General features: G+C 28.9%; 8 protein-coding genes across 8 annotated transcripts; 7 read left to right on the top strand and 1 right to left on the bottom strand.

Moving 5' to 3' along the window:
- Positions 1 to 23: 23 nt before the first annotated feature.
- On the bottom strand, positions 24 to 1,461 carry LOC135948989 (uncharacterized). Its single transcript, XM_065498446.1, has 2 exons — positions 315 to 1,461; positions 24 to 250 (listed from the first exon to the last, which is right to left on the bottom strand). Exons 1-2 carry the CDS (start codon positions 1,345 to 1,347, stop codon positions 60 to 62), a joined length of 1,224 nt encoding a protein of 407 aa, XP_065354518.1. The 5' UTR covers positions 1,348 to 1,461; the 3' UTR covers positions 24 to 59.
- Positions 1,462 to 22,416: 20,955 nt separating this feature from the next.
- On the top strand, positions 22,417 to 23,878 carry LOC135948988 (uncharacterized). Its single transcript, XM_065498445.1, has 2 exons — positions 22,417 to 23,508; positions 23,575 to 23,878. The coding sequence occupies exons 1-2, from the start codon at positions 22,470 to 22,472 to the stop codon at positions 23,766 to 23,768; spliced, it is 1,233 nt and encodes a 410-aa protein (XP_065354517.1). The 5' UTR covers positions 22,417 to 22,469; the 3' UTR covers positions 23,769 to 23,878.
- A 9,846-nt stretch (positions 23,879 to 33,724) lies between these two features.
- LOC135948987 (uncharacterized) lies at positions 33,725 to 35,637 on the top strand. The gene is made up of 3 exons (XM_065498444.1): positions 33,725 to 34,022; positions 34,246 to 35,103; positions 35,171 to 35,637. Exons 1-3 carry the CDS (start codon positions 33,824 to 33,826, stop codon positions 35,356 to 35,358), a joined length of 1,245 nt encoding a protein of 414 aa, XP_065354516.1. The 5' UTR covers positions 33,725 to 33,823; the 3' UTR covers positions 35,359 to 35,637.
- A 3,739-nt stretch (positions 35,638 to 39,376) lies between these two features.
- On the top strand, positions 39,377 to 41,068 carry LOC135948986 (uncharacterized). The gene is made up of 3 exons (XM_065498443.1): positions 39,377 to 39,785; positions 39,876 to 40,733; positions 40,803 to 41,068. Exons 1-3 carry the CDS (start codon positions 39,596 to 39,598, stop codon positions 40,988 to 40,990), a joined length of 1,236 nt encoding a protein of 411 aa, XP_065354515.1. The 5' UTR covers positions 39,377 to 39,595; the 3' UTR covers positions 40,991 to 41,068.
- A 2,283-nt stretch (positions 41,069 to 43,351) lies between these two features.
- LOC135959614 (uncharacterized) lies at positions 43,352 to 45,456 on the top strand. Its single transcript, XM_065510599.1, has 3 exons — positions 43,352 to 43,384; positions 43,447 to 44,793; positions 44,855 to 45,456. Exons 2-3 carry the CDS (start codon positions 44,532 to 44,534, stop codon positions 45,040 to 45,042), a joined length of 450 nt encoding a protein of 149 aa, XP_065366671.1. The 5' UTR covers positions 43,352 to 43,384; positions 43,447 to 44,531; the 3' UTR covers positions 45,043 to 45,456.
- Positions 45,457 to 48,437: 2,981 nt separating this feature from the next.
- Positions 48,438 to 51,066, top strand: LOC135959603 (uncharacterized). The gene is made up of 3 exons (XM_065510586.1): positions 48,438 to 48,824; positions 49,372 to 50,229; positions 50,792 to 51,066. The coding sequence occupies exons 1-3, from the start codon at positions 48,635 to 48,637 to the stop codon at positions 50,977 to 50,979; spliced, it is 1,236 nt and encodes a 411-aa protein (XP_065366658.1). The 5' UTR covers positions 48,438 to 48,634; the 3' UTR covers positions 50,980 to 51,066.
- A 379-nt stretch (positions 51,067 to 51,445) lies between these two features.
- On the top strand, positions 51,446 to 54,262 carry LOC135963916 (uncharacterized). Its single transcript, XM_065515927.1, has 3 exons — positions 51,446 to 51,715; positions 53,159 to 54,016; positions 54,075 to 54,262. The coding sequence occupies exons 1-3, from the start codon at positions 51,526 to 51,528 to the stop codon at positions 54,260 to 54,262; spliced, it is 1,236 nt and encodes a 411-aa protein (XP_065371999.1). The 5' UTR covers positions 51,446 to 51,525.
- A 12,331-nt stretch (positions 54,263 to 66,593) lies between these two features.
- LOC135959601 (uncharacterized) lies at positions 66,594 to 71,557 on the top strand. Its single transcript, XM_065510573.1, has 3 exons — positions 66,594 to 66,897; positions 70,349 to 71,206; positions 71,275 to 71,557. Exons 1-3 carry the CDS (start codon positions 66,687 to 66,689, stop codon positions 71,460 to 71,462), a joined length of 1,257 nt encoding a protein of 418 aa, XP_065366645.1. The 5' UTR covers positions 66,594 to 66,686; the 3' UTR covers positions 71,463 to 71,557.
- Positions 71,558 to 72,089: the final 532 nt, after the last annotated feature.

Genomic DNA, 72,089 nt, shown 5'->3' with positions numbered 1-72,089 from the left:
GATTTTCATTAAATTCTTCACTTTACTTTTTGTTTATAAACTCATTTTTTTATTATTCATTATTGAAAAGCTCCTCTGTAACACAACCATGGCAACACAACTTTCAAATGCTGAACATAACGATTATTTGAAAACAAAATTTCCTTAAATTTATCACCCTCTGCTGAATCTCCTACAAAATTATCCAGATTAGCTGTATCGGTAGGATCGCATAAAACTGCACCCATAACAGTTGTAACAGTGACAAAACCTAAAACGAAAGCAATGTAACATTAATAAAAAGGTATTATTACTTGACACTATCAATTTCTTACCCCATATTCCATACTTAATTAAAGCTGTGTGTATATCACGTAATTTGGGCAGAGGTTTTGTGTATTTTAATAATTGTAGATGATGAATTAAATTATCGTAATAATACTTTATCATGTAATCAAATTGCTGAACTTTTATATCTATGTGAGCCGACGACATTATAAAATACATAAGATCTTGGGCTGGAGAACCATAACGTGGCATTTGTAAATCCACCAAATAGGTTTCCTTTAACTTTCCATCTGTGTCATATTGAAACATTATATTGTTGGCCCAACAGTCACCATGATTTAAAACATTAAATTCACTTTCATCTACTAGACACTGTTCGAACATGATATCGGTTACATGGTTTGATACATATTTTAATTGTTCGTGATGTTCATGATGATTTTCTAACTTTTCTACAGTTCTCATTAGATGTGGTGTAGAGCTATCGAACATGGTTTTCATGAAATTTTTGCTTTCCTCCATTAAAAATCCACATAAATAGGGCTTTTCAAACATGCCCTTTTGTTCAACTCTTACGGCGGAGGCAGCATGGAATTGGGCTATTTTCTTTAATACGGCCTTACAATGATCCATATCTAGGCAATCTTGTCTATTGGCATTTCTGAAACCTCTCATCGATAAATCTTCCAACAAAATATATTCCATATCGACTGGTAGCTTATAACCTTTGGCGCCAAACTGTACATCTAGACCGGCATCAGCATAGAGTTTTTCAAATTCCGGTTTAATTTCACGATACATACCAGACTCTGAGATAAACATTTCCCATTTGGCCATTTCATTGCGATACAGTTCTGTATCATGGGCCACTTTCAACATAAATGTTTGACGATGTTGACAACCATTTGTAAGAAGAACATCGGTTTGTACTTTAAGCATGACAGTGGCATAATTTTCACCGGGAGCCAAGGCGGGAAAAACTTTAAATTCTTTTATTTCTTGAAAATCTTTTACGGTTTCACGTAAAACGTTTTCAAATAACTTGACCTCAATCCAAGCTGGTATATCTGTATTAGCCATATTGTATGAGTTGCTTAAAAAGTGTGCAAAAATTTATTTAATGCTTGTTGAGAGACCGTTTCTCATTACTGTGTGTTTTCAGTTAAGCCTTTAATCAACGACTGAAAACAAGTATCTGTACGAATATGTTTTTGGAGATACTTATTTCCGACAAACAACTTGTTAAATATAATTTCAATGAGATACGTACGAGTAATGATAATTTGTTTGCATTTATTTTGCGATAAACCTCTTTATGTAATATTTTGAATAAAGCTTTTTTTAAAATAAAACTGTAACATATTTAATTTTAATTAATTCAAATAGTACTTAAGTTAAATTAGTCTGATTCAGATAAGGGAAAACTATGTATTGTTAGGAAATAAATATGTAATTAGAATTGCTTTCCAGGCGGTTAATATTGGTCTTATTAACAATTTTTAATAATAATTCAGAAATAATATACATATTGTATTATAACAAACCTATTCTTCCCACACTTTATTGTAGTCTGACTTCTATATATTTAAATGTTTTAGTTTGGACTATTTAAGAGAGTATTTAAATAATAATTGCCAGTGAGTATTTAATAGGGTATTCATTCGACTAATGATCGTTCGATTAATCGAATAATTTCTTACGAATAATTATTCGAACAATTTAAATATGGCCATTTTCGAATAACGAATAATTCGAACAATTTTATGTAGAATAATCGAATAAAACGAATAAATATTCATATATATTTAAATTTATTAAATTGCTTAAAATTTTTCATAATTTCAAATTTAAATAAGTAATAATGACTCACAAAAATTGTATTGTTTCTGAAATTCGACAAATAACTAAAAACAAAGGGACTTTCCATCACTGTAGATGAGTGTTCCGATAGCTCCTTCACGTCAAGTGAACCAAGTTTTAAAATCGATGTCTTCCGATCGGGATGAAATTTAGAGCTATTGGATAGTAATTCAGATGCAATTTTTCAACAAGATCGGTCCAGAACTGTAATGTCGCTTGCTATGAGAAAATGATTTTATGGAACAAGATTTAAATTTTTATGTTTTCTTTCTAAAAATGATCAAAATGTACTATATTTTGATTATGATAAATAATAAATAATAAATAATAAATAATAAATAATAAATAATAAATAATAAATAATAAATAATAAATAATAAATAATAAATAATAAATAATAAATAATAAATAATAAATAATAAATAATAAATAATAAATAATAAATAATAAATAATAAATAATAAATAATAAATAATAAATAATAAATAATAAATAATAAATAATAAATAATAAATAATAAATAATAAATAATAAATAATAAATAATAAATAATAAATAATAAATAATAAATAATAAATAATAAATAATAAATAATAAATAATAAATAATAAATAATAAATAATAAATAATAAATAATAAATAATAAATAATAAATAATAAATAATAAATAATAAATAATAAATAATAAATAATAAATAATAAATAATAAATAATAAATAATAAATAATAAATAATAAATAATAAATAATAAATAATAAATAATAAATAATAAATAATAAATAATAAATAATAATAAACAACAATAAATAGTTTATGATGTTGTTTGTTTTTCTTTCAAATTTGGGTTTTATTGACTCCGTTAAAAAGATTTAACATAGATGTTAACATAGTTAACAACGCCATCTAGTGGTGCATAGTTGGAACATTCGTTTTGCTCCTATCGTTAAATTGACGTTTATATTGATATTTGTTTGTCAAAAATACAATTTTGTTTGGGAATAGAAATGTTATCCTTCCAAACCGCTAAATTGTGAACGCCAACCAAGATTTCATTATGGCTTTAGAGGGAAAACTCTGCCATTTTCCTTGAGGATCGCCTATAGTCAAGTTTAAATTAAATAACAAAGTTTAAAATATACCATTTTTAAAATCATTTGTTTTTTTTTTAAGTTTTGTTACATTTTTGTTCAAAAGAATAAAGGAAACTTTTTTGTTGAGAGAAAACAACATCAGTTTCTTTGATAGGCCAGAAATTGTCCAAATTGGATTTATTTTTAATTTTGGTAAAAACCGAAATTGACAGATTGAAAGGTGCAAATCTGTGGTTGATTTTCTACATTTGGTTGGATTTTATATAAAAGGTGCCAATTTTTCATGATTGGCACCCAATTATACGTTTCTTTTGCCCTTAATTGCTAACTTTTTGTCCCAAACAACTTCTGGAGGCATTGGTATTTTCTCTGGGAGAGAGCATCTTCAGTCAGCGTCGGGATTGTGTCGTGATAGTGTTGAGTGCAAAGTAAAAAGTGTTTAAAATGTATAGAAAAGAAACCTAAATTTGAAAAAACCAAACAAATTTCTAACAAATATAATGGTAAAACCATATACATACATTTTTTAAAAAAAAAAAAAAGAAAACATAATTGCTAAAACCTATAACTAATTAAAAGAATTCATAAAAAGAAAAAAAACTGAATAACAACAACAAAATATGTGTTAACCGAAACCTTTTGATTTACACAGGTTAACAGAAATAAAAATATTTAAAGAAATTCATAAAAAATCAAATAATTAAGAAATATAGAAAAGTGAAATGTTTTAGAGAAGTAAAATATTATGAAATATAGAAAAATCTAAATTTTATTTGCTAAAAAAAAAAGAAATAAAAGAAAATTGCAAAAAAAATATAAAAACCTAAAAAAATTTAAATGGAAAAAGAACTAATTGCCTTTGTTTAAAACAAAAAAAAAAGGAATATCATAAAGAAAAGATTATTTATTAAAATTTTGAATATTAAAATATGTTTAAGTGTTAATTTGTTAGTGTTAATTATTTAAATTATAAGTGATTTTTGTTGTCTAGTGTAACAAAAGAATTTATTTGACTTTGTGAAAAAAAACAAGCTTGCCTTTAATGCAATTGCATTAACATTAGTGCCCAAATCACACACATATAAATATATTTATTGTCAAAAACATATAAACACTCTCTTTAATTGGTTGAACATTTGATCTGGCAATGCCGCAAAAATAATTATAATTAAATGTTGATTTATATGTGTGATGGTTTTTTTGTTTAATGTAATGTAATTGTATTAAATGTATTTTGAAATTATATTAACTCTATTATAAAAAAAAAAAAAATTTAAATTAGAAACATAATAAAAAAAAAGAAATAAGTTTAGTGCTATGTAAAAGTTACAGAGAACATGAACATTTAATCCTCTCTTAAATAAGCCAACACTACATACATATTTACATACAGCTGTACTCATCGAAAGATCTTTCGGCGTGGGAGCATCAAGAATAATGTAAGTCTCTCTTAATGTTTGTTTTTTTTAACTTCTTTGTTCTCTGTAGAAATTTTGTTTATTAATATTTATATTTTCTTTTTATTATTTGGGGTGACCATACCAAAATTTATGTTTTTGATTTTACTATTAAATTAATGATAATTAAAACTAAAAACTAATAAAACAATGCAAATTGAAATTAAAAATAATTAAGAATCATGTTTTTGTAAATTAATATTATTATTTTTAAATTTTAGTATGGTTACCAAATTTTATTGTAATACAAATTTTGTGTCATATTGTTGTGGGGTTATTGACCACATAGTGAACCATTAAGTCAATATACATAGATTTAAGAGTTTTTTTCCTTATTTTATTTGCTATAATTTTGTTATTGTTTTTTTTTATAAACGAAACAATTTTCATTACATATAAATTCAATTCAATATTTTTCAACATAATGTTTAAATTTTTAATTTGAAATTTTAATTTTAATAAATCAATATGATTTTGTGCTAAATTTGAAAATTTAATTGTTTTGATTTAAAAACTTTTGGTTATTTGCTGTAAGGAAATGGGATTACTAAGTGGTTTATTTTTGGATTTGGCTTTAGTAATCATGGTAGGGTGGGCAGTATATTGAGTCGAAACATCAGATTCAATCAGACTTTATGGTTTTAGAAAGTTTCTTTTTTTATATTCATTTTCATTAATATTCTTTTAATATATTGCATGCAAATTTAAAATCTTATAGTGGCAACATTTTAAATGAAGCAGCAGGCAACGAACCTCCCCTCCGACGAGCAATAAGGCTGGATAAATGCATGCAACTCGCTTGTTTATGCTTCCACAAACATTTTTGAATTTTTAACACGTTATATGCTACAGTATAAGATTTTTGGCGCCCAACGTGGGGCCCGAACAGTAGTGAAACAATTATAATTTTAACATCTTTTTGATTTAATCTCTTTTTGATCAATGGTTTTCTGTTCGGCTCCTAATTCTCCTAATTTTTTTTCTAATTTCTTTTCTATTACCTTTATTTTCATTTTTCTAACTTAGTAACATGCAATTTAATGGATGTTATTGTCTGTTTAGCTTTTAGGCTTTCGATTTTAACCTTTATTTTCATGTTACTTCTCTTTTTCTAATTCAGTATTTTTATTATAACATTTTATACCTAATAGGAATTTAGATCCTGGACAATTGAGCTAGGTCTAACCATAGTTATATTTGTTCTAATAAATGTACCCTAATCAACTTTTGAAGGAAATAGAATAAGTTATAATACTCTATCCTCAAAAGTAAAATCTTTCTTTTCACTAAAATTATTTCCGAATATATTAAATTTTTGAACTATCTAAAGCTAAATGTCTTCATTTACAGCAAATTATAGCCATTAGTTGAAATCAAACAGTTAAAGAATAATTATATCGATTTTTTACGTAAAAATACAGAAAAAAAAACTAATAAAAAAAAAAAATACTATTTAATATCTATAATATATAACAATATTTTATTATTCTTATATTTTACTAATTTTTATTATTATTTATTCTCATTTTGTTTTTGCATGTTTTTATTTATTTCTGCATGTTTTTTTTATTCCCTTAATTTCATTAATTATTTATTTTTAGTTTTTGATTTCTGATTTTTTTTACTTTAAAATTCGGTTTTTATTTTAAACGTTTTTTTTCATTTTCGTTTAAACGAGTTTTTTTCATTTAAACTTGAATCTTGTTCATTTTTTTTTAAATTTATTTTCAAATTTTCTTTCATAGCATTGCTATTACATTTCTAAATCATTTTTTTTAATTTTTATTAAATTTTTCATTTTCTTACAGTTCTAAAACATATTTCATAATTTCTCATAAGATAATTTCCAATTTTAAAAGTTTGAAAATTCTACAAACAAAAGTATTGAACAAAAACAAGTAGTCTCTTTTGTTTGATGTGTTATTGCTTATACGCAGTGTAGGCATATTTGGTTTTTTGAGAGTTATATAACACTCTTGTAATAGTAACATTAAACAATTCTTGTTGTGTTAATCAACTTTTGCTAAAATTTTGTTTTCTTTTTGTGTGAGTGAGTCAATAACAGACAATTGTATATTTGTTTTGTGACTTTCCTTTTCCTGTTATATTGACAGATTTCCGTGTCCAGGAATTATAAACATAATTTAGAAACCAAAGCATTTTAAAATTCGTTTAGAATTTATTGAATTTTTCAATTTTAATAATTTTGTATTTTTTTTAAACAATTCATAGCAATTCTAAATAATTGATTTCATTGCGAATTAATTTTGGTTTTTTTTAAATTTTCAATTTTATTTTATTTTAAATTTTTTTTTATTTTGTTTTTTTTATAATGAATCCAGACAATATTGCCCCTGGTGACAAGACAACTACGTGTGATTTATGTCGCAGTGTAATCTTGTCTAAAACTAGCCAAATTCAAACATGTTGCGGGCATATTTTTCACAAACCTTGTTTGTCGAAAAGTATAAAAACTAGACAATATTGTCCAATTTGCAACACACGTATTGTTTCTGATTCAAGCACAGATGCTACAACTGGCGTTAAGACTCGTTCTAAAGCTAGTGATTTAAATACAACAGAACCACCTGCAATTTTAAGCTCCTCGTTCAGAGAACCTTCAATGTCACAATTAGAGGGAGATTCTGTGTCAGTACAACCTGCATTAGTTCCCACCACTCAAAATACTTCCAGCTCTGGTTCACCAGCTTCTAATCCTGCTGTGTCTATCATTCAGAATGATGTTTTAAAGGAAATGATAACTAGAGTAGTTTCTGCACAACAAGCCCAACTGTTTTCGGCATTGAACAGCCAGATAGCTTCTCTTATTGAAACCAATATTTCGACAAGTCTTGCTAGGTTTAGCCCAAATGTTTTTAGTAATGCTCAAACTCAACAACAGCACTCACAACCCACACATTCAGCCAATCAAACGTCACCACATATGCAAACATTACCAGCTGTTGAGCAACAGACATTTAGGGAAATGTTAGGAATGCGACAAGAACATTCTACTGAATCTCCTTCTCAATCTCGATCTAACCATGGTAATGCAATCCCTAGACCAAACAGCAACAATCACAGATCAGCTTTGTCCTCTGACTTATATGTTCGACCAGATAAAGTTTTACAAACAATTTCAAATTGGAAAATAAAGTTCTCAGGGTCAACAAATAGTTTGTCAGTAGATAGCTTTATCTATAGAGTTGAGGCTCTAACTGCACAAACATTGTATGGAGACTTTGAGTTGTTATGTAACAACGCTGGTTCGTTATTTGAGGGAAAGGCTACTGATTGGTTCTGGCGATTTCACCAACGAGATTCTAGAATTACATGGCCTAAATTATGCAAAGCTCTTAGAGAACAATATAGGGATTCTCGCACAGATATTGACTTTTTAGAATTGATAAGAGACAGGAAACAAAAACCAAACGAAACTTTTGATAGTTTCTATGAAGCCGTTAACGAGTTGGTTGATCGTTTGAAGACTCCTATAGAGGATACAACTCTAGTTGAAATCTTGAGACGTAATTTACTACCGGATATACAACATGAAATTTTAAACACCCAGATTTACACTGTACAACATTTAAGAGATGTCTGTCGAAGAAGAGAGTTCTTCATGGCTGACATCCGTAGAAAACATGGGGTTAGTTTTTCGAGAGCGCCTCCAATACAGAAACGTATTTCTGAAATAGATAGAGACTTTGAAGATGAGCCTGACGAGAGTTTAGTTTGCGATAGTGGTGAAGTGGCAGAAGTAAATTTAGTTTGCTGGAATTGTCAGAAACCTGGTCACAGATACCAAGATTGCCTATCAGCACGTACAGTTTTCTGTTATGGTTGTGGAAAAGCTGATACATATAAGCCAAACTGCAAATATTGTCAGTCAAAAAACTTAAAATTCAGTGCCCAGAGATGTGCACACAAAAAACCATCTCAGGAAACGGAACTGTAGTTTCAATTTTACAAAACCCTAACAGATTAGAAAAAGATTTAACAGGAAATAACCACACAAACAAAGAAAATGTTATAAATTCAAAACCAACAGATTTTAACACACCCGGATTTGACTCACACAAGAATTTTTCAAATTTTCCTCAAAATTTAAAACCATTTCACATTAGATTACGAGAATATTATCAGATTAGAAATCGTATTTTTAATAATAGTACTAAACCTAATAGATCTTCTCTACGTATGCGAAATTTTTGGCAAAAGGTCAAGCAATTTAAACATAAATTTATCGCATCCGTGTTGGATAAACCTTGTGATGTAAGACCATATGCTGAGGTAATTCTCTTTGACAAAAATATTCTAGGTTTGTTAGACACAGGTGCGTCAATAAGTTGCATTGGTTCTGAAGCTGCACAAGAATTTTTATCTTCGGGGATTTCATATAAGAGAATTCGATCTTCTATAAAAACTGCTGATGGTAGAAGCCAGAACATAGTGGGTTTTGTAGAAACTAAAATTTTGTTTAAAGGAGTAGAGAAATCTATAACTATTTTTATAATCCCAGGTCTAGAGCGAAATCTATTTTTAGGAATAGACTTTTGGCAATTGTATGATTTGCTGCCTGATGGTATAGAAAAGTTTTCTCTTTTAAATTCGAATTCCTCTGTGTATGAAATTGTAAACCAAATTCCCTTGTCATCGATACAAAAACAAAGAATGCAACAGGTCATAAATCAATTTCCTTCATTTGCTAAAGAAGGTCTAGGCAAGACAAGTGTTTTAAGCCATGTTATTGATACAGGAGACGCTAGGCCCATAAAGCAAAGACACTTTCCTGTTTCTCCTGCTATTGAGAAATTGATTTACGAGGAATTGGATAGAATGTTATCGCTAGGGGTTATCGAAGAATCAAACAGTGCCTGGTCTTCGCCAGTAGTCTTACATAGGAAGCCTGGGAAGAATAGGTTGTGTTTGGATAGCCGTAAACTGAACGCAGTTACAGTAGGTGATGCTTATCCCCTCCCACAAATCGACGGAATCCTAAGTAGACTACCAAAAGCCGAATTTATAACCACTTTGGATCTCAAGGATGCTTTTTGGCAGATTCCGTTGGATTTGGGATCTAGAGAAAAGACAGCATTTACTGTTCCTGGGAGACCGCTGTATCACTATACCGTAATGCCTTTTGGGCTTTGTAATGCTCCACAGACCATGTCTAGACTCATGGACAAAGTGATACCGCCATCTCTCAGGACAGAAGTGTTTGTCTATCTGGATGATCTTCTGATCATTTCGGATACGTTCGAAAAGCACCTTGAGGTTCTAAGGGTTATTGCTGGTAAAATTCGGGAATCTGGACTGACCATTAATGTAGAAAAGAGTCGATTTTGTGTACCGGAAGTGAAGTACTTAGGTCATGTGGTTGGTAATGGGGTTATTCAAACGGATCCGGAAAAAGTGTCCGCCATAACAGACTTCCCAATTCCGCGATCTGTGAAACAAGTTCGTAGATTTCTGGGGATGACGGGTTGGTACCGGAAATTTATCAGGAATTATGCTTCTATTACTACACCTATGACTGATTTGATGAGTAGTAAACGAAAATTTGTATGGACCGATGAAGCTCAAAAGGCTTTTGAGGTTTTAAAGTCTCATTTGAGCACCGCTCCCGTTTTACATAGCCCTGATTTCACTAAACCGTTTTTCATACATTGTGATGCTAGTAAAACGGGTATAGGAAGTGTACTGGTTCAAAAGAATTCGGAAGGTGAAGAGGTTCCTGTGGCATTTATGTCCAAGAAACTCAACCAAGCCCAACGAAACTATTCAGTAACCGAACAAGAATGTTTGGCAGCCTTGCTAAGCGTGAAAAAGTTTAGACCATACGTCGAAGGGCATAAGTTTACGGTCATCACAGACCATGCGTCTTTGAAGTGGCTTATGTCTCAGACAGATTTAAGTACGCGGCTTGCTCGATGGGCTTTAAAACTACAGGGTTACAAATTTGACATTCAGCATAGGCGTGGTAGTTTGAACATAGTTCCTGATACTTTATCTAGGGCCAATACTGAAGATTTGTCCGCATTAGAGAGCTTGACAGATTCGGATAGTGATACTGGGGTTTTTGTAGACCTTGATTCTGCACACTTTAAATCTGATGACTACAAACAACTATTAGATAAGGTTGGAGAAAAACTAGACCAGATGCCGGACTTGAAGATAGTGGACGGTTATCTTTACAGACGTACCGAACATGCTACGGGAGAGAAGCTTCATGATGATTTGTCGTGGAAACTTTGGATTCCAAAGGAAATAGTCCCTGATATTCTTTTTAAGGCTCACAATAGTTCACTATCAGCTCATGGTGGTATAAACAAAACACTTGAACGAATCAGAAGATTTTATTTTTGGCCAAATTTAGCTGTTGATGTCAAGAACTATATAAATAACTGTGAGGTATGCAAGACAACAAAACATCCTAACCATGTTCTTAGACCACCAATGGGGAAAACTGGGGAAACTCATCGCTTCTTCCAAAAGATTTTTATTGATTTTTTAGGTCCTTATCCGAGATCTCGTACAGGAAATGTAGGAATTTTCATTGTGTTAGACCATTATTCAAAATTTCCGTTTTTAAAGGCAGTTAAAAAGCTAACGTCAGATGTCGTCATAAAATATTTAGAACAGGATTTGTTTCATACTTTTGGTGTCCCAGAAACCATTGTTTCTGACAATGGTTCGCAATTCAAGGCAAAACTATTTGGTGATTTTTTGAAAAGATATGGCATTAATCACACATTCACAGCGGTACATGCTCCTCAAGCCAACGCTTCGGAACGTGTTAACAGGTCGGTTTTATCTGCAATTAAGTCTTATGTTAAGCCAGATCAAAAGAACCTGGATGAGCTCCTTAGTAACATAAGTTGTGCCCTACGTTCAGCAGTTCATTCAGCCATTGGTACGTCACCTTACTATTTAACCTTCGGCCAACATATGGTTACAAATGGTGCTACCTATTCATTATTGAGACAGTTAGATATGTTGGATGATAGATCTGTGCGATTTGACAGAAACGATTCGCTCCAAATTATGGCAAAGAAAGCTTCAGAATTAATGCAAAAACAGTTTGAACGCAATGAACGGTCTTACAACCTTAGATCCAAAGAGGTTTCCTATGAAGAAGGTCAAGAGGTTTTCCGCCGAAATTTCAAGCAAAGTAACTTTGAACAAGGCTACAATGCAAAACTTGCTCCGATATTTGTCAAGGCTCGTGTACGTAGAAAGATAGGTAATAGTTACTATGAACTTGAGGATTTGAAAGGAAATTTGATAGGGAATTACCATGCCAAAGACATTCGGCAATAATAATCAAATTCAAAACATGATTTATGATAAAGCAAGCGTTATCAGCTTTGTGTTTTGATTTCTTCAAACCCCAAAGTCTGATTTTGGCAGGGGGGAAATGTAATGTCGCTTGCTATGAGAAAATGATTTTATGGAACAAGATTTAAATTTTTATGTTTTCTTTCTAAAAATGATCAAAATGTACTATATTTTGATTATGATAAATAATAAATAATAAATAATAAATAATAAATAATAAATAATAAATAATAAATAATAAATAATAAATAATAAATAATAAATAATAAATAATAAATAATAAATAATAAATAATAAATAATAAATAATAAATAATAAATAATAAATAATAAATAATAAATAATAAATAATAAATAATAAATAATAAATAATAAATAATAAATAATAAATAATAAATAATAAATAATAAATAATAAATAATAAATAATAAATAATAAATAATAAATAATAAATAATAAATAATAAATAATAAATAATAAATAATAAATAATAAATAATAAATAATAAATAATAAATAATAAATAATAAATAATAAATAATAAATAATAAATAATAAATAATAAATAATAAATAATAAATAATAAATAATAAATAATAAATAATAAATAATAAATAATAAATAATAAATAATAAATAATAAATAATAAATAATAAATAATAAATAATAAATAATAAATAATAAATAATAAATAATAAATAATAAATAATAAATAATAAATAATAAATAATAATAAACAACAATAAATAGTTTATGATGTTGTTTGTTTTTCTTTCAAATTTGGGTTTTATTGACTCCGTTAAAAAGATTTAACATAGATGTTAACATAGTTAACAACGCCATCTAGTGGTGCATAGTTGGAACATTCGTTTTGCTCCTATCGTTAAATTGACGTTTATATTGATATTTGTTTGTCAAAAATACAATTTTGTTTGGGAATAGAAATGTTATCCTTCCAAACCGCTAAATTGTGAACGCCAACCAAGATTTCATTATGGCTTTAGAGGGAAAACTCTGCCATTTTCCTTGAGGATCGCCTATAGTCAAGTTTAAATTAAATAACAAAGTTTAAAATATACCATTTTTAAAATCATTTGTTTTTTTTTTAAGTTTTGTTACATTTTTGTTCAAAAGAATAAAGGAAACTTTTTTGTTGAGAGAAAACAACATCAGTTTCTTTGATAGGCCAGAAATTGTCCAAATTGGATTTATTTTTAATTTTGGTAAAAACCGAAATTGACAGATTGAAAGGTGCAAATCTGTGGTTGATTTTCTACATTTGGTTGGATTTTATATAAAAGGTGCCAATTTTTCATGATTGGCACCCAATTATACGTTTCTTTTGCCCTTAATTGCTAACTTTTTGTCCCAAACAACTTCTGGAGGCATTGGTATTTTCTCTGGGAGAGAGCATCTTCAGTCAGCGTCGGGATTGTGTCGTGATAGTGTTGAGTGCAAAGTAAAAAGTGTTTAAAATGTATAGAAAAGAAACCTAAATTTGAAAAAACCAAACAAATTTCTAACAAATATAATGGTAAAACCATATACATACATTTTTTAAAAAAAAAAAAAAGAAAACATAATTGCTAAAACCTATAACTAATTAAAAGAATTCATAAAAAGAAAAAAAACTGAATAACAACAACAAAATATGTGTTAACCGAAACCTTTTGATTTACACAGGTTAACAGAAATAAAAATATTTAAAGAAATTCATAAAAAATCAAATAATTAAGAAATATAGAAAAGTGAAATGTTTTAGAGAAGTAAAATATTATGAAATATAGAAAAATCTAAATTTTATTTGCTAAAAAAAAAAGAAATAAAAGAAAATTGCAAAAAAAATATAAAAACCTAAAAAAATTTAAATGGAAAAAGAACTAATTGCCTTTGTTTAAAACAAAAAAAAAAGGAATATCATAAAGAAAAGATTATTTATTAAAATTTTGAATATTAAAATATGTTTAAGTGTTAATTTGTTAGTGTTAATTATTTAAATTATAAGTGATTTTTGTTGTCTAGTGTAACAAAAGAATTTATTTGACTTTGTGAAAAAAAACAAGCTTGCCTTTAATGCAATTGCATTAACATTAGTGCCCAAATCACACACATATAAATATATTTATTGTCAAAAACATATAAACACTCTCTTTAATTGGTTGAACATTTGATCTGGCAATGCCGCAAAAATAATTATAATTAAATGTTGATTTATATGTGTGATGGTTTTTTTGTTTAATGTAATGTAATTGTATTAAATGTATTTTGAAATTATATTAACTCTATTATAAAAAAAAAAAAAATTTAAATTAGAAACATAATAAAAAAAAAGAAATAAGTTTAGTGCTATGTAAAAGTTACAGAGAACATGAACATTTAATCCTCTCTTAAATAAGCCAACACTACATACATATTTACATACAGCTGTACTCATCGAAAGATCTTTCGGCGTGGGAGCATCAAGAATAATGTAAGTCTCTCTTAATGTTTGTTTTTTTTAACTTCTTTGTTCTCTGTAGAAATTTTGTTTATTAATATTTATATTTTCTTTTTATTATTTGGGGTGACCATACCAAAATTTATGTTTTTGATTTTACTATTAAATTAATGATAATTAAAACTAAAAACTAATAAAACAATGCAAATTGAAATTAAAAATAATTAAGAATCATGTTTTTGTAAATTAATATTATTATTTTTAAATTTTAGTATGGTTACCAAATTTTATTGTAATACAAATTTTGTGTCATATTGTTGTGGGGTTATTGACCACATAGTGAACCATTAAGTCAATATACATAGATTTAAGAGTTTTTTTCCTTATTTTATTTGCTATAATTTTGTTATTGTTTTTTTTTATAAACGAAACAATTTTCATTACATATAAATTCAATTCAATATTTTTCAACATAATGTTTAAATTTTTAATTTGAAATTTTAATTTTAATAAATCAATATGATTTTGTGCTAAATTTGAAAATTTAATTGTTTTGATTTAAAAACTTTTGGTTATTTGCTGTAAGGAAATGGGATTACTAAGTGGTTTATTTTTGGATTTGGCTTTAGTAATCATGGTAGGGTGGGCAGTATATTGAGTCGAAACATCAGATTCAATCAGACTTTATGGTTTTAGAAAGTTTCTTTTTTTATATTCATTTTCATTAATATTCTTTTAATATATTGCATGCAAATTTAAAATCTTATAGTGGCAACATTTTAAATGAAGCAGCAGGCAACGAACCTCCCCTCCGACGAGCAATAAGGCTGGATAAATGCATGCAACTCGCTTGTTTATGCTTCCACAAACATTTTTGAATTTTTAACACGTTATATGCTACAGAACTCTCTGAGTTAGAGGGGGTAAAAATTTGACATTTTGGCCAAATATGTGATTTTTCTCATCCATGTAACTTATTACATATTGTTCTTAGCAAAATGCGTTCCAAATAGTTTACATAGGTATTTCTTCAATAAAAAAAATAAAAAATTTTTAATATTTTTTTTTCGAAATCAAAAACTTTTTTAACTTTTTTTTCAAAATGGGCCCTTTTTTTCTTAAAATAAAACTTAAATATTTTCCTTGAAGACCTATTTGGTCGCTTAGTGGGATGCGCGTTTGATATCTATCAAAAAAATGTTTTGTAACTCAAAACATGCAATTTTTGACTTTTTTTTGCAAAATCAAAAACTTTGTTGATTTCTTTTTTTCAAAATGGACCCTTTTTTTAATTTTTTTTGTTTTACTGAAAAGAAAACTTGGGTCTAGTCCTTTAAGATATATTTGGTCGCTTAGTGGAATATATAGCAAAATAAATGTTTTGTAACTCAAGATATACAATATTTGATTTTTTTTCGGCAAAATCTAACTTTTTTTCAAAAGGGGCCCTTTTTTAAATTTTTTTGCTCAAAAGAAAACTTAGGTCTATTCCTTTAAGAACTTTTTGGTCTCGTAGTGGGATGCGAGTGGAATATCTATCAAAATAAATATTTTGTAAGTCAAGACATACAATTTTTGTGTTAGAACATTTATTTTGATATATATTACTGCAAGAAGTTACAATTCTAAAAACAAATCTTTCAAAATTTTTAACTTAGGACTTGAAAATAAAAGGTACGGAATAAAATTTTTGTTATTTAGCTGGGGAAATATTAGAAGAATCTAATCTAATGATAAACACAAAATATTACAAACTTATGTTCTGTTGCAAGAAAAACATAGAGCTCGTCTTATATATGATGTTAAACATCGATGGACATCTTTGTCTAACATGGTAATAAACCTTTTTCGTATTTATAAGTACGTCAATCATGGACTGTCTGACTTCAAATTAGCCACGTTCACTGACAATGATATCAAAATTTGGACAGATTCCCTTTCTTGTGTAATTGCCCAAGACCAATTATCTAAGCAAAGATTCGGCAACGTTGATAGAGCTTGATGTATAATACAATTTGTTATAAATAATTTGGAAATAGTGAATAATTAATTTACTAAAGAATTAGTTACTCAATTTAAAACCCGAATTAATGAACGACATAAAAAAGTTCTTAATATGTTTATATTGTATTTGAATTCAGGATCATGTCCAACTAGCTCAAATTGTTTAAAGCATAGCTCAAAATCGGAAACTAAAGGGTTTGCTAGTCAATTGTTTTGTTGATTGTTCGGGAGTTAATCTGATCAGAATATTTTTGTTGAAAATTTAATAATGGACTTTGTTTTCGAATGTTTCTTAACATTATCAAAACTTGAATTGTTAACTTTAACGTTATTTTTTGTTTTTCTTTTGTTAAAATATTTAAAAAAAGACATCAAAACTTCATTCTTTACTTTTTTAAAAAATTTTAATTATTCGAATAATTCGATTAATTTTAAACGTGTGATCGAATTATTCGAACAAGTTAAAATCTCTTATTCGAATTATTTGTTTTATTCGAACAAGAGAAAAATCGAATAATTCGAATACCCTAGTATTTAAACAGAATTCCAACAGCAATGAAAAATCTTGGAGTCTGTAGATAAAGTAGTTTTGAGTATTTCAATTAATTTGTGTTGTTAAATTGAGCTTTTAATTAACAACTGTATATGATTGTCGGTGTTATTATAATTTGTGTTGATGTGTTCATCAATCAAATTGTTTGATAGAATACTAATCGAAAATATTAAGTAGACACGTACGAGAACACACTTTTGTCTGGTTATTTATACATATTTGATATATTAGTTCCTATTTTTATACCCTACACCACCATAGTGGGGAGGGTATTATGCGTTTGAGAAGATGTGTGTAACGCTCAAAAATCTTAGTCTAACACCCACCTTAAAGTATACCGATCGACTTAGAATCACTGTCCATCTGGCTGACTGGTTGGCTGGCTGGCTGTCCATGTAAACTCTGTGCGCAGAGTACAGGTCACAATTTTGAAGATATTTCTATAAAATTTGGTACATATAATTTTTTCGGCCCAAGGACGAAGTCTATTGAAATTGGCTGAAATCGGTCCATTAATTCACCTAGCTCCCATAAAAATGTCTTTCCGAAATTGGACTTTTTCGGTCATAAATGTTTAATTTATAAATGTATCTCCACAAATTGCACTCCAAATAAGTTTTATATATACAAAATTCATGTCACCAAATTTTGTTACGATCGGCCCATAATTAGTCATAGCTCCCATATAGACCCGCTTCCGAAAATCACTTTAACGTGCATAAATCGCTTAAAAATGTTGGTATACTCACAAAACTCAACATAGTAAACTTTCATATAGACATAAATTACACGACCTAATTTCATGGTGATCGGTTCATAATTGGTCATAGCCCCCATATAAGGCCCACTTCCAAAAATCACTCAAAAATATAAATTATTGAAATTTTAAAAGAAAAATGTTTTTGCTCTTTTACTTAGTGTAGGGTATTACATGGTCGGGCTTGACGGACCATACTTTCTTACTTGTTTATTATTGAAAATCATTTAAAGAATAATAATTCTTAATAACATCACGACTTATGCATTTAAATAAATACAAAATATATGCAAACATTTAAAACAAGAAATTGTTGTTCTTCTAACAACAAAAGTAGTAGACAACAAAGTAAACAAAACAAGTAATAAAGTATAATCGGTCAAGCCCATCCATTTGGTACCCTACATCGAGTATATTAGTATAAACAGTTTTCTTATACAATTAAGGTATTATATCGATGTCTTTGTGCATCCAATTGTGAATAGGATGTCATTACTGTCATTATTTTAGACATAATTATGAGTTAAAGTCTGTTTTAGCGCTTTGACATTTTTTGTGCTCGACACAGCCATGACCTACTAATTACCTGCTGTCAAACAATTTAGTAGCATAATTTCTGCAAGTAGTTTGGTATTGAAAATCAGCAAAATCGAGCCATTGTTATGGATCCAAATGTAGGACAACCTCCAAAATTTTTAATGATTTTGACATGTTTTTTTTGGGTAAATTAATTGCAGATACTACCATGAAATATTTCACTCACTATTTATATGACAGATGATCAAATTCTATTGAAAAAGGTAAAAATCGGCCCATAATTTCTCCTAGCTCTATGATCTATAAATGCCCATAGAATTGCAGTATCCATATTCGACATCCGACTTACATAATCCCCATGTACAAAAACATCATGGGTTATAGCTCCCATATAAGGACCACTACCGAAAAAAAACACATTAATATTCATAAATATCTGAAAAATATCGTTATCGAATTAACCTTCGCTTTACCAAAGGTTTTTTATGTTCATGGTTTACCAATACCCACCCGGGTGACACTACACTTCTATAAATATATGCGACGAACGAAATTTTAAAAAATTGAAAAAACCTTATAAAAAGTTTAAAATGTTTCTATTAAATTCTATAGAACTCTACAATTTGTTCAGTGAGTACAAATTTAATTTAAACCGAAACAAAATTAAAAAATATATTAAACCAATAAAAACGATGTGGTCACCCGGGTGGGTATTGGTAAAGCGAAGGTTAAAGTTTTACAGAGATTGGTAGCATTTATTCACAAATGATACTACTAGATTGTATAAATATTTTCCATATATACGAATATCGATGTGTTGAATTTTATGAATATTGGCCCATAATTGGTCATAGCTCCCACATAAGGAAGATTTTCGAAAAACGCATTAACCTCTATAAATATTTTAAATATGTATATCGATATCGAACTATAATTGTATACCGATCAATAAATTGTATCCAAAAATTATACTACTGGATTTTTTCGTTGCTACTGCTACTTGTAGTCTAGTTTTTTAAACACTGCTTAGAATCACTTTCTGAGTCGATTAACGCATTAACCTCTATAAATATTTTAAATATGTATATCGATATCGAACTATAAATGTATACCGATCAATAAATTGTATCCAAAAATTATACTACTGGATTTTGTGAATATCGGTCCATATTTGACCATAGCACCCATATAAGGTACATTTTCGATAATCACTAAAATACCCATAAAAGTTTCTCCAAAATATAGTTTTTTTTCCTACAAAATGTTACATTTAGAAAATTGGAAGTTTTTTTTCATTATCACTAATGAACATTGTTCAATTAAAACGAACTAATTCATTTAACGTTTGAAAGTCACCGGAGGTTGCTCATGAGTAAAGTTTAAAATAAGTCTCAAAAATATTTATTTTACATTTTATTAATTTTCATTTAAAAATAATTAAGTAGTTTTCAAAATATTAAATGCCTTGTAAACTACATTTCCTTACCTTTCCATTAATATATAAAACATTATATCTAATTCTTTATAATACTTTAAAATATTGCATGCAAATCACACACCTTATAAAAAAATCTCTATTATGTTAATCAAGTCAACGACAGCTTACTATGCGCTTCTCATTTTTTCATGTACCATATGTACTTTAGTTTATTGTTGTTTTTTCACTTGGTCGTGATTTTTCGTTGCTTCTATCATTTGCAAATGTTTAAAGTGAGCTTAAGTAAACTTTTAATAACCAAACATTTAACTAATTTGAATGACTTAGTGCGCGTTCATAAATTAGAAACTATTGCGTTCACAGAATCGATGATAAAGATTTTTATGACAAAAATTTATTTTGCAAAAAACAATTTTTTTACTAGAAAATAGATTTTTTACTAAAAATAGATTTTTAATTAAAAAATAAAATTTTTACTAAAAAATAGATTTTTTACTAAAAAGTAGAATTTTTACTAAAAAATAGAATTTTTACTAAAAAATAGAATTTTTACTAAAAAATTGATTTTTTTACTAAAAATAGAATTTTTACTAAAAAATAGATTTTTTACTAAAAAATAGATTTTTTTACTAAAAAATAGATTTTGTACTAAAAAATAGATTTTTTTTACTAAAAAATAGATTTTTTACTAAAAAATAGATTTTTTACTAAAAAATAGATTTTTTACTAAAAAATTGATTTCTTTACTAAAAAATAGATTTCTTTACTAAAAAATAGATTTCTTTACTAAAAAATAGATTTCTTTACTAAAAAATAGATATTTTACTAAAAAATAGATTTTTTTACTAAAAAATAGATTTTTTACTAAAAAATAGATTTTTTTACTAAAAAATTGATTTTTTACTAAAAAATTGATTTTTTACTAAAAAAATAGATTTTTTACTAAAAAAATAGATTTTTTTACTAAAAAATTGTTTATTTAAAATATGGACCAATATTCAAAAAATCCAGTAGTTTGACTTGGATACTATATATTTTTTAGTAAAAAATTAATTTTTTGTAAAAAATCTATTTTTTAGCAAAAAATGTATTTTTGAGTATAAAATGTATTTTTGAGTATAAAATGTACTTTTTAGTATAAAATGTACTTTTTAGTATAAAATGTACTTTTTAGTATAAAATTTATTTTTTAGTAAAAAAAAAATTATTTTTATAAAATATGGACCGATATTCACAAATTCAGCTGCAGAACAAAAGGTACCTTTTCGAATTTTTTTACAAATTGATTTTTTTAAAATATGAGGAGCCGCAGAAAAAAAGGTACCTTTTCGAATTTTTTTACAAATTGATTTTTTGGTATTTTTATAATATTTGGGTTGAAATCTTCTAGAAAAAATCAATTTTCCAAAAGTTTTTAATTTTCACAAAAGTACCTTTGTTCTGCGGCTCCTCATATTGATTTTTATACAATTTATATTTAAAATATTTTTTAGTAAAAAAATTGATTTTTTTGTAAAAATCTATTTTGTAGTAAAAAATCTATTTTTTGCATTTTCGGTGACGATATACATGTGTTTATTTAAACTATAATTGAAAAAACATTTGTTTGCGCATTGAGCGGTAGCGACAGTCATTCACAGAACCCTGGAAAAGCTTTTAGTAGATAAAGTAATTTGAGCATTTTGATTAATTTTTTAGTATTTGCATAATAATTAAGCTTAATTAATATGTGTTATTAAACTGAGCTTTTACTTAATAACTAAATATGGGTATCGGTATTGTTATAGATTATTTTGATGTTTTGAAAAATCAAATTGTTTAATAGAATTTGAATTAAAATTGTTGAGTACGAGAACAGATCTTTGGCTTACTTTTATACTCACCACTAACAAGACAAACTCATTAAAATATTTGCAGTAGACCCTCAAAATTATATACATATATGGGGGATTTCATGTCAAGTGAAGCAACTTTTGACATCGATAGGGATGGAATTGGCGAAAATTTTATATTAATTCAGACACAATTTTTCAACACGAACGGTCGAGAATTCTCTCAGTTAGAGGGGGTCAAAATTTTACATTTTGGCCAAACAGGCGTTGTTTCTCATCCATGTAACTTATTACCTATTGTTCTTAGCAAAATGCCTAACAAATAGTTTTGATACGCAGCTAATTCTTCAATTTTTCTAAAATAAAAATTTAAAAAAAAAAATATATAAAATGTTTGACATTTTTTTTCCGAAATCAAAAACTTTTTTCAAAAGAAAGCTTAGATATTTTCCTTGAAGACCTATTTGATCGATTAGTGGGATGCGAGCTGGATATCTATCAAAATAAATGTTTTGTAACTCAAAGCATAAAATGTTTGACCTTTTTGCAAAATCAAAAACTTTGTTGACTTTTTCAAAATGAGACCTTATTGTGAAATTTTCAGTATTTCTACAGATCATTTGCAACACAAAACTACGCTAACATAAAAAAAAATAAATTAAAATTTTAGTAGTTTCGTTGGGAAACAAAAACTTTTATTGTTGTTATAAAACAACGACAATAGTCAACTATATAAATATTGTCGTGTAGTACCTAATTTAAAACGCAAAATTAATAGAACTGAAGTGTTTTGAATTATTAAAATTAACAAAATAGTTTATTTAATTTCAGTAGTAAATAGAAAACCAAATAGAACACATCATAAGCACAACGCTAGAAATAAAATAATCATTTATTATGTCTAGTACTACAGATAACATACCCCTATGGCTGAAATCAAATTTATTTGAGAATATTTTACACGAAACTTTGGGAGGCTTTAAAAAAATACTTAACTTTAAAGCTTTTCCCGCTTTAGCGCCAGGAGAAAATTACGCCACTCTCATGATAAAAGTAGTAATAGAAGTTCTACTTAATAATGGCGATAAGCATGAACAAAGTTTTATGCTGAAAGTAGCTCACGATACTGAATTGTATCGCAAAGAGATGAGCAAATGGGATATGTTCACCACCGAAGCGGGTATGTATCAACAAATTGTGCCCGAATTTGAGAAAATGTATGCCGATGTTGGTGAGAAAATTAAATTTGGTGCATTGTCCTACAAATTGCCCATACAACAGGATTATATACTTCTGGAAGATCTTTCGAAAAAAGGTTTCAAAAACTCTCCTAGACAGGATTGTTTAGACATGGAACATTGCAGAGCAGTTTTGAAAAAGATGGCTCAATGGCATGCTGCTTCAGCAGTTAGAATTGAAAAGAAAGGACTTTACGAACACAAATTTTCGAAAGGAATGCTAATAGAAAATGGCAAAGATCTTTTCAAAACCATGCTCGACAGTTCCCTAAAGCATTTACTCAACTCGGTCAGGAAACTGCCTAATCATACAGAATACCTACAGCAGCTGGAAGGCTTAAGGGAACACATAACCGATTTATTTTACGAACAATGTTCCCTCGATGAGCAAGAATTTAATATTTTGAACCACGGAGATTGCTGGTCTAATAATATTATGTTTCAATATGACAAAGAGGGAAAACTGCAAGAAACTTATTTTGTAGACCTACAAATACCAAGTTATGGTTCTCCAGCTCAAGATTTGTTGTACTTCATTATATCTTCAGCTCAATTGGACATCAAAGTTAATAAATTTGATTATATGATTAAATACTATCATGATAATTTAGTAAATCATTTAAGGATTTTAAAATACGGAAAGTCTGTACCAAATTTAAGGGATTTACATACAAGTTTAATAAGACATGGTAAATGGGGTTAGTATGATGCTATTATATTATTAGATCTAAATTTATTTATAAAATTATTGTTTTAACATTAAGGTTTACTTGCTGCTCTTGTTACCATGGCTGCTGTTTTGTGTGATCCCACCGATAAAGCTTCGGCGGATAATTTAATTGGTGATTGTCAAGAAGCGGATAAATTTAAGGAAATGATGTTTTCTAACGAACGTATTAGCAAGCATTTACAAGTGATTTTACCTTGGTTTTGCTATAGAGGAGTTCTTGACCATTAAGTGCTGATAACATTATAATATAAGAATTAACTCTATTAAATAAAACTGTAGAACCCAGACGAAATTATTATCTACTAATAAATATATATGAACAAATTAACACACTCAAACAGTAATCATTGCAAACAAATTGTTTTGAAAATATGTATATATTAATTAATATATTATGTAATAGTTAATGGCCACTCATGTTCTGTGTTGAATATTTAAAAATGTATATTTTGGAAATCAGAGATTAATGCTTAAACGTTCTATAATTAATATTGGAAACGTATTTCCCGGCTGTCTGAAATATGTTCTTGATATCCACCACAACATTGAAATATTGGCCGGTTACCTACATACTTTTGTATTCTTTGTCCTTCCGTCTCTCCGTTTGTCTGCATGTCGAAGGCACAATAAGGCCTAGAGGGAAGGACTCAGTCGATGAAATTTTACAAAAATATAATCTGTTGATCAGAAATATTTTGTATTGAAAAATGTGGGACAATCTCCAAAAAAGTTAATATTTCATTCTGTGTAAAATTCAAAGAATCGGTTCACACTTTCTTCAAGTTCGCATATAAACATTGTCCCAAAGTACGGCACTATATTACATAGAATATCAGCCAGTTTCTCAGATGAAGGGAAAAAACTCCAATACTACCTAACGAAATTCTAAAAGATAACGCTAACGCCAGTTTAATTTTTTCAAAAACTCTCAATGTGTAATCAATAAATTAATATTTCATCATAGACTGATTTATCATAAAGAAAATTACACTGTGCAACAGTTCAAATCGGCGGGGGTTCTGCCCACCGGGAAAAGTTAGATCGGTAAAAGTAAATTTATACGTGTCCCGGCGTTTTGCTGGGTCAGGTGTATGAATCGAGATATATCGATTTGAAGTTAGTAAGTATAGTATATAGATATACTTAATTTGTGTCGAATTTAAGTATGATAAAGCTATTTATAAGATATTTATGAGTACTTAACTGATTTTCAGAAGTGTACCTTATATGGGAGCTATTGTCAAATATGGACCGATATTCACAAAATCCTGTAGTATGATTTCAAAATATAAATTAGAGATTTGTATAAAATTTTGTTTTGATATAGATATTTTTCAGATATTTATGTAGGTTAATATGTTTTTCGGAAGTGGTCCTTATATGGGAGCTATAACCAATTATTGGCCGATCTTCATAGAATTTGGTACAGCGTTTTTGGTATATATGGCGACTATTTATGACGAATTTGAACTTAATAGCTATATTTATAAGACATTTATGCTAATAAAATAGACAAATTAACAAAATATACATATTTCGATTCAAAATGTATGCATGTAAACAACACACTCTTTGTTTTGTATTTTTTTTTCGACATAAAAAATAATAGGTATACATGTGGTTTGTATTTCTATAAAAGAGAAGAAAATTTGTAAATTGGTTTAAACCAAACTTTTTATTTTTTAAGTTGCAACTTCAAGAAAATCCCCATATTACTACTTTTGCTACAACAAGTGCTAAATTGTCATGACTTATTGTAGGATAGTAAGTGAAGTTTTTGTTGAGAATATAAAATATTTTAAATTTAAAATAGTTTTTAAAAAAAAAAAATATAAAAAATACTTAACACGTCTAGGATTCGAACCAAGTCAATCTTGTAGTCCACTGTTCTACCGACAACACCACTGCGTAGCTATCTGATTCTATGTAAATTATTTTTAAATATAAATAACAGTTTCCTTTCCGTTTTAAACAAAATATTTAAAAATAAATTCGACCAATTGACAAAATATAACTGTTACTTACATTTTTTGTTTATTAACACTTTCACGTATGCGGTCACCGGTGCCCCAAGATTTTCTTTAAATTATTCTCAATATAGAGCGAAATTTTGAGTTCACAGATATAGTAAATGGTTATTTCCAAAGAAAACTGATTTATTTTTAAGAATTTCATGGCACTGCCTGCCAAAAAGATAATATCCTGCGAAAACAATTTTTCCATTTTTCATCAAAAATTATCAATATATGTACGTCGAAATAAAGCGTGTGGTGAACTCATTGCTATAAAAATTACAGCGGTTTAATACTGTGCCTGAAAGGGTTAATTTAGATTTTTTGGACGTTACTTAAAAAGTAAAAACATATTCTTTAATCACATGCAAAAGTCTATTTGACTGTTAAAAGTGTTAAATTCCAAGTGTAAAATAAGAAATGAGTGATTTATCAGATTTTGATAGTGATGTTCCATCAAAGATCCAGACTTTACTTATGAAGAAAGCCCACCAAGTTGTGGACAAAATGACTTAAATGAAACTCTAAATACATGTAATTCATAAAATTTTACCGGTAATGCATAATAGACTTCAATTTAATGATACTGATTTTTTTCAGTATTCAGTAAAATTTTACTGAATACTGATTTTTTTTTTCAGTAGTCAGTAAAATTTTACTGAATACTGATTTTTTTTTCAGTAATCAGTAAAATTTTACTGGTAATGCAATCTAAATTTCATTACCAGTAAAAATTTACTGAATACTGCAATGCTTAATGCATTAGAAATATAATGCAGTGTGCCCATGTATGATGTATGGTAACTTAAACAGATTATGATCATAAACATAATTGCAGTAACCCTAACATTGTCAAAACACTTGTAAACATTTTGAAATGGTTATGGTAAACATATACAACTATATTTTTTCTCTGGCTATAGTATTAGATGATTTTAAATGAGTTTTGTAAGATAACTAATGAAAAGAATTATGAAAAACTGATTTTCCAGGGTCCCACTCAATGAAAACCAAAAATACCACTTTTCTTTATTGACTATGTTGTATAAATATTACTGCAAGAAATTACAATTCTAGGACTTGAACCAATGAAAATAAAAGGTACGGAATAAAATATTTCTTATTTAGCTGGCGAAATATTAGAAGAATCGCAATTAATAATCAAAATATTCACTTAGATTATAATTGAGTTGAATGTGATGGACAATGTGATTTTGAAACGATCGTCGAAAGTGATATTGAGGATTATATTTATAATGATTACATTGAAATAGATGAAGGTCATGATCTTAAAATATATACATATAAATGATGTTATTAACCGCGTACGTAAGTGTTGCAAAATATTTAATAAATCGAATGATAAACACAAATATTGCAAACTAACGTTGCACAGTGGGGGTTTAACAATAAATTATTAAAAAACCGACATCACAATTCGAATAATTCGATTAATTATTCGAATAATTCGATTAATTTTAAACGTGTGATCGAATTATTCGAACAAGTTTAAATCTCTTATTCGAATTATTCGTTTTATTCGAACAAGAGAAAAATCGAATAATTCGAATACCCTAGTGGATACCTATATTAGAGGTAATTTCAGGTATAGAGGTATTTATAAGGATTCAAAAAACATCAATTGTATTAATTTTTGATGCAAAATCCATTGGTGAAATCTACACAGAAAAATGTGCTCAAAATCCGCGTCTTTAAGTGCGTTGAACCATCACAAGGAGTGAAAATTTTCCAAATAAAAGGACGCCATTATTTTTATTTATGCAAAAACCTTCAGAAAAATTATGATACCCGAAAAACTAAAGAAACTAAAGAAAAGTTTCTTTAGTGATACGGGAAAAGATCACAGTAAAGTAGAATCATATAGACCCATTAGCCTATTGTCAAATATATCAAAGCTATTCGAAAAACTGTTAATGCACAAGTTAAAGCCGATAGTGAATCATTTTGATTATATTCCAACTCATCAATTCGGATTTCGAGAAAAACATAACACCATAAAACAAACTCACAGGTTGGTAGAAATCATAACCAACACATTTGCATAAAAAAAATATTGTTGTGCACTCTTCATCGACGTTTCGCAAGCCTTCGACAAAGTATGGCATGAAGGATTATCGATAAAAATAAAACAATATTTACCAGTGAACACACACAAGCTTCTAGAAAGTTATTTAGGTCATCGAAAGTTCGTTCTTAAAGTGGGAGACTTCATAAGTTCATCACAGCCTATTGAAGCAGGCGTAACCCAATGAAGTATACTGGGTCCCTTCCTATATTTGCTATATACTTGTGATATGCCTACAAACAGCCGAACCCACATATCAACTTTTGCTGATGACACATCTATACTAGCCATTCATGAAAACTCCAAAGAAGCATCTGTTCTTTTACAAGACCATATACTCGACATAGAAAGGTGGTTAAAACAATGGAGAATAAAAGTAAACGAGCAAAAATGTTTACATCCCACTTTCACATTGCGTAGAGAATCGTGCCCTCCAATCCTAATAAATAACAAGTAAGAGTACTATATTCGGCTGTGCCGAATCTTAAATACCCTCCACCTAAATATGATGGTATAACAACTGAAATAATATAACAATTGTTAGAAAGACTAGTTTACGCAGAAGATATTTTATTTCAAATGTACAAAAAATTGTATTTAATTCAGCAATTTATAACTCAAATTCCTATTAGGACGTATGAAATTTAACAATTTATATACTTAATAATTAGTTAATACGGTTGAATCAACATTTTTCCCTTTTAACCTCAAGTGGATATTTGTGCAGGTTTTTTTTCTGAAGTAGTTCTCTTATGGAGGCTATGACCAATTATGGGCCTATCATCATAAAATTTGGTACATCGATTTTCTATATATATTGAATAAATTTGTTTCGAATTTCAACCTGATAACTATAATTGTAAGAATTTTTTTTTTAAGGATTTTAGTGATTTTCGGGAGTGGACCTTATATGGGAGCTATTGTTAAATATGGACTGATATTCACAAAATCTAGAAGTATGATTACTGGATACAAATTACTGTGCGTAATTTCATTTTGATATCGATATGTTTTAAATATTTTTTAAGGTGAATATCTTTTTCGGAAATGGGCCTTATAGGGGATCTATGACCAATTATCGGCCAATCTGCATAAAATTTGGTACAGTGATATATATGTATATGAGTATGATTTTTGTCGAATTTTAGCATGATAAAGGAATTTATAAGAGATTTATGAGTAGTTAACTGATTTTTGGAAGTGGACCTTATATGGGAGCTATGGTCAAATATGGACCGATATTCACAAAATCCAGTAGTATGATTTCTAAATATAAACTATGGATGTGTGTGAAATTTTGTTTTGATATTGATATTTTTTAGATATTTATGTAGGTTATTGTGTTTTTCGGAAGTGGTCCTTATATGGGAGCTACAACCAATTATCGGCCGATCTTCATAGAATTAGGTACAGCGATTTTGGTATATATGGGGATTATTCATGTCGAATTTCAACTTGATAGCGATATTTATAAGACTTTATGCTTATTTAAGAGATTTTCGGAAGTGTACTTTATATGGGGGCTATGGTCAAATATGGGCCGATCCACGAAAAATTTTGTAATATAATTTGTTTTACCACGAAACTTATTTTTGCTGAATTTTATGTGGATATTCCTATTCTGTAGGCATTTATAGACCATAGAACCATATTTCGGGAAGAAATTTGTATGGGGGCTAGGAGAAATCATGGACCGATTCTTATAATTTTCACCATAGTTACTCCTTTTATCATAAAAGTAACGAGTGCAAAATTTTATGATAGTAGCTGCAATATATTTACAAAAAATGTCCAAAAATATGTGAAAATTATCAATTTTTTTTTTAGGTTGTCCCACATTTTCATTCATAACTTTGGTTCCACTATACCGATTTTGCTGATTTTCAATACCAAACTGCTTAGGACAATAATAAACAATTTTCTTGCAACTCTACTAAGTTTGTTTGCGTATTTTGGACGTGAGCGTGTTTTACACAGACGGACAGACGGACAGACAGACGGACATGGCTCAATCGACTTAGAATTTCATAAGGATCAATAATATATATACTTTGTTGGGTCTCAGATGAATATTTCTCAATGTTACACACGGAATGACAAACTTATATATACCCTCATTCACCACTGATGGTGGTGGAGGGTATAATCATATAATACCTCAACAAACTGAAGTTAAATATCTAGGTCTGCATCTAGACCGACGTCTTACCTGGAAAAAGCATATACATAGATACGAAATTGACTCAAATGAAGTTAAAATTACTACAAATTTACTGGCTAATTGGTAAAAACTCGAGATTGAGTTTAGATTGCAAACTTTTGCTGTACAGCTCAATAATAAAACCCATATGGTGCTATATGGGGCACGGCCTCAGCTTCTAATATTGAAAAAATTCAAAGATTCCAAAATAAAATATTAAGAATCATAACATCAGCGCCTTGGTATGTGAGAAATATTAACATTCATAAGGACCTAGGTCTTCCTGGTGAAAAATTAAATAAAAAACCAAGCGGAGTCATATTTGAAAAAGTTAGAAGTTCACCCAAACCCACTTGCAGAAACATTAATGAGAAGTAATGGATATCCGACTAAGCAGAAGGAATCCAACAGACCTGCGCTGATGATAGGATCTATAAATTAAACATAATTTTTCGTCCAACTGTGGTGGGACGTAATAAAAATTAATATTTAGATTTAAGATTTGAACAAATTATTGATAGTTCACATTATTTTGGGAAGATACAATAAATAAAATATGAAAAAAAACCCGAAAAACAGATGAAGTGACCTGGTCACAAACGAACTCTAATAGACTTACTTCAGGCAAAGGTCGAAAATAGTAATTATCTTAATTAAAACAACGATGTCACCTCTATCTATACATATAAGTCATGTATTTCATTTAATTGATTCAAGTCAAGTGATTCTGAATCGGTTGGTATACTTTAAGTTGGGTGTTAGAATAATACTTTTGGGCGTTACAAACATCAGCACAAAAGCATAATACGCTCCCCACTATGGTCATGTGACAGTGTTAATTCTGTTTTTATGAATATTTTCATGTGTCTCCCTCTCAACACTCCAACTATATATCCCGGCATATGATGGTCACAAAAACCTTGATAATCCGGCACAGTGATCGGAAGAAAATTGGTAATAAATCTCTCTCTTTTTAACTACTGGTCCGATTGTAAAATGATGTACAAACGAATCGTTCTGGAGGACAAGGTGAGATATCGGTTGTGAAAGTTATCCACCTTTAGTATGCAAAGCTTTTGTAAAGCTCGTAACTTGTACAAATTCGAATAGATATTAAATGAAACTTTATTATAAAGCAAATATACTTCAAATAAGATAATTTCGTTTCAAATATCTTTCGTAATAGTTGTCAAAATATTTTTTAAAACTATATTTTATATCTAGTAAATTCCAAACAAAAATGGAAAATTTTTTTCCAAAATCTCAATCCGTCTAGTTGTTAAAAAGATCAAATTCAAAATTTTGAAATGAGTATGAAAGTGCACAAATTTTGAACAAAATTAAGTAATTTTTTTTTTTAATTTTTCTCAAAGATTTAAAAAAAAATAATATTGAAAAGAACTAGCTACAAATAATATTAATATCAAAAATTATTACGTTACTAAATCCAAAAATTAAATATGTATTCATGAGGGTAGATGAAATATGAAAACCTAATTTTTTAACAATATAAGTATCATTCAGAGAACAAAAAAAACTTGTGTTATTAAAATAAAATTTTTTTATTTAAAAAAAAATGTTTTTATCATTTTTTACGAAAAAACTCTTTTTGTAATATTTTATAATTTATTCAAGCCTTTAAGTATCCAAAAACTATACAAATATGACATCACCATCTTAATATCTATCAATAACCCGTAACAAATTAAAAAGCACCAGCAGTAACAAACACTACAACAAAACAGAAAAGAATGTGTAACAGCTGTAAGTATAAGAAATAATGAGAAGCGCATAGTAAGCAATATTTAATATAAACAAATCTAGTAGATAATTTTTCAAGAGCAGTCACGTGCGCAGTAGTATTTTAAACTGCAATAGATAATAAGATATGACATACACAATAAATATATACAAAAGTCATGTCACCAAATTTTATAACGATCAGTCCATAATTAGTCATAACTCCCATATAAGACCCACTTCCAAAAGTAATTTTAACGAGTATAGATTTCTTAAAAATGTTGGATTAAAAAGAAAACTGTTTATAATCATATACTTGGTGTCACATGGTCGGGCTTGGCCGCCTATACTTTCTTACTTGTTTTAATTTAAAAATTTCGGTTTTTGATATATAGACTTTTCCAATTTATGTCTCAAGAATTGATCTTTCAGCTTTTGAATGAAATGTGATTTATTGTGATTAATGTTGTACATTGTATGATTTAAAAGTTATTTACAGTTATGTATGTGCAATTTTGTGAAATTTTAAAAGTATTTTAAAAGCGTCTAAAGTCAAAATGTCTTTGATAGTAAATTTCGTTAATGACAAATCTTAAAAGTGCAGTTTTCTGTCCACTTTGGCTTGGATTCTCCCTATTGAGAAATACAACAAAGTTTTTGTAATCAGAATTATAAGAACCCTCTCGAAAATCTCTTATCGATCATAGTTTTAGTAACGAGATAAAATTCAGCAAAGTTTTAATATTGAAATGAATTCAAAGAGACAGACCTTTAAGTAATGCACGAAAGTGTAGCGTATTTTAGATTCAATATGCCAAATGTAGCTAGTTTCTAACTCAATTTTTTTAATTCATATATTTTTTTAAATTGATATCGTATCTCTCTTTATATTTCCTGCTTCTGATAAAGTATTTCGTTATTTTCTGTAAGTTGAAAAAAGCTTTTGTGAAAGTTGTGCGAATAGCAAGTTCAAATTGTAATTTAATGTTGAGAGAAAAAGCTTCAAGCTTTCTCTCAGATTGAAGTTATCATTGTGTTTATTTTACAATCCGAACAAATTTTATATAAATTTTTTTTAATTATGTTTCTTAATTTCTAATCAAAATATTAATAGTTGTTAGGAAAAAATTTGAGAAAAAACAAAAACTAGATTAATAAGCATCCAACGAGTGCAACAACCTGAAATTTGTTAATTTTATAATACTTATCGTTGTCACTTTTTTATAGAGAGTTTTTTTTTAGAGAAGAATCCAGTCCGACATCCACAGAATTTAAAATATTACTGTGTATATGAAATCTTCATCTTTACACACATTACTAAAATAATCATATTCGTTGAAGTGGAGTAGTGCTTATCCTAATTAATCAGACCAAACCAGAATCCAGTCGAATTGAGTTTTTATAACCTTTCGAAGTTTGACTATTTCTGATCGTTTTTCCATGTGAGAAGCTCTATACCGAGAGGATATTTGTATCAGTTCTAGGAGATATAATTTCTATATTTTTTATAATAATATACGGGGCCTACGACCAATTATAGACCAGTCCTCATTCAATTGGATAAGGATTATGTGGAACTTATATTTCCCGCAATTAATCTCGATGTTATATGTTTAACAGATTTGTAAGTGGTAAAGTAATTTTCTACGGAAGAACTTTTCTGGGGACTAAGATCAATTATACCAATTAATGTAAAATTTAATGTATGAATTTTTTTTTCTTACTCAAGATCGTATCAATGTATCAAGATACATTTACATTGTTAAAATTTTTGATAAAATATTGATTATTAGCTCACGTTTGTCTTATCACACATTACTCATTTGGTGAATATTTGAATAATGTGATCAACATATAAATTTATTATGAAATTTCATTTGTAGGAGATAACTAAGTGAAATTGAACAAAACTATTAATGCTAAAATACCCATACTATAGTGCACATGCTGATTAGTGTATTGCCCAAATTAAAAGAGCTTTTTTTAAATTTGTGTATAAAAGCTTTCGACTACGGAACTAATTGTATACATTCTCAATTTCAATAACGCGCAAAATTTACTACTAAAAAAACAAAACAAACAAGTTTTTTTTTTGCTTTAAAATTCTAAACAGAGAATATTTTTACTCAGTTGTATTTTGGCATCAACTGTGAGAACGTTAAATTTGATTTTGTCATTCTTTTGTCGTGATTTGTAATTATTTAAAGTAGTTATTTCTATTTGCACTTGTTTTGTTAGTACAATTATGGCTAATGATCAGGGATCGCCAGCAACTGGTACCGATATACCATTATGGATTGAGGCTTCATTATTTGAACCAGTTTTTAGAGAAATAGTTCCTGAGTTTCATCAAACTAAGAACTTTAAAGCAAAACGAGCTTTGAGCGCTGGTGAAAATTATGCCACAATTATGTTGCGCCTGGAGGCAGATATTGAATTAAAAGGTATGTATTTAAACAGATATTTACAATAAATAAAATTTAATGGTATAAGTCGAGTGTGGTTGTCCTCTATTTTACTAAATAGTCCACAGAATATAAAATCATATTAATACCCTTTTTAGTGGTTCAGTTTAAGAAACCAAAATTGTTTTTAAATTCTTATCTTATCAAAGAATTAGATTGAATCTGAGAAATGGTTTTATTAAATATTTTAACTTTCTTTTAGATGGCTCATCAAAAACAATTACCCTTATGTTAAAGACAGCTCATGACAATGAAATGTTCCGTGAAATGATGAAAAATCACGATATCTTTGATGTCGAATCTACAATGTATCGTGAGGTAGTGCCAGAATTTGAACAGATGTACAAAGATGTTGGGGCTGAAGTAAAATTTGGCGCCAAATCCTACAAACTGAGCATCGATCAACCTTACATACTCTTAGAGGATTTAAAACCCAAAGGTTTTATAAATGTCAATCGCCTGGAAGGTTTAGACATGGAGCACACTCATTCCGTGCTAAAGAAGCTAGCGCAATGGCATGCAGCTTCTGCTGCTCGTGTCGCCACCAAGGGCGCCTACGATAGAAGTCTTTGTGAAGGCTTCTTTAAAGAAGAAACTCGTGAAATAGTGAATGCCATGTTTGCCGGTTTGAATAAAATCCAAATGGATTGTATGAAATCATTTGATGGTCACGAATTGTACTATGAGCGCATGTATGAGAAAAAGGATTGCCGAATGGACGAATGGTTCGAGGCTAGTAAGGTGGACTTGAGTGAATTTAATGTTTTAAATCATGGTGATTGCTGGTCCAACAATGTTATGTTTAAGCATGATGCTTTTGGTAAAATTAAAGAAACATATTTGGTTGACTATCAAATACCCCGTTATGGTTCACCAGCTCAAGATTTATACTATTTTCTGCTTTCGTCCACCAAATATGAATTGAAAATTAAACACTTTGATTATTTCATTAAATACTATCATACTGAGCTATTGGATCATCTTAAGTTATTGAATTATTCCAAAAAGCTGCCCACATTAAAGGACTTACATATTATGCTGCACAAATATAATCCATGGGGTAAATATCCATTTTAAATGATTAGCTAAAGTTCGAGTTATGTTATTGTTTGAACATTTTCTCTTAGGTTTATCTACAGTAACTGGTGTTATGGCTGCAGTTCTTTTGGATCCCCAAGAGGATGCTAATATAGACAACTTTATTGGCGAGAGTGATGCTGGCATCAATTTAAAAATCCAGATGTATTCAAATGCCCGTTATCGTAAACATAGTGAAATGATTTTACCTTGGCTGTACAATCGTGGTGCTATATAGAATTACTATTTATGAGTGTACTTACAGTATGTATATTTTAGAATGCTTATATAAATATGTAGGTTTTTATTTAATTAAAACAAAATTAAATTGTACATACATTCTAGTAACTAAGTAATCTAAATGATGTGTTTTTAGTAAATAACTACATTATTGTTTTTGTTAGCAAATACATATTTTTTACATACATGTATATAATTAAAAACAATATTATTTTCCATGAAATTTTATCTACGAATTTTTGTAAACGGAAGTTAATAAAACACTTAATTTTAATTAAACATATTGAATAGAATAGCGTTTTGACATTTACAGGGGAGTTACATTGAAGAAATTTTATTAAATTGTTGTATTTTAAATCACACCACATTAATTTTTCCACTTATATCATCTACCATCTAAATATTCCGTTTTACACAAACTACTGAAAATATAACTTTTAAAAATTAAATACCGTCACTGGTTTGAGCCGAAAATTTTCCAAGTATAATCCGAATAAAATAGTTTTATTGACGGCCTGATAAATTAAGGGGAACATTATTAGATCAATGGAACTGTTTTCGTAGTAATAAAAGGTCTGATGTCTTCCCTGGTGAAAAAATTCCGTATGTTACAGTTGTCGCTGAATTCAAAATCTTTTGCCAAGTGAAATCGTTCCAGAGTCACATTTTCGCCCAAAAAACAGCAAAAATGTTCTATTTTTGAAATTTTTATTTTATTTATTTATTCACAACAACAGTACAAAAAGGGAAATTAACCCTTAAGAGTACTTGGGGTCAAAATTAATGTGTTTTTCGTGATTTTAAAAGTTGAGGGTCATTTGGACCCCAAGTGCTATTAAGGGTTAATTTCCATTTTTTGTACAGTTATTATGAATACTAGACTTCATTTTATATTTTTCTTAAGTTTCATCAAAATCGGCCCAAAAATATATAATATTTCGCTATCTTTCCATGAGACATTCCAAATATTGAAAAAATTGACATTTGACCTTCACGATTTAAGGGTTAAAGTTTTCCGATTTTAGTAAAACTTTCAGACTATATTTAAAATTACCTGGACTATATTATTCTGAATAGCTTTTACTTAAAAATCAATACAGTAAGGAAATTCTGGTCATTCCACAAAATATGGCCAAAAAATTTGTTTTTCTCGAAAATCGCAAAATTTATATCGCAGGTACGGAAAAACTATAGGAGGTATTGACATACTTTTTTCACATTTTTATTCCCTATTATGTTGTCAATAAATCCCCATGTTATGATCAAAAAATTCTGAAATTTGTTTCACAAAATTTTTAAAAATTTGAAATTGGAATTTTGAAACTGCCGTTAAAAAAATTTTATTTTTTTGGTCATACCTGCGAATAGGTTAACGGTATCCTACGAGGACAAAAACTCATATACAAGTAAATATGGATATATTTTAAGTAAAAATAAGCTTTTATTTTAATATTTCTCAAAATATGTTCATTTTGTTCATAAATTTCTTGTTCTAGTGGCCTGAGACACGTGGCAAATGGCCTGGCGATTTTTTAATAACTTTAACATTTTTTCACCAATTTTTGTCTTTTATATCTTATTATAACGACAATTATGTACACATTTCGATTCTTTTAAATTAAATTGTAAAAGTCATTATTTAGTGGCAACATTTTTACAAAAACTGAAAAAATTGCATATTTTCCCCTTGTAAATGCACCACAAAACTTCAGCGTCGCTGTGCCACCAGTTAACGTTATCATATCATCCTAATATTTTACACAACGTGTTTCTACAATACATAGAACAATTCTAGAGGGGGGGACGGCCTGTACCTAGCAAGTTTTTTTCGTCCATACAATCTTGGAGCACTCTAATGTACATATTTTTACCCTAACTATAGAAAGAGAAAAGTTTTCTACTATTAATGTAGGAAATTTACATGAAAATTTATTAGAGTGTATATCATAATATATACTGAATCGGTGAATGTTTTGGATCAAAATATATGAACAACTTATTTTGATCTCGAAAAATTTAAATGTATGAATCCAGCAAGGTGACATTTAGCACTGATATTTTCTAATAATGGAACATACAAAACTAAACCAATATTCAGATAAAATTCATCACACAAATCCTGTCACAAAACTTCATGACGATCGTTTCTTAATTATCAGTATCCAACTAAAATTTAATACAAATACATTTCAGATATGAATTTTCATGAATTTTTTCTTAGCATATCAAAAGCGTTTTGTATGAACAAATCTATCTTCCTCCGCGACTACGGTGACTGTATCTTTATATTGGGACACCAAAAAACTTCTGCAAGCAATGAATCCAGCTTTTTTCAATTGCAATTAGTGTTTATAAACCGGTTAACCGAAAAACCGGTTTTTCTTCGAAATCTCGGTTTTTTGCGAACCGGTTAATTTAAAATGTTGATTTTCGGTTAAACGGTTTATCCGGTTTTTATCAATCGGTTAAACGGTTTTTAAAATTTGGGACTAAAATTAATAAATCTCATGTTTTTGTGCATTTTTTATATTCATTGTATAAACATTATTGGTCTGATTTGAAACCTAAACTGCTGATTTACAATACAAACCTCTTTAGATCAACATTTTTAAGAATTACAATGATTTTAAATAGTAGAGGACGATGAGTTTACTGAAAAACTTTTTCGGAATAAATTGCTCACAATGAAACTATTAAAGATTAAATTCCACATAATTCTAGAAGTTAAGCTAAATCTTACTACTGATTCATTATAAACTTTGTGATGATTTTTCCAAACGTTAAATTGAATTTGATGTATATAACTTCATTCAATAAATTTAACTTCATCAGTGTGTTTTGTTCTTAAAATTTAATTTCATTATTCATTTCGTAAGCTTACTGTAAAAAGTCCTTTTCAGGAGAGACAAAAAACGTTCAAAAATCCATGATTTGAAATATTTTTGAAATCTGATAATGGATTTTTATAAATTATTTGGTATGATTTATAATGACAAATAATCACAGCTTAGAAGAAGCGCGTTTGCATCTTATAGGTAATTTTTTGGGACTTGTAACAATTTATGTTTCATATCATAAAGTCGAGGTGATAATAAATTTTAAAATTATCAAATATTTAATTAAAAAAATTGATTTACATTTTTTGGTTGAAATTTAATGAATAAACCAATAATTAAAACAAGTATTATATATCTACTAACATATTTATACTCAATTCCATTTAAAATTTTTACAAAATAAAATGGACTTAGCTCTTTTGTATATTTATAGTTATTTAATTCCTGACTACTAAAAACTACAAATTTTAAAGCTGTGTATACTTTATAGGACATTTTATGTTTTCTACACATATATGACGGTTAACCGGTTTAACCGGTTTTTTCGATGTCGGTACAATATTCGGTTAACCGACAAACCGGTTTTTTGAAAAGTCGGTATTTTATAAACACTAATCTACTTAATTTCCAACAGTTTGGAAGCTATGGGCCAAAAATGGTGAAAAATGATAAAAAAAATTCCATTTTTCGATATTCGATGCAGATTTTTCGGGTTAGTGTGTTTTACACTTTTTTCGCCTAGTCTATAGCTAAAGAATTGTTCCATAATAGGTTTATTTATTGACTTGCTAGTAAGTACGTCTTACTTTTAAGTATACTTCCTCGTAATTTTCATGCCCTAACCACCCTATTTTACATTTTATTTTGTAATACTCTGCTCACTTTGAAAATATTTCCATACACATCTTTATTTATATGGAATATTTTTCGAAGACTTGGGAATTGATTTACAAAATAATCCCCTTAATCTTAATTAATCAAAAAAAAAAAAAAAACAAACTACAAAAGCTTTTCTATAAAAAAAAATAAAATATCCACAACTATTTATTTTTGTACTTAATACATGATCATCACTGTACAAAATCTCATTTAATACAGAGGGATTTGTGGAGAATATTGACGAAAAAGCTTTTTTAAATAAGAAATGTTCTTTTTTTCATTCTCAAGTTTTATGTTGCTGCATAACAACCGACATACTATCGGTGACAATTTTCTACTGGAAATTTATTTTCAAGCTTGAACCACCTACACAACAGTTATTCAGTTATAATTCCAACGGAGTGTGATTAAGTTTCAGTTATTAGTTTTGATTTAAACAAAAGACTAATTAATTAAAATAATAACATATTAAGATCTTATTTTATTGTAATTATATCAGCATTTGTAGCGTTTTACATAATGTCGGGTGAACAAAATACTGCTCCAGTTATACCAACATGGATTAAAGCATCATTATTTGAACCAGTTTTTAAGGAAATTTTTTGTAATTTTCAGGAAATAAATGACTTCAAAGCCAAACCTGCCCTAAGTGCTGGTGAAAATTATGCCACAGTAATGTTGCGTTTAGAAGCGGAAATTGAAATGACAGGTATAACGACACAACGCTCACTTTCTTAAACTATTCATAACTTAAAAATTTAAATAATATTTCTTAAAATATTCCGAAAAACTTTCACAGACGGCTCCTGCGAATCAATTACATTAATGTTAAAAACAGCACACGACAGTGAAGCGATTAAAGAAGTGGTGAAGAATAACAATGTATTTAATGTAGAAACTATAATGTATCAAGAAGTGGTGCCGGAATTGGAACAACTATATAAAAAGGCAGGTGTCGACATAAATTTTGCACCCAAATTTTATGAAATAGACACCGAATATCCACATTTACTTTTAGAAGATCTTAAACCTAAAGGCTATACAAACATTAATCGTTTGGAAGGTTTGGATATCCAACATACCCAAGCGGTACTAACAGTTTTGGCACAATGGCATGCCGCTTCAGCGGTGCAAATTGCTACAAAGGAAAATTACAAGCCCATATTATTCGAAACTTACTTCAAAGAAGAAAATCGTGAAATGATGAGCAAAATATTTGATAGTCTGACAGCAGCTTTTCTAAAATCAGCCAAAAATTATGAAGGGCATGAGTTGTATTATGAACGGTTGTGCCAGCACAAAGATGTTATACTAGATGAAATGTTTGAGGCAAATAAACAGGATGAAAATGAATTTAATGTTTTGAATCATGGAGATTGTTGGTCAAATAATGTCATGTTTAAACATGATGAATTGGGTAATATTGTTGGTACGTTTTTAGTGGACTATCAAATACCACATATTGGTCCACCTGCCCAGGATTTATATTATTTGCTGTTATCCTCAACACGATATGAGTTAAAAATAGAAAAATTTGATTATTTTATCAAATATTATCATGATCGTTTGATTGAAAATTTGATATTGCTAAAGTATCCAAAAAAACTGCCCACATTAAAGGAACTGCATATTATGTTGCATAAATACAATGCATGGGGTAATTACTTTATTATTGTTATATTATATGATTAATTAATTATTTATTTTTATGTCTTTCCTTCTGCAGCATATAATGCCAGCACTGGCATTATGGCAGCCGTGCTTTTGGATCCCAGCGACAATGCCAAATTGGATAATTATTTTAGCTACTCAGATGAAGCAGCCCAATTTAAAATGCAGTTATATTCAAATCCTCGTTATCGTAAGCATATGGAAATGGTTTTACCCTGGTTGTATTATCGCGGAACTTTTTAAATTATTATCTTTGTTAGATAGCAAAATTAATCTCAAATTGTTATAAATGTAATACAATCTACTCTATTATTGTAATAATTATACTCACTATCAAAATGATTGGGGTATTTTGGGTTTGTCATTCCGTTTGTCACACATCGAAATATGCAAATACAACAACAATTAGGGCTTCAAGGGCTTCACTTAGCCAGCAAAAAAAAATGTGTTCCAAAAACTGCCCACTGCGACGTTATTTACCATATGATAGTAAGAAAACTTTGCATGTAATTCAGAAATATATAGGGCTATAGAATTATGGAGCTTTTTCGAGGATCACTGTTTTGTTTTTTTTAGGATTTTTTACTAAAACCTAATTTTTTTTAAATTGGCCACGATTTGATTGGTCTGGGGGATCATATCCGACTAAGTGAGCCAAATTTTACTCTTTCCGGGTAGTATACAAATTGTATATAGTTCCGAAGAATTTTTTTTCTATAAAAGAATAAATATACATACATAGCTACGTTTTTTGAAAAAAGGCCATTTTTACATGTTCCAATTTTGGATGCGCGGTCAAGCCCGACCATATAATACCCTACACTAAGTAAAAGAGCAAAAAAAATGTTTCTTTTAAAATTTCAATAATTTAGTGTTTTTTGGAAGTGGGCCTTATATGGGGGCTATGACCAATTATGCACCGATCACCATGAAATTAGGTCATGTGATTTACGTCTATATTAAAGTTAACTATGTTGAATTTTGTGTGTTTACCAACATTTTTAAGCGATTTATGCACGTTAAAGTGATTTTCGGAAGCGGGTCTATATGGGAGCTATGACTAATTATGGACGGATCGTAACAAAATTTGGTGACATGAATTTTGTGTATATAAAACTTATTTGGAGCGAAATTTGTGTAGATACATAGATAAATTAAACATTTATGACCGATAAAGTCCAATTTCGAGGGGACATTTGTATGGGGGCTAGGTGAAATAATGGACCGATTTCAGCCAGTTTCAATAGTCTTGGTCCTTGGGCCAAAAAAGTAATATGTACCAAATTTGATCGAAATATCTTCAAAATTGCGACCTGTACTCTGCGCACAAGGTTTACATGGACAGCCAGCAAACCGGACGGACGGACGGACATCGTTTAATCGACTCAGAAAGTGATTCTAAGTCGATTGGTATACTTTAAGGTGGGTGTTAGACTAATATTTTAATAACATCTGCACAAACGCATAATACCCTCCCCACTATGGTGATGTAGGGTATAAAAACTATTAAAAAAAATTATATTGAAATTGTAAGTTGAACTTTAACACCGATAACACAATCCTGGTAGCTAAAGACTAAATAAGTTAATGCATATGCTTCCATCAGTTTAAGGTAGAGTTTCCAAGAAACCGATGAATTTCAAAACCGCGGTTTCGATTTTAAAAAATTGAAACTGATCGGTTTCTGTCGGTATTGTGATTATTTATTAAATATCAAAATCATTTGATAATATAGGAAAAGCAAACAAATTTAAAATTCAAACTTGACGGGTGTTGAAGACGATCAAGTAAAATTGGTAAATTTTCTTTTTATGGTACTTTTTTAATATATTAAATTAATTAGCTTATAAACATTAAAGTTGGCTAATATGCTTTTCAGTAAAGAAACAATGGTATTATGATACCAAAAAAGGAGAACTAAACTAAACTAAGGAGTACTTTTGCGTTCTTCAAAATGGTACTTTTTGAATTTTTTTGTAATATTGAACCCATAATCAGGAAATTACTTTGATTTCAAAAAATGGCACTTTGTCTTTTAATTGTACTTTTTATTATATTAAATTATTTTACTTATGTACATAATAGTTGGCTATAGTACTATTTCTTTATTGTACCGGGTCAGCCAGTACTCCATACTTTAATTGGATATTTGAAAAAACTAAGACTTTGTTAAAAAGTTTGTTTTTCATTTCTAAATTTTTAATTTTTCTACTAAAAATATATTAAAAGTAAAAACCGAAGAATAATTGTCGATTTTAGACCTTGAAAAACTGCGGTTTCGATTTCGATTAAAACCGAAAACGAAACTCTAGTTTTAGGGTACCATACATACATAGTTATTTGTATGCTCTCCCCAAAATTTAATTTATTAACACTCTAATTTTATAAATTAAAAGTCTAGTAATCGTAATTAATTACAAAACTAAAAATTAATTTAATATTTACTAATGTAAAGGGTACTTAAGATTCGACATAGCTCAATATATAACTCTTATCTGTTTTTAATACATAATACTTGATTGGAACTGCAACTCATTTAATAAACAGGAATATCAATGAAAAAGCTTTTTCAAATAAAATAAATTGTTCAGTTTTTAATTTGCAATTTTTAAGTTACAGCAAAACAACAAACTATCGGTAACAATTATTCAGCTATAATTTATAATTCTAACTGAGTGTGATAAAATTTTATTTATTAGCTCTGCTGTAAACAAAACTATCATTAATTTTAATAAAATAGTGCGATTTGTTTTGAGTACAATACAATTATATCAACATTTATTGCGTTTTAAATAATGTCGACTGAACCAAATACAGCTCCAGCTATACCATCATGGATTAAAGCATCATTATTTGAACCAGCTTTTAAGCAAATTTTTAGTAATTTTCAAGAAAAAAAGACTTTAAAGTCAAACATGCCGTAAGTACAGGTGCAAATTATGCCTCATTAATATAGCAGTTAGAAGCGGAAAATGAATTGAATGGTATGATACAGAGAAAATAAAATCGTACTTTTTATAGTAGTAACGCATTTACTTAGTTAATATCTATTTAAATTTATAAAAAAAATCGAATATAAAAGATATATTAATAGTAACCACTACTAATATATTGCAGATATAAACAAGAGACGTAAATGCAAAACATACTTATCGTTATTAGAACTCCCAAGACACAAATTTTAATATTGTATTTTTCATATTCCAAAAAACATGTACATTAAAAACAGCCCACCACAGTTAGGCACTTAAAGAAATGAATGTTAGTAATGAGGTGTTTAAAGTAGAAACTATAATGCATCGAGAAGTAGTGCCGGAATTGGAATAACTTTACAAAAAGGCTGGTGTCAACATCAATTTTGCACCGAAATTTTATGAAATATCCACCGAATATGCACATTTAGTTTTAGAAGATCTAAAACCTAAAGGTTATATAAATATCAATCGTTTGGAAGGTTTGGATATCAAACATACCCAAGCGGTGCTAACTATTTTAGCACAATTTCATGCCGCCTCAGCAGTAAAAATTGCCACAAAAGAAAATTACAAGCCCATGTTATTCGAAACTTTCTACAAAGAAGAAAATCGTGAAGTGATGAGTAAAGTATTGATACACCGACAGAAGCTTTTCTAAAATCTGCCAAAACTTATGAAGGACATGAGTTGTATTATAAACGGTTGTGCCAGCACAAAGATGTTATACTAGATGAAATGTTCGAGGCAATAAACTGGATGAAAATGAATTTAATGTTGTGAATCATGGAGATTGTTGGTCAAATAATTTCATGTTTAAACATGATGAATTGGGTAATGTTGTTGGTACTTTCTTATTGGACTATCAAGCAGCACATGTTGGTACTCCAGCCCAGGATCTATATTATTTTCTGTTATCTTTACCACGATATGAATTGAAAATTAAAAAATTTTATTACTTTATAAAATATTATCACGATCGTTTGACAGAAAATTTGACATTGTTAAAGTATCCCAAAAATCTGCCCACATTAAAGGATCTGCACATTACTTTGCTTAAATATAGTGCATGGGGTAAGTATTTTTTGTTTTCATAAATTGAGACTAATTTATTTGTATACATTTCCTTCTACAGCATATAATGCCAGCACTGGCATTATGGCAGCCGTGCTTTTGGATCCCAGCGACAAAGCCAATTTGGATAATTATTTCGGCAGCTCCGATGAAGCAGCCCAATTTCAAATGCAATTATATTCAAATCCTCGTTATCGTAAACATATGAAAATGGTTTTACCTTGGTTATATTATCGCGGAACTTTTTAAATTATTATCTTTTTTAGATAGCAAAATTTATAGCTAAATAATTGTGTTAATAGTCGTTTTATGTAAACCAAATACCTTACGGTCTACTCCGTAATTGTAAATAATATATTAATCCAGGCGCGGATCCAGAGGGGTGAAATAGGAATTGATTTTTCACTGTAACTTTGTAGGGGAGCCCAAAAATAATGAAAATCACCAAAATGTTGGCTTAAAAATGTAGGACTTCATAAATTATTATTAAATTGTTGATATATAAGTGATATTTTTTATTTATTTATTGACAATAAAATAGGGTTCTTATATAAGGGGTTAAAACCAATTATGGACCCATCCTCACAAAAGTTCGTAAAAAGATTAACGCGTTTATGTCCAATTTCATATTAATTATACTGTCTGCCATTTCAGAATTATAGGGTCGCTTTTCTGTTCCAATCAAAAAATCTTAATTTGTTGGACAGTATAATTAATATCAAATTGGGCAAATTAAGATTTTTTGATTGGAACAGAAAAGCGACCCTATAATTCTGAAATGACATATTGAGTATTTTTGTAGAATAAACTTATAGTTCAGCTGGTCTGAGTTTTTTTTTACAGTGGGTCAAAGTTTAATTTTTTGATCAAGGGATGTCTAAGAGAATTCTTATTGTCAGAGCTATATTGTGGATTTTTATGGGGATCATTGATCTTAACCTTCTAACTTCTTAGTTAACCTTCTAACTTCTTTAGTTTGACCCCTTTTTATCTGAACTATTTGGGACACATTTTGCTAAGAACAATAGGTAATAAGTTACATGGATAAGAAAAACACCTGTTTGACCACCTTTAACTCAGAGAGTTCTTGACCGATCTTGTTGAAAAATTGTGTCTTAATTACTATCCAATAAGACTAACCTTGATGCCGATCGAAAGACATCGATTTCAAAAGTTGACATGAAATCCCCCATATATACAAAATATGTCTTCAAGGAAAATATCTAAGCTTTATTTAAAAAAAAAGTTTTTGATTTCGAAAAAATAAATATTAAAAATTTTTTATTTTTTTTTAATATTTTTTTTTAAAGACTGATGAAAGAGCTATATAAGCTATTTGGGGCACATATAGGTAATAAGATACATAGATAAGAAAAAACACCTGCTTGGCGAAAATGTCAAATTTTGACCCTCTCTAACTCAGAGAGTTCTCGACCGACCTTGTTGAAAAGTTGCATCCCGATCAAAAGACATGGATTTCAAAAGTTGGTTCACTTGCCATGAAATGACCCATATACACTGTCTCAAACAATTGTCCGTACCTCATGCAGCTGAAAATATATTTGAGTATAATTCGAAAAATACTTATCCGATTTGAATAAAGTAAATGTTATTTTGGAGAAAAAAATTCGACAGTATAAAATAACTAATAAGAAAATGCTGAAAGATGTCATCGTTCAAGAATGGTGGAATATTGGTGCAGTAACTACAAAAAACTGGTTTTATCGATGAATAATCACTTAAGAGACGTAAAGGACACCACATTAATATTAATAATATTAAGGACATCACACATCATCATAATATGCATTTTATAAATAGATATCTTAATTTATTTATAGGGTACGGAACATTTTTTGAGTTAATATTTTGAACTATTTTTAATTTTTTTGTTAAAAATAAATGTGAACATTTTTTATTTTAGTATTAATTGGCAATTTTTATAATCACTTGTTGGACTTTTAAAAAACATTTACTTTATTCGAATCGGGTAAGTATTTTTCGAATTATAATCAAATACATTTTCAGCTGCATGGGGTACGGACAATTGTTTGAGACAGTGTAGATATATTGGTTCTATGACCAATTTTTCGATATGTTACAAACGGAATGACAAACTCAATATTTTTTTTAAAGTGGCTATAAAAACAATGGCAAAATCTTGCATTTGGAATTTATTCTGTGAAATATAAATTGCAAAGTTTTATTTTTTTATTCATATTTGTTTGCTATAGATAGCTTAGGAAAGCTTAAGTATGAAAAAGTGCAATATTTTTGAAGGACGGAGTTTTAAAGTGGCATATTTTTGAATCTAATTGAGATAGGTTAGGTTCCAATATTTGCAATATTTGCAATCCTATTAAAATTTTGATATAAATTTTAGTTTTAGAAACTCAATGAATATGTAATAAAATCTTTATTAATGAAACTCAATGAAATTTTCAGTTTAAGTTTCTCATTCTAAATAACAAGGTGTAAAAAAACTTGTCAAAAGGTCAAAGGGAATCCCGCAATTCCTAAAAATTGGAGCGAAAATCCCAAAAATGGTAATTTTTACAATTTTGAATATAGGGTTCACATTTCTTCGGGGCTGGGAAAATACTTTAGGGATAAATAGGGAAAACATCAGGGTTTCCAAAGCTGCTTTCCGTTATCTGATCTCAGCTTTGGGATTTTAGAACATGTGGCCCAAAGTTGAAATTTTGATAAAAAAATAGGTCAATTTCCAAAGGGCGTAGGTCCGACATGTTCGAAAAATAGGACATGTTTTTTATACTAGAATGTTCTCCGTAAAGAAACTTTATAGAAAAACATAAAATTGTTATATGTTCTTAAAGAAAGTTGTTTTTTAATAAAAAAAGAGTTATGTCACCTTTTTGTCCAAAAAACAGCAAAAATATACTATTTTTTTAATTTTTAAATTGAAAATCTGTTATTTTTGGATTCGTAACTGATATTGCTCTGAAATCTTTTGTATGTTGTAGGTAATTTAGTTGTCTAACTAACAAAAAAAATTCGAGTCCATTCGGTCCAAAAGTGCTCCCTATATTTTTAAAAAAGCGGACCAAGGTATGGCAAAATTTTAAAATTTCAATTTTGAAATGCCTATAACTAGAAAATTACAAGAGATAAATAGCAAAAGCGAGCATGTTTTTTCAAGATCTAGCCGAACGCTTTCCAAAAATATAAAATTCTTTGAAATCGGATAGGAAACAAAAAAATGGCACGTGTTTAAAAATTTTACATGTCGAAGGTACCCTACTTAGCGCCGCCCCTGGATTATTTGTAGGGCCCATTTTAATAACTTAAACTCAAATACTCCTTGGCTACACCCAATTCAAATTTTATCCCGATCGGAACAGCCGTTTAGAAATGCCAGATTTATTTCCAAAAAATTTCGATTCTGCCCCACTGTGCAATGGCTCATCATGTCTTTCCCATACAAATTTTAAATTTTTCAGTTAATCTCTACAAATATTTATTAATTTTTTTTAATACATAATACTTGATCGCCACTGTACAAAATCTCATTTATTATACGGGGATTTTTTGTGAAATTCAAAGAAAAAGCTTTTTAAATAAATTGTTGTTTTTAAATAAATGTGTTGTTTTTCATTTGTAAAATCAAAACAGTTTCATTTACGTTACTGGATAATAACATTCACTAGATGATAAAATTCAAAATAATAGTCAAAAGCTTTACAATAATAAGATACCAATCATTCAGTTGTAATTCTCATTAAGTGTGATTAAGTTTCGGTTGTTAGATTTTATATTAAGAAAATTCTTATTACTATTCGTTTTTGTTTCAATTATATTATTAATTGTTCGATTTTAATTAATGGCGAGTGAACAAAATACAGGTCAAGTTATACCAACTTGGATTAAAGCATCATTATTTGAACCAGTTTTTAAAGAAATTTTTAGTAATTTTCAACAAATTAAAGATTTTCAAGCCAAACCTGCCCTAAGTGCTGGTGAAAATTATGCCAGTATAATGCTGCGATTGGAAGCGAAAATTGAATTGAAAGGTAAGTTTTCAAAGTACACAGAGAGAAAGGAAGGACGTAAATACATTTACGATTGTGTTATATAAATATTTGGATTCACAAGGTCATATTGTCATAATGTCCTAATATTTGACAATGGTTTGAAAATGGGGTTATAGCCTTTCAAGCAAAAAATTTCCTAAAATAATACTACTCTATTTTATTGTGTTATCGTAATCAACCAGCAGAGACCTGAGCCGAAAGCCTAAGAGTCGGTTAAGCCGAGCCGTGAAATATTAGGACATTATGACATGATAGCAGACCTTGTGAATTACCAATTATATGTTTAGTACAGTTAGTATTAATTAAATAAAATAATTTATACTATATTGACTCTATTTTTATAAATAACCACACATTCGAAAAGGGGATTCACCACAATAATTGCAGTGGGAATTTTACATTGTAGTGTATTAAAAAAGTAATTTCGTTTGCCCTAACAACAAGTGTGAAGTATTTTAAATATATAATACATTATGACTTTAAATAAATAATATGACTAATAATAAAATAATGCATATATTTACAGATGGCTCCTGCAAATCAAAAACGTTGATGTTAAAAACAGCACACGACAATGAAATGGCTAAAGAAACGCTGAAAAATATCGATATATTTGAAGTCGAACATTATATGTATCGAGAAGTAGTGCCAGAATTTGAACAAATTTATACAAATGCTGGTGTCGACATAAAATTTGCACCAAAGTCTTATGAAATAGCCACAGAACATTCGTATCTACTTTTAGAAGATCTTAAACCTAAAGGTTATAAAAATATCAACCGTTTGGAAGGTTTCGATATCCAACACACGCATGCGGTGCTAAAAGTATTGGCACAATGGCATGCAGCATCGGCTGTACTTATTGCAGCGAAGAGAAATTACAAGCCAGTATTGTTTAACAATTTCTTTAACGAGGAAAATCGTGAAATGATGCGTAACATATATGACAAAATGACAGCAATCTTTCTAAACTGTGCTAAATCTTATGAAGGTCATGAATTGTACTACGAACGATTGTGTCAGCACAAAGATGATATAGTAGATGAAATGTTTGAGGCGAATAAACAGGATGAAAAGGAATTTAATGTTTTGAATCATGGAGATTGTTGGTCAAATAATGTCATGTTCAAATATGATGAATTGGGTAATATTGTTGACACCTTTTTAGTGGACTATCAAGTGCCACATATTGGTACTCCAGCGCAGGATCTATATTATTTGCTGTTATCCTCTACACGATATGAACTGAAAATAGAAAAATTTGATTATTTTGTCAAATATTATCACGATCATTTGATAAAAAATTTAACATTGTTAAAGTATCCCAAAAAACTTCCCACATTAAAGGATCTGCATATTACGTTGCATAAATATAATGCATGGGGTATATATTTTATTATTTGTTATTTTTTACTCACCGCCAATTGATTTTGTCATTCCGTTTGTAACATATTGAAATATTGGTCGTGGACTCAGAAAAGAATATATGTATCTCGTAAAATTCCAAGACGATCTAGCTATATCAGTGCTTATATCTGTTAAAATATACTTGGCAGATCTGACATTTTTGGTATTGAAAATGAACAAAATCGGTTCCATAAAAAATTTTAAAAAATTGTGCGTCAGTCCAATTTTTTCAAAAACGTTCAAAAATAGACCTATAAATTTGGTGCCAATCGTTATTTCTAATAGCTTACAAATTGTTTAATCAAAATATATGGAAAAGTTTGGAAAACCTAATTTTTTCCCTGATAAGATTTAAATGCATGAATCTTGCAAGCTGAAATTTACATCTTATATTTTCCTTATTAGAAAATATAAAATTACCAAATCGCGTGCGCAATTATAGCTGACCGTATTTATTGGTGATGGGTATATAAGATTCGGTACAGCCGAATAGAACACTCTAACTTGTTTATATTGTTTTAATATGTTTATTTTTGCAGCATATAACATCAGTATTGGAGTTATGGCAGCAGTACTTCTAGATCCCAGTGAAAATGCCAAAATGGAGAATTATTTAAGTGACTCAGATGAAGCTGTTCAATTTAAAATTCAATTGTATTCAAATCCTCGTTATCGCAAACACATGGAATTGGTTTTACCTTGGTTGTATTATCGTGGAGTATTTTGAATTACAACCTTTATTTAATAGCAAATTTAATCTCAAATGAAAATGTTATATTAATTATTTTATATAAATTACACCCTTAATACAGAACTTTGTTAAACATTAAAATTTTAAAAGTAAATTATTTCGGAAATTAGTACTAAAAAAAACTAAGCAGTGGTAAGTTTGTCATCAGCGTATCTTGTAGAGCTGCAAAATGTATACTCAACATATTTTTTGGTTACTCAATACTGCTCAATACTTTTCAAAGCTAAATACGAGTTGGTATTGAGCACTGTGTATTTACTACTTAGTACATAAATACTCAATACTTCTACAATTCTAATGATAATTGATAATAAAATTTTATCGAAGATACTATTAGTCATAAGCTAAATATTTTTCAATAAAAAGACACCACATTCAGTCAGTTGTAACTCACACTCAATGCGATCAAGTTTCGGTTGATAGATTCTATATTAAGAAAACTTTTATTATAATTTAAAAAAAAAAATCTTATTAAACTTTGTTTTGATTTTAATTGTATTAACATTTGTTGCGTTTTAAATAATGTCGAGTGAACAAAATACAGGTCAAGTTATACCAACTTGGATTAAAGCATCATTATTTGAACCAGTTTTTAAAGAAATTTGTAGTAATTTTCAACAAATTAAAGATTTTCAAGCCAAACCTGCCCTAAGTGTTGGTGAGAATTATGCCAGTGTAATGCTGCGATTGGAAGCGGAAATTGAATTAAAAGGTAGGTATTTCATGTAAGCTGAAAAATGGCTATACGTAATTATTTTATACACGATTAGAAAATGTTTGAAAAATACATCATTTATTCCACCATTCCATTTTTTTGTTTACCATCCGATTTCAAATATTTTTATATTTTAGGAAACCGCTCGGCTAGGTATCTTTATGTAGAACATTTCGTATAAAATTTATGTTCTATTTTTCAAATAGAACATTGACGGAAATTGACCTATTTTTATCAAGATTTCAACATTCTGCCACATGTTCTAAAATCCCGAAGCTGGAATCAGAAAACGGAAAGCAGCTTTGGAAATCTTGATGTGTTCTCTATTTGCTCCCTATGGGCAAAATTAGAATAAATACCATTTTTGTGATTTTCGCCAATTTATAGGAATTGCGAGATTCCCTTTGATCTTTTGACAAGTTTTTTTACCCTTTGTTATTTAGAATCACAAATTTAAAAAAAGGTTGAGTAATAAATAAAGATTTTATTGCATATTTATAGATTTATTAGGTTTCTAAAACTAAAATTTGTATCAAAATATTAATAGGATTGCAAATATTAGGAGCAATTTGATCCACATTTATTCTGAACTAATTTTTTTGTATAGATAAGTTGATTTTTGGTCTTTTTTAAAATCAAAATCTCAATTAGATTCAGAAATATGCCACTTTGAAACTCCGTCCTTCAAAAATATTGCACTTTTTATCCCGATCCGACTAGCCGTTTAGAAATGCCAGATTTATTTCAAAAAAATTTTTATTCTGCCCCACTGTGCAATGATGACAAAGTTATGTTTTTTTCTTTCATTAGATCAGGACGAGTAAAGAACGATCCTATTGTGTCTAATTTAAGATTTCTTTTAAATCTACCAGATGATGGCATAAAATATAAATTAAATTTTTATACAGATCATATTGATCGTATTCGTATTCCACTATCAATTCAGCCTAATAAGTGGAAGACTTTACAAGATTTGAAGAGCGTAATACAACCGGAATACCACTATTTTTAAGATAAGTTACACCAACCAAGCTCCAAAAAAAAACTTAAAAGGGAAAAAAGCATTTTTTATATAACATTTTGTTTAACATTGTTTATTGTTAACTTATGTTGTATTATTAGCCATTATCATAAATAAATCACGCTAAAAGCTGACAGATGGCATAAATGAAATCAAAATAATTTAATTTTATTAAAATGCAAAATCCTGAGAAGAAAAACACTCTATCAATCTTAAAGTCCACTATAATGCTAAAATGTTGCACTAAATGTTGCAACCAATTATACTAAAAAAATATTGTAAAATACCGAATTTTAAAAACTCCTGAAAAGTTGTGTTTTTAAGGGTTTTGAATATAGGCCTTGGATATAAAATTTTTAAATTTCTTAAAAAACAAAGCTTTAATAATGTCAGTATATATATTCTAAAATATTCTACAGATGGCTCCTGCAAATTTATAACATTGATGTTAAAAACAGACCACGATAATGAATTGGTTAAAGAGACGATGAAAAATAGAAATTTATTTGAAGCCGAACAATATATGTATCGAGAAGTAGTGCCAGAATTTGAACAAATGTATATGGATGCTGGTGTCGAGATACAATTTGCACCCAAATCCTACGAAATAGCCACTGAACATTCGTATATACTTTTAGAAGATCTGAAACCTAAAGGTTATACAAATGTCAACCGTTTGGAAGGTTTCGATATACAACATACGCAAGAGGTGCTAAAATTATTGGCACAGTGGCATGCCGCTTCAGCTGTACTTATTGCAGGAAATAGAAAATACAAGACGATATTGTTTAAAAATTTCTTTCACGAGGAAAATCGTGAACTAATGCATAACATATTTGACAAGATGACAGAGACCTTTCTAGACTGTGCCAAATCTTATGATGGCAATGAATTGTATTTTGAACGATTATGTCAACACAAAGATGCTATAGCAGATGAAATGTTTGAGGCTAATAAACTGGATGAAAATGAATTTAATGTTGTGAATCATGGAGATTGTTGGTCAAATAATATCATGTTCAAACATGATGAATTGGGTAATATTGTTGACACCTTTTTAGTGGACTATCAAGTGCCACATATTGGTACACCTGCCCAGGATTTATATTATTTGCTGTTATCCTCAACACGATATGAATTAAAAATAGAAAAATTCGATTATTTTATCAAATATTATCATGATTGTTTGATAGAAAATTTAACATTGTTAAAGTATTCCCAAAAGTTGCCCACATTAAAGGATCTACATATTACATTGCATAAATATAATGCATGGGGTAAGTACATTTTTTATTTTATTATTTGTTAAATTTTATTATATCTTTGTATTTGCAGCATATAATGTCGGCATTGGTATTATGGCAGCAGTACTTCTAGATCCCAGTGAAAATGCGAAGATCGATAATTACTTAAGTGATTCGGATGAAGCTGTTCAATTTAAAATTCAATTGTATTCAAATCCTCGTTATCGCAAACACATGGAAATGGTTTTACCTTGGTTATGTTATCGTGGAGTTTTTTAAAAAATATTGTCTTATTATTTATTAAAATTGTTGTTAATGTGAAAATAATTATCAAAAAATATCTTTTTGTACTTGCTTGTTATACTTTTTGACACTGTTTTCTAATTTTGTATAAACGTCTCATGACTAAAATACTCAAAAACAAAGAATAACAAGAAGGGAAGCTTCTCAATTTTTCTACAACAACAACTTCTCTCTCTTCTCACATACGGGTAGTATGTGAATTCAACACACTTGAGAGAGAAATTTTTGGGGGTTTAAATTAAAACTGAAAAAAAAAACACATTTGTAAAATTTCGTATTGAAAATTAATAAAAAATTCAAATAAATTTAATGTTTGCAGAAATTTTGGTATAATAAGCAAAAAAATCTATTTATAAAATATTTCCAGGTCAAATATAAATTAAATAATTTGAGATTTGTTTGAATTCTTAAATTTAATTGTAATAAAATTTTGTTATAATTTGTAAGGTCGCTTTTTTTACAACTCTGTGTGTTTGAGGAGTGTGGTGAAAGTGGTTTGAAAACCAATACATATAAACAAAATGTTACCAATACATTCAAATAGTTAGGTTTTTTATGACAACCGACTTAGGTTTTTTTTGACAGCGTTTCACTTCTTGTTATTATTCTTTGCTCAAAAAAGAAAATACTTACCGAACAGAGCCTGTTTGTAAAAAGATAAAAAGTTGTCTGAACGAAGACAGCTTCCAGCTGATTTCGACATGAAGTATTTATATTTTAGTTTTCTTCAAAAATCAGCATTTTAATAAAATTTAATATTTGGAAATGCTTTTGACACATTTTTCTGATCTGGAGTAGAACTAAAGATCTTTGGTGAATAGTTTAATTGTCAAATAAAAAGTAATTTTGATTAATATGATTTTTTGTTTGTTTCCTTTTAATTGTTCATTATTTGTTAAAATATATCACGATCGAATTTGTTTTCTAAATCAGTAAATTTTCGGATTCTATAATATTTTACAGACCTCTGGAGTGATTAGAGGTGGAAACAAAAAATTTTGATTTAAGAAAAGCTACTGCCAAAAATTGCCCGCAAAATTGTTCAAAAATCACAAATCTGGTAAATGAATAACCTAAACTCACAGTGGTTTACAAACTTTCTATAGTGGAAATAATTCAGTAGCTCCAGATATTGAGTTTTATTTGAAATCATGTACACAACAGAAGATGACACGGAATTTATCGCTTAGAGCAATTTTACAAATTATTTACCATTTTTCCGTTTCCCTACGATTTTGTACATCAAGTACTCTACCAAATAAGATACACAAAAAGAGCTTTTAAAACTAATCAATTTTAAAACGTTATTACAACAAAAAAAGCTTGCTGCCAAAAACGTCAGACGACTTCACATTCAAAAATCAGGAGATTCCTACAAAATGTGGGTTGTGTAGTTACCTTAGGAAGACCAAATGATTAAATGAAATCAAATTTGCAATATAACAAAATTTGTTCCTATATTCTGCAAACAATATAAAAATTATACATATAAGATAAGATATTTGTTATTGTTATAACTTTTGCATCCATTATCTTTTAGATTGTTTTGAAATGAGAGTGAGATATTTAGCTGACTTTGATAGTTAACCCTTTAAAGATTCGGAAAACATTTTTGGTCTCAATTCGTTTCTTAATAATTTGTAATTCAGTTTTGTACATAACTAGATATATATGTGAAAACCATTTAAAACTTTTACTTTTAAAAGAAGACGACTAATTATCTCTCAGATGAAGTAAGATAGATTGCAGTACTCAACACCTAAAAATGGATCCTCTAACAAAATATTTTTTTTATACCCTCCACCACCAAAAGTTGTGTATGAGAGTATATATAAGTTTGTCATTCCGTGTGTAACATTGAGAAATAATCATCTAAGACCCAACAAAACAATAGTGTATAAGCCTTGGGGACGTTTTTCAAAATCGATTTCCGATTTTTATAGATGCTCACGTCTAGAATTGTGCCATTTAATGTAAAAATACGATTGTTTTAGCTCAATCGGACTTTGCCTTCCCGTGTCGAAAGTGCCTCGAAGTTTTAAAAATTACTACTAATTTTTCTCATTTTGACAAGAAATTTTGGAAAAAAATTAACATATTTCGAGAAAAATTAAAAAAAACGCTAATATTTATTTAAAATATATCCATATTTACTTGAGTTTTTGTCTTCATAGGATACCGTTAACCTATTCTCCATATTCAAATTTTTAAAAACTTTGTTAAAAAAATTTCACAATTTATTGATCCTTACATTGGGATTTATTAAGAATAAAAATATGAAAAAATTATGTCGATACCTCTTACAGTTTTTCCGTAACTAGGATTTAATTTTTGAGATTTTCGGAAAAAAACCTATTTTTGACCATATTTTGGAGAATGAGACCAATTTCCTTACTGTTATGAATTTTACGGTAAATACGGATATATTTTAAACAAAAATTACCTTTTAATTTTTCTCGCATTATGTTAATTTTTTACTTAAATTTCTTGTCAAAATAAGATAATTTAGTAGTCATTTTTAAAACTTCGAGGCACTTTCGGCACGGGAAGGCAAGGTCCGATTGAGCTAAAACTTTTACAATCGTATTTTTACACTAAAAAGAACCATTCTAGATGTGAGTACTAGAATTAAGAAAAAAATTTTGCCCTTTCATAAAAACCACCCTAATAAGCATATACACTATTATTTTTTTTATTGCATAATACGAATCTGCATAACCACAAAGTGGGTCAAAAGATCAATTGAAATATTACTTTCGTTCTAGATGTCTACTAACACAAAAATTTGAAACTCAATTATTTCGAAATGGCAAAAAAATTAGCCACTATTGTTTTATTAAGGGGACGATATATTATTGATCCTTATAAAATTCTAAGTTGATTGAGCTATGTCCGTCTGTCTGTCTGTGCAAAACACGCTCACGTCCAAAATACAAAAACAAACTAAGTAAACTTTCAAAAATAAGTTTTGTTATTGTCCTAAGCAGTTTGGTATTGAAAATCACCAAAATTATGAACTAAAATGTCTGACAACCTAAAAAAAACTTAATAATTTTCATATATTTTTTGTTATATGTGTAAATATATTGCAGCTAATAACATGCAATTTTAAACTCGTTATTTTAATGATAAAAGAACTAACTCTATTGAAAATAATAAGAATCGGTCCATGATTTCTCCTAGCCCTCATACAAATTTCTTACCGAAATATGGTGCTAAAGTCTATAAATGCCTACTGAATTGCAGTATCCATATAAACAAACAAACATTTTCGTTCATCACTTTAGTACAAAAATTCCCATGCGCTTCGGTTTAAAGTTTTAGTATAAATAGCTGATGCACAAGCAAACATATACACAAACTTGCGTTTATTTTACATAATCGAATTTTAGTCATTACTGCGCATGCCTGAGCAAAAAAGAATTTAAAATTTAAGTCGATTATTTTTGGACATGCGCATTGATTTGTTAGGTTTATTTCGTTCATTACTTTAGTACAAATACTTCCCATACGCTTCGGTTTAAAGTTTTAGTATAAATAGCTGATGCACAAGCGTAAAATGTGTATCTGCAAACAGATATACAAATCGGATTTTTGTCATTACTGCGCATGTCTGAGCAAAAACGAATTTTTTATTTCAACATTAACTGTTTTGTATTTGCTTAAGTACTTCTTTGTCAACGTAAAAATCGACTATTTTTTGGACATGTGCAAAAATTCCCATACGCTTCGGTTTAAAGTTTTAGTATAAATATTTGATGTACAAGCGTAAAATGTGTATCCTCAAACCGATACACAAACAACAAACAGTACTTAAGGAAATACAAAATAGTTAATGTTGAAATAAAAGTTCTTTTTTGCTCAGACATGCACAGTAATGACTAAAATTATATTATTGTGAAGAAACGCAAATATGTGCATCAGCTATTTATACTAAAACTTTAAACCGAAGCGCATAGGAAGTTTTTGTGCTAAAGTGATGAACGAAATAAACCTAACAAATCAATGCGCATGTCCAAAAATAGTCGACTTACCAGTGTTGCCACTTCATGTGTAATTACACATATTGTGTGTAATTTTAACTTGGATGTGTAGCCCATGTGTAATTGAGTGAATGTGTAATTCATGTGTAATTTTAAATTCCAATTATATCCAAAATATATTTTATCTATATTTTGAATTGTAATTGAATGAATAAATTATGGATTGTTCAGATTACAAAGCCGACTGAAATAAATATGTACATTCATATGAGGGAAAGTAGCTTATCCTCTATTTAGTTGATAAAAAAAAATCCAGTATCTCTAAATGTATTCATATTTATTATATTGTACTCGTTTGTTACTCAGTATAATTGAATTATATGTACTAGGATCGACCGGTGGCCGAAATTCGAAAACCATATATGTTTTATTAATATTGGTGGACAATAACTATTTATATATAAGATGAAGTTTGAACTAAATTAACATTAAGGTTTGCAGAAAAATACGATAAGTAATTTGGATATTGCTATGTTTGGTTTTCCAGGTGGACATTTCGCCGTTTGTGATAGTTTTGTTTGCGTAATATTGGTAATAGAAACTAAATTTTAGTTTATATAAGACTTTTAATTCAAACATGAAAAAAATGTAAAACAACAAATACTATTCAATAACTATACATTTTTACAAGTTATTACAAATTGTTATTGTAAAAACGTTAATTTTCAAGATAACCCAAAATCGAAAATTTGTATTTTTATAATTTTAAATTGTTTATAGAATAAGGGTAACGGTATTTACAGATAACGGTTTAAACTATTATATCGGTAACGGTAATTGCAGTTATTTCGGGGTAACGTTAGCCAATCTTAAGAGAAAAAAAACAAGAACGTAGGAATTTGTGTGAGAAAAATTTATTTACAAATTGTTACTAGTTATTTTTTATACCCATAAGAACTGTTTTGTGTTTACGCTATTGTCTGTCTGGTTTCTGGTTTGTGTTTTAAATAATAAACAATAAAATTGACTTACTATTTTGGAAGCTTTATTTCAAATTTCTAACTACAAATTTTTAAAAAAAAAAAACGTTACATGATTTTACTGGTAAAGTATTTACTATGAAGGAAAATGATCAGAGCTATAATTTTTAAAAAATAGTAAAAAATATTTATCTTTGAAACTGAAAACAAAACTGATTTCAAAGAACTTAATATAAATTAGGAATAAATTAAAATTCGAAAGCAAACAATGTGCTATTTTTTAAATATTTTTAAATTTTAAATAGAAATGTAACAAATGTGACATTGATTAATATTTGTTAAAAGCGTATTTGGGATTGACATATTTGACTGATCTCAAGAATTCATTAAATTAGAAAAGTTCACTAAAAAAAAATAGATTGCTAACCTTGCTTTAATACCCCTCATATATCCAATTCCTGGATAAATTAAAATCAACGCAAGTGAAAATTGTCCATTGACAATAAAGTGATCGTATTTGGTCCAAACATCCCAGAGTCCACTGTGACAAACCTTTTATATTCATGACAATTTTAGACAATTTCTCCTATAGAAATCACGAAAAATTTATTTACATGTGTAATTTTTTCTCGTATGTGTAATTTAGGCATGAGGCATGTGTAGTTTATAATTTTCTTGGTGGCAACACTGCGACTTACACATACATACAAAACAGTTGATGTTGATTTAAATTCTTTTTTGCTCAGGCATGCGCAGTAATGACTAAAATTCAATTATGTAAAAGAAACGCAAGTTTGTGTATCTGTTTGCTTGTGCATCAGCTATTTATACTAAAACTTTAAACCAAAGCGCATGGGAATTTTTATAAAGTGATGAACGAAATTGTTTGTTTTGTTTTTTTGTTTGTTTGGATGTTTTTTGTTTGTTTGTCTTGAGAACATCTTATTGCAACATTCTTCAAAGTTTGTCCGAATCATAATATGTATTTAAAAAAAAAATAATCATATTTAAATTAAATAAAGCAGAAAATTTCTGATGAAATCGGGATATGATTGTTTCTTTGTTGAAAACAATTCATACTTAACTAATCTATATCCTAAAATAAAGTATTATATTATGAAAATGGCTTAATACATTATTTTGGTTCAAATGTTACCAAATCCATTATAATCATTCGAAATAAATTGTTTTATGTTTACCTTATTTTTTTTATTTGTGATGACATACTAAAACCGTCTTCAAAGATTTTGAAACGCTTTCAAAATTTATTTTGAAAAAACTATATATTAATTTTTCTAAATTTTGCATACGGAAATGAGTTATATCACAAAATGTTGATATTCATACATATGTATGTACATTAGAGTGCTCCAAGATTGTATGGACGAAAAAAACTTTCTAGGTACAGGCCGTCCCCCCCTCTAGAATTGTTCTATGTATTGTAGAAACACGTTGTGTAAAATATTAGGATGATAGGATAACGTTAACTGGTGGCGCAACGACGCTGAAGTTTTGAGGTGCATTTACAAGGGGAAAATATGCAATTTTTTGAGTTTTTGTAAAAATTTTGCCATTAAATAATGACTTTTACAATTTATAATAATAAGATATAAAAGACAAAAATTGGTGAAAAAATGTTAAAGTTATTAAAAAATCGCCAGGCCATTAACGTGTCTCAGGCCACTAGAACAAGAAATTTATGAACAAAATTAACATATTTTGAGAAATATTAAAATAAAAGCTTATTTTTACTTAAAATATATCCATATTTACTTGTATATGAGTTTTTGTCCTCGTAGGATACCGTTAACCTATTCGCAGGTATGACCAAAAACAAAAATGGAAATTAACCCTTAAGAGTACTTGGGGTCAAAATTAATGTGTTTTTCGTGATTTTAAAAGTTGAGGGTCATTTGGACCCCAAGTGCTCTTAAGGGTTAATTTCCATTTTTGTACTGTTATTGTAAATACTAGACTTCATTTTATATTTTTCTTAAGTTTCATCAAAATCGGCCCAAAAATATATAATATTTCGCTATCTTTCCATGAGAAATTCCAAATATTGAAAAAATTGACCTTTGACCTTCACGATTTAATGTTTAAAGTTTTCCGATTTTAGTAAAACTTTCAGACTATATTTAAAATAACCTGGACTATATTATTCTGAATAGCTTTTACTTAAAAATCATTACAGTAAGGAAATTCTGGTCATTCTCCAAAATATGGCCAAGAAATTTGTTTTTCTCGAAAATCGCAAAATTTATATCGCAGGTACGGAAAAACTATAGGAGGTATTGACATACTTTTTTCACATTTTTATTTCCTATTATGTTGTCAATAAATCCCCATGTGATGATCAACAAATTCTGAAATTTGTTTAACAAAATTTTTAAAAATTTGAAATTGGAGTTTTGAAACTGCCGTTAAAAAAATTAAATTTTTTTGGTCATACCTGCGAATAGGTTAACGGTATCCTACGAGGACAAAAACTCATATACAAGTAAATATGGATATATGTTAAGTAAAAATAAGCTTTCATTTTAATATTTCTCAAAATATGTTAATTTTGTTCATAAATTTCTTGTTCTAGTGGCCTGAGACACGTTAATGGCCTGGCGATTTTTTAATAACTTTAACATTTTTTCACCAATTTTTGTCTTTTATATCTTATTATAACGACAATTACGTACACATTTCGATTCTTTTAAATTAAATTGTAAAAGTTATTATTTAATGGCAAAATTTTTACAAAAACTGAAAAAATTGCATATTTTCCCCTTGTAAATGCACCTCAAAACTTCAGCGTCGTTGCGCCACCAGTTAACGTTATCCTATCATCCTAATATTTTACACAATGTGTTTCTACAATACATAGAACAATTCTAGAGGGGGGGACGGTCAAAATTCGTACATATATTCGCGTTTAATGAATTTTCCCGATATGAACCTTATATATAAGGGGGATTTCATGTCAAGTGAACAAATTTTTAAAATCGATGTCTTCCGCACGGGATGAAATTTGCACCGAGGTTAGATAGTAATTCAGACACGATTTTTCAACAAGATCGGTCAAGAACTCTCGGAATTAGAGGGGGTCAAAATTTGACATTTTGGTCAAACATGTGATTTCTCTCATCCATATAACTTATTACTTATTGTTCTTAGCAAAATGTGTCCCAAATAGTTTAGATAGCTATTTCTTCAATCTTTCGAAAAAAAATATTAAAAAAAAAAAATATAAAAGTTTTAATATTTTTTTTTCGAATTCAAAAACTTTTTTTAAATTTTTTTTCAAAATGGGCCCTTTTTTCTTCTTCAAATAAAGACATATTATATGTCAACGGATAGGGAATTTTGTCTACTTTTCAAAAATATATATAACTTTTTACAACTAAAAAAATCATGGAATACTTTTTTGAAAAATACGACAAAAAATGTTTTTTTGGAGTTTTTTCAAAGATACAAATATTTTAATTTGAAATAAAATTTTTATTTATGAATATTTTTTAACAAAATTTTACAGTAATATAGATTTTTCGATTTAAAATGAAAAACTGAACAAAATTTGTAATCAGGAATCCCGCAATTCCCAAAAAAGTGTTGAAAAATCCCAAAAATGGGATTTTTTAGTTTTTAAGCTATAATATCCATACCAGGGGCGGAGTTATCGGAACCCTTTACAAAATAATTAAGAACATATTGGGCCATGTAAAATGGGTTACTATATTTTGATATCGAGTACGCGATTTGAGAATTTTTGCACTAAAATTTAATTTTACATAAAAAATAGGCGTTCTTTGAATGGAGCTGATCCCCTTGGTAATAAACATTTGTCAATTTTTTTTCAATTTAAAACATTCGATGTAAAGTTAGCTTTTTAAAAAGTACAAATTCTTTATACATCCTTTTAGAAATTTTTTAGATAACTTAAAAAGAATAATAATACTTTTTTCCCAAAAAAATAGCGAAAATTCGCCTTTTTAAAATTTTTAAAATTTAAATGCATGTAACTTTGGACTCAGTCATGATTCTTTCTATATTTCATACCTAAATTTATTGTTAGTCCAACAAAAGAAAAATGGAGAAAATCGGGAAATATTTGGATTCGTTGTTATCAAAAAACTGGAGTAGGGTGGGTAAAAATTATGAAAATTTAATTTTCAAATGCGAATATCACCTAAGTTATAAGAGATAATTGATAATCTGTAGTGCTCGACGAGAAGATTCTATATATGTGATCGTTTTGAAATCGGAACACATCCGAAGAAATAGGATCGTTTTAAAAATTGAACATACCCGAGGTGTCCTACTTTGGGGAACTGGCCGCAACCCCGGTGGGCTCATGCGGTCAGAATTCAAAACTTAAACTACACTTCGTCTGTGCGCATGTCAAATTTCATTCAAATCGGACTAAGGGTTTAGAAGTTACAGATTTATTTCCCTCTTTTTTTTTCTCATACCACTGTGCGCTGGCCAATTATGGACCGATATTCACAAAATTCAGTAGTATGATTTTTGAATACAAATTACTGATCTGTGTATTATTTAGATTCAATATATGGAAGCTATAACCTATTATGGGCCTATCGATATATAATATTGTTACGTGATTTCTAAGTATATTAGGGCTATTTTTGTAGAATTTCATTTACAGAACAAGAGTGGACCTTATATTTGAGCTATGGCGAATTATGTACCGATATTTAAAAAATCTTGCAGTATGAATCTTGGATACAAATTAGTGATCGGTGTCAAATTTTGGTTCAGTACATATTTTTTTGGATATTTAAAACTTTAAGTTAAATTCCAAGTTCTTGGGGTAATACTGCTGAAAAATAGTGGTTTTTGTGAAAACTTAAAAAGGAAAATATCCCGAAAACTGACCTTATGATTTATAAATGTTGGCCATACTTGTGATCGGCGTTCCATTATTATATAAAAACAAGTAAGAAAGTGATTCTAAGTCGATCGGTATACTTTAAGGTGGGGTTACAAACATCCCCTACTATGGTGGTGTAGGGTATAAATATGTTATGTAGCCCTTCTCAAGATTTTATTTTGTACAGTAGTGTTGTTGATAATTGCTTTCTTAAAGTACATTAGTAAAGACGGCTTCTAGGGGATCTTAAATAATTTCTTGTGTTAATTGTATGATATTTTTTAGAAGAAATAACTAAATTCGAACTCTTTCGAGTGAGAAGCACTTCGAATACAAAAAGTGTGTATAGTAAAAAAATATCTATTAAATATGCTCATCTGGTTGGTTCTCTTCATATGTGTTCTCTAATAATATGAGTGGCATATCATCAATTCGTCATATCTTTAGAGAACATTTTACTTTGTGTAACCATTAACAAAAAATGGGAGGTATATTAATTTTGTCAATCCGTTTGTAACACATATATTATAAATCGTTTTAAATTCTTACAGAATGCCGTCTGTATGTTGAAGAAATGTTAGGACCTAGAAGGAAGGAACTAGGGGAATGAAACTATCCCTAAATATTCGCTGTTGATCAGAAATAATTGTTATTTATAAAGATAATTTATGTGCACAAAAATTAACAAAATATATTGAACCGATAAAAATGTCATAAGAATATATGAAGAACTTTGTATGAGCTTACCACTATAAAGATTTTGTTTCCGATAACATTTGAATGCATGAATCTAGCATGTTGACATTTATCACAAATATTTTCTGGTAATAGAAAATTTAAAATTATCCAAATCGCGTGAACCAGATATATGTTTTTTAGGCTGTGTAAAATTTGTTTGTGGCAAGGGCGTATTTCGATTCTTGTTCTATGGGTCATTGCTAGAAACATTGCAGAAGAAACCATAGATCAAAAATGAATTTCGAGCCCCCGGATTTGTCAAAATTGGTAGTTTTCCAAAATATTCAAGAATCGAGGTAAAAGAAAAGTTTGTTTCATTTAGCCAAATAAGTATGTGGGGTTTTATTATTTTTGAGTGTAGCCAGAGGGCGTACATGTTGTTGTATTTATCGCCTTCTTTGGGTAAAATTTACGAATCTTTGACTTTCTCATAATGAAATCCGGGCGCTCGAAATTCATTTTTGTACTAATGTTTCTTTGGAAGAGTTTCTTGGAATGACCCATAGATCAAGAATAGCAATGCGCCTTTGTACTTTTTTTGGTCCTCTAAAATTTGGTAAAATTAAATTAGGTAATATTTTATATAAAATGTAGAAAAATTAGTGCCTGTGTTTATATTGGCGGTGGGTATATAAAATTCGGCACAGACGAATATACACTCTTACTTGTTGTATTATGGCTTTCTTCTAGAATTATTTGCAAACAAATAAAAATACTCTCACACAGAACCAAAAAACAAACAAGTAAGAAAGTATGGTCGGTCAAGCCCGACAATATAATACCCTAATACACTAAGTAAAAGACCAAAATCATTTTTCTTCTAAAATTTCAATAATTTATATTCGTAAGTGATTTTTGAAATGGGCCTTATATGGGAGCTATGACCAATTATGGACCGATCACCATGAAAATAGGTCGTGTGATTTATGTCAATATGAGTGTTATTTATGTTAAATTTTATGTGTATACCAACATTTTTAATGTGATTTTCGGAAGCGGGTCTTCCAAGTTTTGCATGAACAGCCAGCTAGACGGGCAGACGGACATCGTTTAATTGACTCAGAAAGTGATTCTGAGTCGATCATTATACTTTAAGGTGGATATACTTTTGGGCGTTACTAACATATGCACAAACGCATAATACCCTACCCACTATGGTGCTGTAGGGTATAATTAGAAAGTATAGTTAAGTCAAGTCCGACCATATGATACTCTACACAGAGTATATACATGGTAAATGACTTTGAGCCTTTCTAATGTTTAGTTTTTAGTAATTTTATATGATTATTTAAAATTGTACATATAAGATTTTTGAATAGGATATCATAGCTACCATAGAATTTGGCATCATAATTTCTATGCATATTAAACTTATTTTTGTTAAAAGTTATTTCGTTATCAATATTTTGAAGAGTTTTTTTAGAAGTGATAGTCACTAAAATATGTGGACTGTCTTGTGGATATATATCAATATTTATAAGAAATTTATGCAAATTAAAGTAATTTTCACAAGTAGACGTTAAATTAGCTATAATTAATTGTGGACCGATCGCCACAAATTCGGCAGTATTTCTCTGCGTTACAAACATCAGCACAAACGCTTAATACCCTCCCTACTTATAGTGGTGTAGGGTATAAAAACGACTAAATGAAGAATTTATAAAAATCAATTGAACAATAAACACTCTCCAAGCCAAAACATTATCGCGCGGTCGGTCGCTGTGTGCAGTAAATTAACGCTATACATATTAATAAAAACAGGAAAATTATTTCATTTATTTTGTATATATAAAACATTAAATTTGTTATACATACCAAATATGACTAGTGAACAAAGTATTAATGCAAGTGCTACAGAACCCACACCCACAATACCAACATGGGTTGAGGCGTCGTTATTTGAACCCGCTCTAAAAGATGTGATACCAGATTTTAAACAAATAAAACAATTTAAAGCCAATAAAGCTTTGGAAGGTGGTGAAAATTACAATACTCTTGTAATACATTTGAATATGGAAGTGGAATTGAATGGTAACTAAAAAACTCATCGTATACACGAGTACATACATATCTATTTCAAATTCATTACGATTTTAATTAATCGTAATGAATTCATTAAATATTAATAAAATATTTATTTCAAGGCCATTAGACATATTCATCAAATTATTAATTTTTTCTAAATTTTCATAACAGAGTAAGAGAGTGATATCATTCATTTGATTATAAATTATTAAAAATATTTAATTTTATTTGGTGCATTTATTTAGTTCAAACATGCACATGTAGAATAATTACTAGCCTTTTTTCTAAATTGTATGTAGAAAGAAAAGTGAGCTGAAAATATGTAGTATGTGTATGAAAAACATTTAGTTTTTATATTTCTTTCGAATGGATTTCACACGCTTTTCACACCACATTTCTTACCCCCGATATCCAAGAAAATGCCAGAAAATATTTAATATAGGACATACTTAATATATTTTATTTTTCATTGTCTAACATTTGCATACCTTATTATCCCAAAATGGACATGATTGGATAAATAGATGTAGCACCATTCACACAAAGTAAATAGTTATCTTCGAATTTCTGCAGAACTATATGTATAAGTATGAATCAATTTCATATCACTGTACGGAGTTTAGATAAAAATTATCTGGATCGGAACAGTGGATGTGGCACTTTCCACACACAGTTCATCGTCAATTTTGAATATCTGGATAACTAAAATTGCGAGATTCTTCTAACTTTGTCTGAAATATTTTATTATAATTTTACATGGATCCTCACAATATCTGGTTTTAGAGAAATTCGTAAACTTTTGATGAATTTATTTCGTTACCATTGTACGTAATTGACTGAAAATGTACCAGATTGGATTAGAAATAATTGTGAAAGTATTTAAGTTTAGTACGGATGTATATATTACCATTGTACGAAGTTTTGCTTAAAATGGACGAGATCGGAACAGTGGGTGTAAGTCCTCCATTACAAATAAAATTGTGATTTCGAGAGTCATTAAACTTTGTTTTAAACACTTTTTCATATTTTTATGTTGTTTGGCTGAAATTGGGTGAAAGAAACTAGTATTGAATATCTGGATATACAAATTTTTGGGATCATAACAGTATCGCCCATACCAAGTATATAGTTATTTTCGTATGTCAAGTGATCTGTAATTGTGAGAGTCTTTAAACTTTTTGTAAATTACGTAGATGACAGTGTCCTGTCATGCTAAAAATAAAGGGGATCGGAGAAAGGCATATAAAGTAAATATTTATTATCAAATATCTCAAAACTTTGCGTGGGTTACCATTTGCACGTAGTTGAGAATATACATATGGGGCATTTCATGTCAAGTGAACCAACTTTTGAAATCGATATCTTCCGAAATTTATTTTGAATTATACCCCACTCGCATCCCTCCAAAGCGACCAAAAAGCTCTTAACCCTTTCACGACAATAAGACTATTTGGGTAAAAGTAATCATTTTGTCTATTTAATGTGTATCAGTTAGCCCCAAAAAAAAATATTTTGAAATTAAAACAAACAAAAATTTAACGGATTTACTGAAATTTTGCTCGTAAAGTGCAAATTTTCGTTCCCCATAATCATGTTTATTGACTATATATCAATGCACGCAACATGAATAATGATTTTATAACTTTTGTTTCAAAAATGCACATACCAGGCCTAATATATATCGCAATATAATATTTTAAATTCAGTTTTACAAAGACAATAAAAAAAATAAATGCTGTAACCGAATCTAAGAACTAATTAAAATTAAAATGGCACCCATTCTTTTTTTTTCGTTATTTAGTTATTCAATATTTTTGTGTTGGGACACTGGTGTCCCCGTGGTCGTCAAAGGGTTAAAGCTATGGGAGATACCACTCTACTGTTATGATCCCAAAAATTTGTATATCCAGATATACTTTCTTTTGAGCAATAAAAAATTAAAAAAGGGCCCACTTTGGATAAAAATTTCGATTTTGCATTGTATGTTTTGAGTTACAAAACATTTATTTTAATAGATATCCCACTATCATCCCACTAAGCGACCAAAAAGCTCTTAAAGGAATAAACCTAATCTTTCTTTTGAGCAATAAAAAATTAAAAAAAGTTCGATTTTGCAAAAAAAGTCAAAAATTGTATGTTTTGAGTTACAAAATCTCTATTTTGATAGATATGCCCATTGGTAGGCAAAAAGAGGCATTTAATTTGTGTGCTCTTTTGGGTAAAAAATAAAATATGCACAACAACATCAAGAAACTGAATGAATTGTATGTATTTTTACGCTCTATTACGCTCTTTTGTTCACATTCGGGTTGTTTGACGAAAATCATCGTAACCTGAACAATATGAACGCCTACCATGGGATATACCACTCACATCCCACTAAGCGACCCAAACCCTCTAGAAGGACTGTACCTTAACTTCCTTTTGATCAAAAAAATTAAAAAAGGGACCATTTTAAAAAAAAAGTCTATAAAGTTTTTGATTTTGCAAGAAAAGTCAAAAATTGTATGTTTTGAGTTACAAAACATTTATTTTGATATATATCCAACTCGCATCCCACTAAGCGACCAAATAGGTCTTCAAGGAAAATATCTAAGCTTTCTTTTGAGAAAAAGGATCATTTTGAAAAAAAGTTAAACAATTTTTGATTTTGGAAAAAAAAATTCCAAATTTTTTTATTTTATTTTTTTCGAAAGAATGAAGAAATAGCTACCTAAACAATTTGGGACACATTTTGCTAAGAACAATAGGTAATAAGTTACATGGATGAGAAAAAAACACCTGTTTGGCCAAAATGTCAAGACCCCTCTAACTCAAAGAGTTCTCGACCGATCTTGCTGAATTACTATCCTGTAGAACTAAGCTTGGTGCAAATTTCATCCCGATCGTAAGACATGGATTTCAAAAGTTATATGTAAATAAATCTGTATTTTAGGAAGCTACATAATCTCATTGAAAATTGAAAATCGTTTTTTTAATTGACTATGCGGAACAATAAAGTATTTGTTAGATATTTAAAGTGGTCGTGGCTCCGTGCTATACAAAATGATTAGTTGTTAATGAATATCTAGTGAACTATAGCAGTAGGAGACTTAAAACTTTGAACAAATTGCTTTTATGCCATTTTACATAGTTTGAAAAAATAGGCTTTATCGAACATGTGTAGAACTATAAACAATCGTGAGATTATTCAAATTTATTAAGAATTACTTTCCATACGTATTTTTATTGAAATCGCAACAGTGCGCATAAGTTTTTCCCATACAAAGCAAACATATGACTTTGATTTGATGCACTTTTCAATTGGTACATAAGAAATATAGATAATTACGTACAAAACTTCATATTTATTAATTTTTTTAATTAAATCCTTGAAATTAGTGTACACTAATTATACAATAAATTGAATAAAAAACTTGTTATCTCGAATAAAGGATTTCATATCACTTCGTTTCAGATGGATCTTCAAAACCTGTCTCCTTAATATTGAAAACAGCTCATGACAGCGAATTATTCCGTATGATGATGCAGATGAATAATGTTATCGATATTGAGACCACCATGTACCAAGAAGTCGTGCCCGAATTTGAGCAACTCTACAAAGAAGCTGGAATTGACATTAAATTTGGAGCAAAATTCTATGAAGTGTCAACAAATAATCCATGTATTTTATTAGAAGATTTGCGAGTAAAGGGTTTTAAAAATGTAAATCGTATAGAAGGTTTAGACATGGAACATACCAAAGCAGTTCTTAAGAAATTAGCTCAGTGGCATGCCGCTTCTGCTGTACGCATAGCTGTTAAAGGGCCCTACAAGCCAAATCTCACTAATGGGGCATTTAAAGAGGAAATGCGTGAAATGATGTCCGCAATGTTCGCCAGTATGTATCCCATATTCTTGGAAGTAACTAGAAAATTTGAAGGCGATGAAGATTATTTTGAAGCCATGTGCAATACACAAACAAATTTAATCGATGAAATGATGAAGGGCATTAAGGTGGATGCCAATGAGTTTAATGTCTTAAATCATGGCGATTGTTGGTGCAATAATGTCATGTTTCAACATGATGCTTTTGGTAAAATCAAGGATACTTATATAATTGATTTCCAAATGCCCAAATATGGTTCCCCAGCCCAAGATTTATACTATTTGCTTTTATCTTCTGTCAAATATGAGCTTAAGATTAAACAATTTGATTATTTCATTAAATACTATCATGAGCAGTTAGTGGAACATTTGAAATTATTGAATTATAATAAGAAAATACCAGCCTTAAGGGAAATACACATGATGTTATACAGATATGGTCTTTGGGGTAAGATTGGATGTCAATGAGTTTACATAAATAAAAAATATTTAAACTAAAATCAATTAAATTTCCAGGATATATGACTCCAAATACAACTATGGCTGGAGCCCTTCTTGACCCAACTGAAATTGCTGGAACAGAAAACTTAATCGCCAATACTGATGCTGGTATTCAATTTAAAATACAATTGTATTCCAACCCTCGTTATCGTCAGCATATGAAATTAGTTTTGCCCTGGTTATATAATCGTGGAGCGTTTTAATGCATTAAATCTTATCAACATAATTAGTTTATTATCAATGTCATTTATTTATACAAAATTTTTTACATAATATACTAATTATTATCTATCGTGTATTTGAACCAAGCACTCAGTTTTTGAACACCTAATCGATAAAGTTATATGTAGATATTTTATTTTAACAATAGTAATATTCCGGGTATATACGAGTATATACAGTGGCGAACAAAAGTGTTCGTTGGCCACTTATCACTTTATGTGCTGTAGCATCAATTATCAAACAAATTGTTTTAGGAGTGTTTCATATAAAATTTTAGAGTAGGAAGGAAAAAAAAGTAGGGACATAACTGTTATAACTAGAGGGCGGATTTTCATGCATTTATTATTGAAAAATATACGCCAAAATATGCTTCAAAAAATCAAAATGTGACCTAAAAATTAAAAAAAAATATGCACTTATATTTTTCTGCAGAAACATAAAATAATAAACTAAGGTCCAAAAAATACACAACATTGTTCCCAGCAGTTTGGACACTTTAAATTACACTAGGAATTAAATAGTTACATTCTTAAAATTGTAATTGATCTTCTGAGATGGGTATATAAATTGTAATATCTTGGTAAAAATACTTGTTTAAAGCCATCAAA

The sequence above is a fragment of the Calliphora vicina genome, chromosome 1 (assembly GCF_958450345.1).
Source record: "Calliphora vicina chromosome 1, idCalVici1.1, whole genome shotgun sequence".
Lineage (NCBI taxonomy): Eukaryota > Metazoa > Arthropoda > Insecta > Diptera > Calliphoridae > Calliphora > Calliphora vicina.
The sequence above is the reverse complement of the archived record's forward strand: the minus strand, read 5'-3'. Positions and strand labels throughout refer to the sequence as shown.

Bases quoted from the DNA above. Each gene is read 5' to 3' on its own strand.
- LOC135959614 (XM_065510599.1), top strand. From the start codon at position 44,532: ATGTTTAAACATGATGAATTGGGTAATGTTGTTGGTACTTTCTTATTG. The intron at 44,794-44,854 runs GTAAGTATTTTT...TTCCTTCTACAG, and splicing joins GCTTAAATATAGTGCATGGG to CATATAATGCCAGCACTGGC.
- LOC135948988 (XM_065498445.1), top strand. From the start codon at position 22,470: ATGTCTAGTACTACAGATAACATACCCCTATGGCTGAAATCAAATTTA. The intron at 23,509-23,574 runs GTTAGTATGATG...TTTAACATTAAG, and splicing joins AATAAGACATGGTAAATGGG to GTTTACTTGCTGCTCTTGTT.
- LOC135948986 (XM_065498443.1), top strand. From the start codon at position 39,596: ATGTCGGGTGAACAAAATACTGCTCCAGTTATACCAACATGGATTAAA. The intron at 39,786-39,875 runs GTATAACGACAC...AAACTTTCACAG, and splicing joins AGCGGAAATTGAAATGACAG to ACGGCTCCTGCGAATCAATT. The intron at 40,734-40,802 runs GTAATTACTTTA...TTCCTTCTGCAG, and splicing joins GCATAAATACAATGCATGGG to CATATAATGCCAGCACTGGC.
- LOC135948989 (XM_065498446.1), bottom strand. From the start codon at position 1,347: ATGGCTAATACAGATATACCAGCTTGGATTGAGGTCAAGTTATTTGAA. The intron at 251-314 runs GTAAGAAATTGA...CTTTCGTTTTAG, and splicing joins AATTAAGTATGGAATATGGG to GTTTTGTCACTGTTACAACT.
- LOC135963916 (XM_065515927.1), top strand. From the start codon at position 51,526: ATGTCGAGTGAACAAAATACAGGTCAAGTTATACCAACTTGGATTAAA. The intron at 51,716-53,158 runs GTAGGTATTTCA...AATATTCTACAG, and splicing joins AGCGGAAATTGAATTAAAAG to ATGGCTCCTGCAAATTTATA. The intron at 54,017-54,074 runs GTAAGTACATTT...TTGTATTTGCAG, and splicing joins GCATAAATATAATGCATGGG to CATATAATGTCGGCATTGGT.
- LOC135959603 (XM_065510586.1), top strand. From the start codon at position 48,635: ATGGCGAGTGAACAAAATACAGGTCAAGTTATACCAACTTGGATTAAA. The intron at 48,825-49,371 runs GTAAGTTTTCAA...ATATATTTACAG, and splicing joins AGCGAAAATTGAATTGAAAG to ATGGCTCCTGCAAATCAAAA. The intron at 50,230-50,791 runs GTATATATTTTA...TTATTTTTGCAG, and splicing joins GCATAAATATAATGCATGGG to CATATAACATCAGTATTGGA.
- LOC135959601 (XM_065510573.1), top strand. From the start codon at position 66,687: ATGACTAGTGAACAAAGTATTAATGCAAGTGCTACAGAACCCACACCC. The intron at 66,898-70,348 runs GTAACTAAAAAA...ACTTCGTTTCAG, and splicing joins TATGGAAGTGGAATTGAATG to ATGGATCTTCAAAACCTGTC. The intron at 71,207-71,274 runs GTAAGATTGGAT...TTAAATTTCCAG, and splicing joins ATACAGATATGGTCTTTGGG to GATATATGACTCCAAATACA.
- LOC135948987 (XM_065498444.1), top strand. From the start codon at position 33,824: ATGGCTAATGATCAGGGATCGCCAGCAACTGGTACCGATATACCATTA. The intron at 34,023-34,245 runs GTATGTATTTAA...ACTTTCTTTTAG, and splicing joins GGCAGATATTGAATTAAAAG to ATGGCTCATCAAAAACAATT. The intron at 35,104-35,170 runs GTAAATATCCAT...ATTTTCTCTTAG, and splicing joins GCACAAATATAATCCATGGG to GTTTATCTACAGTAACTGGT.